Source organism: Babylonia areolata, chromosome 19 (genome assembly GCF_041734735.1).
Source record: "Babylonia areolata isolate BAREFJ2019XMU chromosome 19, ASM4173473v1, whole genome shotgun sequence".
Taxonomy (NCBI): Eukaryota; Metazoa; Mollusca; class Gastropoda; order Neogastropoda; family Buccinidae; genus Babylonia; species Babylonia areolata.
The window spans coordinates 19,472,757-19,544,075 of record NC_134894.1 but is presented as its reverse complement, the minus strand read 5'-3'; the positions used below and the strand labels follow the sequence as shown (position 1 = coordinate 19,544,075).

At 40.1% G+C, this 71,319-nt stretch overlaps 3 protein-coding genes across 3 annotated transcripts; 1 reads left to right on the top strand and 2 right to left on the bottom strand.

Moving 5' to 3' along the window:
* Positions 1 to 16,038: 16,038 nt before the first annotated feature.
* Positions 16,039 to 25,643, bottom strand: LOC143293521 (dephospho-CoA kinase-like). Its single transcript, XM_076604426.1, has 4 exons — positions 25,419 to 25,643; positions 21,928 to 22,131; positions 21,105 to 21,192; positions 16,039 to 16,934 (listed from the first exon to the last, which is right to left on the bottom strand). The coding sequence occupies exons 1-4, from the start codon at positions 25,528 to 25,530 to the stop codon at positions 16,646 to 16,648; spliced, it is 693 nt and encodes a 230-aa protein (XP_076460541.1). The 5' UTR covers positions 25,531 to 25,643; the 3' UTR covers positions 16,039 to 16,645.
* A 563-nt stretch (positions 25,644 to 26,206) lies between these two features.
* On the bottom strand, positions 26,207 to 46,622 carry LOC143293520 (glycylpeptide N-tetradecanoyltransferase 2-like). Its single transcript, XM_076604425.1, has 13 exons — positions 46,516 to 46,622; positions 43,735 to 44,017; positions 42,496 to 42,640; positions 41,067 to 41,191; positions 39,999 to 40,090; positions 39,484 to 39,600; positions 38,500 to 38,670; positions 37,498 to 37,606; positions 36,914 to 36,985; positions 36,406 to 36,504; positions 35,598 to 35,762; positions 34,745 to 34,882; positions 26,207 to 34,282 (listed from the first exon to the last, which is right to left on the bottom strand). Exons 1-13 carry the CDS (start codon positions 46,620 to 46,622, stop codon positions 34,262 to 34,264), a joined length of 1,644 nt encoding a protein of 547 aa, XP_076460540.1. The 3' UTR covers positions 26,207 to 34,261.
* Positions 46,623 to 46,841: 219 nt separating this feature from the next.
* On the top strand, positions 46,842 to 59,262 carry LOC143294096 (calaxin-like). Its single transcript, XM_076605524.1, has 7 exons — positions 46,842 to 46,979; positions 49,038 to 49,175; positions 49,955 to 50,062; positions 51,029 to 51,114; positions 53,406 to 53,480; positions 56,337 to 56,441; positions 58,643 to 59,262. Exons 1-7 carry the CDS (start codon positions 46,919 to 46,921, stop codon positions 58,730 to 58,732), a joined length of 663 nt encoding a protein of 220 aa, XP_076461639.1. The 5' UTR covers positions 46,842 to 46,918; the 3' UTR covers positions 58,733 to 59,262.
* Positions 59,263 to 71,319: the final 12,057 nt, after the last annotated feature.

Below are 71,319 nucleotides of genomic sequence, written 5' to 3'. Positions count from 1 at the left end.
TTAAGACATGCATGTTAAGCTATGGAGGAGGAGGAGGGGGAAGGAGGAGGGGGAGGAGGAGAAGAAAGAGAAGGAGGAGGAGGAGGTGGAGGAGGAGGAAGCGGAGGGGGAGGTGGAGGAAGAGGAGGGGAAGGAGGAGAGGGAGGAGGAGGTGGGGGAGAAGATGGAGGAAGAGGAGGGGGGGGAGGAGAGGGAGGAGGGGGAGGAAGAGGAGGAGGGGAGGAGGAAGCGGAGGAGGAGGTGGAGGAGGGGAAGGAGGAGGAGGAGGGGGAGGAGACGGAGGAAGAGGAGGGGGAGAAGGAGGAGGGAGAGGAGGAGATGGAGGAAGAGGAGGGGAAGGAGGAGAGGGGGAAGGAGAAGGAGGAGGGAGGAAAAGGAGGGGGAGGAGGAGGAGGTGGTTGGGGGAAGAGGAGGAGGAGGAGGAGGGGGAGGAGGAAGCGGAGGGGAAGGAAGAGGGGGGTTGGAGGAGGAGGAGGAGGGGAAAGAGGAGGAGGAGAGGGAGGTGGAGGAAGAGGAGGAGGAGAGGGAGGTGGAGAGAGGAGAGGAGGATGGGGAGAGTAAGAAGAGGAGGAAAAGGAGGAAGAGGAGGAGGCAGGTTTTTGAAGTTTGACTGAGAGTGGAGTGGATGGGGGGGGGGGGCGGGGGGGGGGAAGAAGTATATATCATCAAAAGACTCTTTGATATATGTGTAGCCGGGGAAAAGGACTAATGGGGGTTGTTGGGTGGGGTGCATGTGAAGGGAGGAGCAATACAAAGTTTTCGAAGAAAAAAAAAGAAAAACAGAAAATGAAATATCAGGACAGATAAACCATATGAATGTTTTTCCTGTTTTTTGTTGTTTGATTGTTTGTTTGTCGTTATTTTTTTTGTTTGAGGTTTTTTGTTTTGTTTTGGGTTTTTTGTTGTTGTTTTTTTCGTTTGTTTGTGAGTGTGTGTAGTGTGTGTGTGTGTGCGTGCGTGTGTATTTGTGTGTGTGTGTGTGTGTGTGTGTGTGTTGGAAGTTAACCCATGGCCTTGATCCTTTTTTGATCAAAATTACCACAAAAGGCCATACTAACCCCCACCACGCCCCTTGCCAAACAGGGAACTAAGCGCCTCTGTGATAATAAAAACCGTAACCACAAAATAGTGTAATTGCATATAGGACTCTTCAATATGAGTTTCCAAGCCCCACAAAAATAGCGGGAAATGTGAGGTTAGCGGCACCAAAGAAAGTGAGAAAGAAAAAAGGTTGAATGCACTATATAAAAAAGAGGAAATATTTTCTTGGAGCCCCAGTAAAATGTGATTTAAAAACAATAAGTAGGTAGAAGGAGGCCCCATGAAAATGTGAGAAGAAAAATCACGTTGGAAGACCCAGAAATATTATAACAAATAGGCTCTAGGCCCCATAAAACAGAGAGAGAAAAAACACGTTGGCAGACCCAGAAATATTATAACAAATAGGTTGGAGGCCCCATGAAAAGTGAGAGAAAAAAAAAACACGTTGGAAGACCCACAATTATGAGAACAAATTGGTTGTAGTCCCCATAAACCAGAGAGAGAAAGAACACGTTGGAAGACCCAGAAATATGATAAACAGATTGGAGGCCCTATGAAAAGTGAGAGAAAAAAAAGCACGTCGTAAGACCCAGAAATAAGATAACAAATAGTGTGGAGGCTCCATGAAACAGAGTGATTTAAAAAAAAAAAAAATAAAAAAAAAACAACGTTGGAAGACCCACAATTATGAGAACAAACAGGTTGGAGGCCCCATAAAAAAAGTATATAAAAAAATGTTTTAAAAGATTTGAAGCCCCACAAAATGAGAGAGAAAATATAGGCTGAATGCCCCATAAAAACGTGAGAGAAACACAGAGGTTGGAGTCCCCATGAAATTTGAGAAAATATCGGTTGGAAGCCCCATAAAATGCGATAAGAAATAAGATGGAGGCCCCATAAAAGTAAAACAATTAGGTTGGAGGCCCATAAAAGTGATACAATTAGGTTGAAGGCCCATAAAATGATACAATTAGGTTGGAGGCCCCATAAAATGATACAATTAGGTTGCAGGCCCCATAAAATGATACAATTAGGTTGGAGGCCCATAAAATGATACAATTAGGTTGGAGGCCCAATAAAATGATACAATTAGGTTGGAGGCCCATAAAATGATACAATTAGGCCCCATAAAAAGTGATTAAAAACAGGTTGGAGGCCCGAAAAAAAAGGTATTAAAGAAAATAAGTTAGATGCCCCATAAAAAGTACGAAACAAAATGGTTGGAAGCTGCATAAAAAGTAAGAAAAATAAATGCAGGCCCCATAAAAAAAAAATGTGAGAAAATAGGTTGGAGGCACCACAAAGAAAAACGGATTCTTCAAGCTTCATGCGTCGTGATGAGATGATGATGATGATGATGATGATGCTGATGATGATGATGATGATGATGATGATGGTGATGATGATGATGATGATGATGATGAAGATGTACTGTCTGTGCACGTGATATGCTCATGTATATTCTGTTTGAAAGACTGTTTGCTCACGTAATTTTCAGTCTTTAAGTGCAATCAAATTGGATAATCAATGGTCACATGTGACGCGTTAGACTGAGAGGGAGAGAGAGAGGGGAGGGAGGGAGGGAGGGATGGAGCGAGTGTGTGTGTGTGTGTGTGAGAGAGAGAGAGAGAGAGAGAGAGAGAGAGAGAGATTTTCGGACTACCAAAATGACCCTTAGAGCAGCAGTATTTCCATCACACAACCGAGGATCTTTCGTGTTAAAAAAAAAAAAAAGGTTTACTCCTCCTCTACACCCTCCTACCCTCTCTCCCCTCCCCCACCCTTCCCCCACCACCCCCACCCCTCCGCCATCTCACCCTCAAACCGAAAACGATCCCTTTAATTCCTTCGCGACCTCCCCAGTCAGCAGCATCTGTCATCATCATCAGGGCGTTGACATCACTGTCCGCCCATCTCTACCACTGATCTCATCGACTGGTTTGCTTCTTGAACTGCTTCTGCTGCTGTTGCTGCTGCTGCTGCTGTGTGTGTGTGTGTGTGTGTGTGTGTGTGTGTGTGTGTGATCTTCAGTTTAACGTCTGTTCACTAGAAGTGTTTTTACACGGAAAGAAGAGAGGTTGTAGGTGAGAGAGGAAATGCTTGTGAATATTGGTGTGTGTGTGTGTGTGTGTGTGTGTGTGTGTGTGTGTGCATGCTTCGTTTTATCTTATTCTAACAGATGCTTGATGTTACCTTTTCTCCCATATTTCTGCTTATGTTCCCAACCTTTCTTCTTCACGATCACCCTCATCTTTATCATCATAACAGAGATCATCATCAATGACAACGATTGTAGACATCACCATTACTTATGGTGTTTACTCTGTCGTCGTCAACTTCTTCTTCTTCACCGCTGTCAACATCAACACTAGCACCATTATCATCATGATCACTATCATAACTATCGCCATTATCGTCGCCATTTACAGCAGCAGCAGCAGCATGTTCATCACGATCATCATTGTAACCAGAATGGACCATCATTCAATCATTTCCCGAGCAATCAGCGCATCTCTCCCGGCATACCAATTCTCCAGAAAGCGACAGACTCAAAGAGGGTATTATTCTCCAGGCTCTTTGACAGACTCTAAACAACGCGGCTGCATACAACGGCAGAGAAAGGCACTGTTTACAACGAGGGTTGCATTACCACGCAGTCTGTTCTAGTCTTTGAGGGTTTTCCATAAGCCCGGTACGGTGGAGGAACAACGAAATGTCACTGATGTGCTAATGGCTGCACTGCACCTCAGATGTCTGTGGATGTGATGGGAGTGGGGGCTGGGGGGAGGCTAGAGGGGGGGGGGGGGCGAGGGGGGGGGGGAGGGGAAGGAAGGGGAGGCGAAAGAAAAAGGAAGGAGGGAGGGTGGGAGGGAAGGAAAAGAGGGAGAGAAGTGAGGACTGCATTGGTGATGTTGATTGTTTTTCCTTTTGCTCCCCTAAATTACTTCAGAAGCGTCTTTGTTTTTGTGTTGTTGTTTTTTTGCTTGTGTGTGTGTGTGTGTGTGTGTGTGTGTGTGTGTGCGTGTGTGTGTTGGCTTGAGGGGATGGGTGGAGGGGAGCGAATGGAACTCCCAACTGTCCTCCTGTTTATCTCCCTCCCTCCCCCTCTCTCTTTCTCTCTCCCATTGTGTTGCATGAGTGCGCAACTGTGTGTGTGTGTGTGTGTGTGTGTGTGTGTGTGTGTGTGTGTGTGCTATATTGTATTGTATTGTATTGTATTTGCATTTGCATCCCATTGCATTGCACAGATCCACACTCAAGATTTCTCTTCCGTGGGAACAGTCGCATGCTTTCCCATACGCACACAAAACTGTTTCGCCAGAACTCGCAGCCAACCTCAAAGCCACTCTTGATTCCCTCTTCATGACACCAGCTGTAGCGACGTGCACGTGCTGTCTGTCAGCATCAGATCGTTGACCCCCTGGTGTCCATGGTGATGATGATAATGATGGCCAGGTGAGGGTGACGTTGAGAGAATGTGGGCTTGGGGGCTGGGGGAGGAGGGGGAGGGGGATAAGGGGGACGAGGGTTGCGAAGACTGAGAAGAAATCCTCGACCTGACATAGTAAGAGGATTAGGTCTGGAATGGAAGCATACAAAGCCTCCATCATACTGTAGCAGCCAATGGCCCCCCAGCATGCTCGACTGGCAACTAATAAAGGACTGTGTCTGGTACGGTGTCTGGTATACCTAACAATAAGGGGCCGGAGAGGCACGCTCCCCTTAATCCATTCGTAGCAAGGCTACGTATATGGACTGGTAAAGTTGTTTATATACAGTTTGTTCATGCAAGGTCCGTGATTTTACACTAATTTCATTTTTACGCTAAAATAAATTTACAAATGTAACAACGCTATAACGGATAAATGGAAAATTTTAAAATGTACCGAAATAATTATAACGGATAAAAGGAAAATTTCACAAATGTTTCAATATCATTATAACGGATAAAGGGAAAATTTACAAATGTAACAATATCATAACAGATAAAAGGAATGTATAATTATTTCTAATGGACAGAAACAAATGAGAAAGAAAAGCGAAGAAAAGGAAAGAAAGAAAGAAACAAAGAAAGAAAGGGAAGGGGGGGAGGGAATCGAGAGGAAGTTGGAAAGGGGGAGGGGTGTTGAGTGGCGGGAGAGGTAAGAAACTCGGATACCCTTGAAAGATCCTTTTGCGTCCTATTTTACTGCATGCCTCTGAGTTTCTGTGAATCCGTCGAAAAGAATCCGTTTAACCCCCCCCCCCCCCCCGCCCCCCCCCCCCCCCCCCCCCCCCCCCCCCCCACCCACCCCCACCCCCACCCCCCCCCCCACACACACACACACACACGAACAACAACAAAAAAACTGGGCTTTCGTTCAAGAGACCATAGATACCCCGCCAACCCCCTCCACCCACCCAGCCCCCCAGAATTAGAGACATTTTGTTTTCTGTATTCCGATGATGAATGATGATAGGGTTGACCGGCGATGCTGCAATGTGGGTCTACCTCGGTTCAGTAGGGACAAGGCTGTACAATCACACTGCATCCCGGCATCAAGCCAGGTTGCGAGATCTATGCAGTCATCTGCAGTGTTAGGGAATGACAGCAACACGCCCCCCCCAAAAAACGCATGTTCATGAAATGGATGAACCTCAACTATGTGCACTCCACCACGGTCGTCAGTCCACCACGCTAAGCACGGCCATGCTTTCAACAAAAGCAGAGTGACCCCTTGGTGTAGAATTTTTTTTTTTTTTTTTTTTTTTAATGTTTTAGATGAGCAGAGAGATTTCTTGTGTGTTCATATTACTAGCCTTTGATGACAAGCAGCCTTCTCAAGCCGTGATTTGATACATTAAGAGATATTTTACGAAGGATGTGAAATTCCGACATGTTGCTTCTTGTGCTGTTCTCTTGGGATGACTGTTTATACTTTAATGTGAAATTAAGTATTGAAATTTGAATATATTCTTTGTTTGGAAGATAAATTCTAGTGAGTTTTTAATCAGTCCATGCATGCTACACACACACACACACACACACACACACACACACACACACACACACACACACAAACACTACCCCCCACCCCCACCCCCACCCCACTCACACAACACACATACGCAGTTAGCAATCCCTTTTTCCTGACCCAAGCACCACTTGAAGAAAACCACTTAACAAAATAAAAGCAAAAAATACTGACTGAATTCAGCCTATAAATTCCTCGCAATCTGCTCAAGTCATCCACTACAGTTTCTGTTAAATGTGGGCAAGCTTTAAGGGAAAAAACAATTCCGCCTGGTGAAATGCCAGCAACTGATGCGCAAACTTTTCACCTGCAATGCCAGATAGGCCCCTTGTGTCTCTGAAGAGTAGGAGAGTGAATGATGGATAGGGAGTGGGGAGGGGGAGGGGGTGAGTGGAGGGTGGGGGTAATTTAAGATGGAAAAAATGGAGGAGGAAGGAGAAAAAAAACAACAACTCTGAAGTACTGCTGATTTATTTTCCTTGCCCTGTTAGATTGTTTTCAGGCACATTTTCCGAATGCTGACTGGCTGTCTATCTGACTAGATGGTTTATATATCTGTTTCTGTCTGTTTCTCTTTTTTGTCGACCGGTCTCACTGTTCCTCTCTCTGTCTCTGTATTGTTCTCTATGTCTCTGTCTCTTTCTCTGCGCTTATATGGTGATGGTCAGATGTGTACATCCATGATGTGTGTGTGTGTGTGTGTGTGTGTGTGTGGATGCGATGAGAGCTTTGCCAACATATGAACCACGGCCGTTGTAAGTAGGTGTGCGTGTGTGTGAGCATGCAGTGTTTGTCACAGTTTGCACGTGCGTCTGCGCATGTGTGTGTACGTGCCTACGCACACGTGAGTGAATGAGTGTGTGTGTGTGTGTGTGTGTGTGTGTGAGCACGTGTATGACTGAGCAAAGAGAAGCACACATGATCTGAACACTACGTGCAGACTGTGACTACATTTATTGGGGATGACGGTGAATCACTGGCGTGTCATGATAATCCCAGATACATACGTCATTGACCGTGGCAAATCTGTACACAGACATGCACAGACATGGAGATAGCTCTCAGTGACAGCCAGAGAGAGAGAGAGAGAGAGGACGCGACTGGGGAGTAGGAGTGAAAGTGTGTAAATGGAGCAAGCGCTTGGTTGTATAATTTTTTTTATATTTTCAAGCTTTTTTGGACCTGCGAGAGAGTGTCATTGGAACAGGCAAATCAGGTGACACCACACAGAGAGAGGGGAAGAGACAGTGGGGATGGAGGGGGAGAGGGGGGATCGAATGGGGGATGGTTACCGGCCATCGATTACGACAGATGTTTCCATCCGGCAAACCTCAAAAAGCGATCCTCCCGGCGTCAATTATTTGGACCAAGCGGCTAGCACAGGCTTCGCCTTCAACACAGCCGGCGGCCACAGGTGGTTTCTCTTCCTGGAGAAACTTCCGCCACTACACACCACCGCCGCTTAACTAATCCCCCTTGATTGATCTTTCTGCTGCCCAGATAAAGGCTCAGTGCTTTGTCAGCGCTAGGTTGTTTTGCGTCCTGGCGCTCATTGTTTGAGTGGCAAGGTGTCACACACACACACACACACACACACACACAAGTGAAATTAATTTCTTTTCTCTCTTTTTTTTTCCCCCCTTTTTTCTTTTTTTTTCTTTTTCATGTATGAAACAATGTTGTGTTGTTTTTCTGATTCGTAGTTTGAATGATACATAATAACAAATATCATTATTGTATGTCTGTATGTCTTAAATAATGTTAAACTCCAATTAAAGTGTCTATTTGAATATATATATATATATATATATATATATATATATATATATATATATATATATAGGGTAATAAAGTAAGCACTGCAAGACCATGCTTTTTTTCGTCCAGCCCTCGAAGGGGAAACAATAGAATAAAGCGACTAGGCAGGGGCAAGGGGGTGGGAGGGATCATTATAATAATACAGCATGCACGTTACTAGTATAATTATGGCTACATGAATGATAATTGAATTTGGCATTTGCAACACTACTTAGCTTAGAGGAGAATGAGAGGAGAGAGAAATGAAGGAACAGATACAGCAAGACACACACACACACACACACACACACACACACACACACACACACACACACACAGAGAGAGAGAGAGAGAGAGAGAGAGAGATCGAAATCGAAATCGAAACTTTTTCATTGAGGGAAAAGGAATAGGCACTTATCAGTCGGCCTGTTTTCATCCTACCCTCGTAAAGAAAACGTATAAACTAATCTAGGAAATACAAGAAGACTGAAAAAAGGAGGAAAAAAACACACAAAAAACATTGCATGGCAACAACAACAACAAGAACAATAAATGGCATAGAAAATATACAGTTCCCCACAAAATAACATACTATGCTTTTGCGTGAAGGAGAGAGGGAAGAAAGAAGGTAAGAGAGGAAGAGATACGAAGAAGGAAAGAGAGGAAAACTGTTGAGAGAGAGAGAAAGAGAGAGAGGAAGAGAGGGAGGGAAGGAGGAAGGGAGGAAAGGAGACAGACAAATAGACAAGGATAGACAAGAGAGAGAGAGAGAGAGAGACCTCAGCGTCCTTAGAACAGTGTGAGAGGCTTAGCTAGATCAGGCAGCCCGAGCCGGTACTCAGTGATAGGAACGGAGAATGGCTGATTAAAGGCCTATAATTATGTGATCGTTATTGATTGACAGGTGACTTCTGTGCAGCGATTTGCCGGTGAGCTTTCTGGACCGTTGATTCGTACTGAACTGAACTTTACTGAGTACGGAAGGGGAGGTGAATGAGTGAATGACTATAAAGACTTGTTGGTTGGTTGGTTGTTGTTGAAAGAATGAATGAAAAAACCGATATACCTACTGAGCCCCCCTTCCCCCGCCCCTCCCCCCAAAAAACAACAAAACAATTATATATATATATATATATATATATATATATATATATATATATATATATATATATATATATACACATGTATGTAAGTGTGTGTATGTGTGTGTGGTGGTGGATGGGTGGGATAATTAGTCGACTTACTTTGGTCGTTATGTGTGTTGAAAAACATGATGAAGCCCAAGTACAGGATGAAATAAACTACTCCGTGGGAACATAACTTGACAAAATTTATCCACACGCACACACTCACACACACACACATTGAGACCACTGGCACACACACACAAGATATATATATTGTGTATTTCGTGACCGGTTCATGAATTCTATGGACTGCTATGTGTACTGCCTTGTCTTCTTTTTTTTTTTTTTTCCTCGAGTCGAGTCACTATCTTATTTTCCCATTTGGAATTAATGAGCTTTCCAACTTCAAAGGGAACTGAACTGTTTGCCGTTCACAATGCAAGGGAAGTAACTTGGCATATGGCTCGAACGTTCAAGTCGTGAGTTGTCTACAATAGATATAATAGCACAGCCGAACGCAGTTCCTTTTTTTTTTCTTTAGATTTCAACACAATCACGCTTTACTTCACCATCATCATTAAGCATTTATAAAATGAAATGCATCATCGATGTAATTGGCAGAGGTACAATATATATTACTGCTTTCTTCTCCTCTTCTCTCCCACAAAACTGATCTCCATGATTCAAACATATTCCTTTTCCTCACCCATTTCCCTTATCGCCAGATTCAGTCTCACATCAGAGAATAGAAGAAGAAAACAAATGAAAACACCGTTGGTTTATTTTACAGTGTTGATTGAGAATGTAGATAGTGCTTGCCAACAAGACTATTTCTTATATAATCAATTAATGATTAATTTGCTATGTTATCAATACTGTTGAAACAGCGTCAAAACATCCTCATAAAAATTAACACTAATAGCATGGAATATTTCTGATGAAATTCTATGCAGATATGGTATAAATATAAATACCTTGGATTTGGGGTGTATATGTATTTTTTTCTTATGATTTCTTTTCATTGTGTGTGTGTGTGTGTGTGTTTAACCTATTACAGATGATACTTGAGATGTTTCTCAAGTTTGGTCTTCTTTAAAAGTCACATTTTCAGCTGATTTTTTTTTCAGACTGAATGATAACATATACTGGTCTGAATCTTATAAATAAATGAATCAACCCCTCAGTATAGCTTGTGTGTGTGTGTGTGTGTGCATGTGTGTGTGTGTGTGTGTCCTGTGTGTATCTATCTGTACATGTGTGTGTGTGTGTGTGTATGTGTGTGTAATCCTTGTATGATGGTGTAAAATAAGTATTATCCATACATGATGCTTGTATTGAAACAGCAAAAAACAGTTATGAATATGAAACTGGGATTTTTGTTTGTTTGTTTTTAGTTCTTTTATCATTTACTGTAAATATTTTCTTTATCTGCCAAACATATACATCTACTGATGTTGTCACTGATCCTTTATTTACACACACACACACACACACACACACACACACACACACATTTATAACAAAATCCAGCAACAAAGCACAGAAATATATATATTTTTCATATTATTCCACTCCATATTTCTCAGCAAGTTAGACAAGTGGAAAGACTAAGCACCGGGTTAATAGAGGGTTTTCTTTTTTTCATTTTTAAACAAATGTTACAATAATGAAGAAGACAAGCAGAAATAAAATGAAAATCAATGTTCCAAACCAGTATCTGACAAACTTTATTTGCATAAAAAAATGCATGTAACACTGTTCCAAACAAGCAAGAAAGAGAAAAGAAATGCATGAAAAAAAAAATGGCAGGGTTGTGGAGAAGCTTTTATATTTAGTTCCAATGTAGATGTGATTTGGGTAAAATACAGACGCTGGAGGTTATATCATAAATTGTCCTTGACCTTTAATAGGTCATTCAGTGGGAGACCCAACTGTGGGTTTAGAAGAAAAAAAAATCATGGAAAAATCACTTTGGGAGAAGCATTAACCATTGAATGAGAAGAAGGGAAAGAAAAAAAACATGTCCGAGATTCTGTGGCTGTTCAAGACCTACTCTCATAGTGACCTATTTTCATCCCCTTGGGGCAAGTTTCTGTCAAGGTCTTTGATGTCAGCAGATTCATAGTTGGACAATCACTGGAGGACGATGTGGCAGTCTCTACTCTAGGGAGAATGACCACTCACTCTGGCTCCACAACTAAGCAATTACTGTCATCATCAGGGGGCTTGGTAGGTGGTGTCCTGCTTCTGTTAAATCAGAACATGCACTGCTGAATACCATCAATTTGTTTATATATATAATCAAGATGTCATATCATTATGCAAATTATGAAATAAACTATATCAGAACAGTATATCTATGATATCGTAATATTGATCAAATAGTAAACGGTATATATATTTTCCATGCTACCACTGTTAAAAATTAAATGCCAATGGGCAGCATAAATGGGTAATCTCATATTTAAAAAAAAAGAGCAAAATATTGACAAAAAAAGGAGAGTGAAAAATAAAAGAGTAAATAAACAATGTAATGAATGATTGCTATAGAAACTGAACATGTAAGCAAATATACACAATTCAGATCCAACTCTGAAAGTGAACACTCAGTAAGCAATTTTTTTTTTTTTTTTTTTTTTTTTTTTCTTTTTTTCCAGCAAATCAACTCTCCTCTGTATCTGCAAACAAACGAACACTTGTGTAAAAAGCTCCTTTAAACTGACTGAAGTTCAGTCTAAAGAGAGTGAACACATTTTGTCAGGCATACATTAAATCAACTAAAAAAAAACCAAAAAAAACCAAACAAACAACAGAAATGAGAAGCTCTCAATAACAAAATATATAACCTTAGTGCAACAAAGGACAATCTGAGGTCCCTAAACAGAAAAATATAAAATACAAATTGAAAAAAAAAAACAGAAACATGAGCAGGTAAATAAATGAACATGTAAACAAATGCACTAATTAATAAATCAATCAATGATTTAAATAATAATTTTCTGTAAGGACTGATCAGATAAATAAGGCACACATGATAATGTTTTCTTGTGGGTTTTTTGTTGTTGTTTTTCTGTGTTTTTCTTTTTCATTCTAATAAGAACTAAACAGAAGGGCATTTGAATAAGAATCTAATAAATAATTTTCAGTAAAATGAAAAAGTGTGGAAACACTGATTACAGAAGGCACCCAGATCAGAAGGACGGAGTAAGCCTGGACACACACACAAAATAAGCAATCAATCTTACGGATCGAACATCTGCCTCTGATATTATGCAACAAATGATGGGCATTGTCAATGCAACCATTGACAATACAGCCATTCATATCATCAGTAACAGACACAGGTATCATAATCATACTGATTCATGTGTTGCACAACCTACCATGATTATGTGACAGGTTAAGAACAACAATATCTATCAATTATCAGTAACAATATCAACAAAAGGATGAGAAAATTCACCCTGATCATGCAACCAGAAGCATAACGAAAAAACTGAGGATTACCTCAAAAAAGCAACAACAACTTAACGTAAAGCAAACAATATTTGTCATTGATCAAATCTTCACTCAAAATATTGTTTGTTTTTTAAATTCCATTTTTTGTGCCAGAAAAGATAAAAGCACATTTACAGTTCATAAAAATAACAAAAATGATAATAGTAATAAGAATATTAACATCAATAATATTAATAATGTTATTAATAATGATAGAGATTTATAATGCACTCTACCTCCTTAGCTCAGAGGCCCAGAGCACTAACAATTTCACTTCAGTGCAGGATGAAAGCTGTATTTGTCATTATCCAAAGCACGGGCATATCAAAATACTGCTATCTTTTCTTGCACATGCAATTTGCATTCCCTTATAAAGTACACTGAGTTTATTTTCATTGCATTTGTTTCACACTGTTTGTGAGGTTTTTAGGTTTTGTTGTTGTTTTTTTAAACAGGGCTTCACATCAAAATGATGGATAAATCATACATGTATTTGAACAGGACTTTACGGACAGGGGAAAAAGCACAGAAGAGGTTATAAAAGCATTGCAACAAAATAACAAAAGTGTATGAACACATTCTGATCTTTCAACACAATCTCTTTCTTTCTTGACAGAAACCGGTTTCCCTCAAGAGACAGCTAACCAAGTCACAGAAGAAGTGAAAAAGCCATTTGACATTGTTCATTATAGTCCAGCAAACCACACAAGTCCATATCAGGACTGCTCAACTGAATTCTTTTTAAAAATCAACAGTATTAAACAAAAATACATGAACAAATATATACAAAAAAAAAACCCTGCAAATCAACACAGTTCATGACAAATTATCTTCACCATATAAAACTAGCTGTGCTGAGGATGTCAGCACTTCCTCTTACTCTATCACCATCTTTCAAAAAATTATTTAAAAAAAAATAATAATAATAATAAAAAAAAATAAAAAATGTTAAACCTTCAAAGCCACACACACACACACACACACACAAAGAAAAAAATAAAAATAAAAAATAAACAAATAGAAAGTTATATGTGGGTAAATAGCACTTAAGAATGGACAACCAGTGCAAACCCAGTGTTTACAATATCACTACCTCTTTGCCAGAGCAAACAAAATAAGCCTAAGTAGTATGAAAAAGAGAGACAGGAACAAAGATTGTCAAGGCCTGCTGGGAAAAAAGGGGAATGGAGTGGGAAGGAAAAAAAAAAGACAGGGAAGAAAAAGAGAGACAAAAGTGAAGAAATTTCTAAACCACATTCTGGCGGAGTTTAACGACCTGTAGGCGTAACAACCTTTAACATCAAAATTGTTCAGGGCTGTGGTCTTGCTCCATGAAAGGTGGTGTGGTTCGAGGCTTGGGGTCCTGGGAAGTTTCAAGAAGGCAGGGGATGCTATTTACACTGAAAGACCGCTAGCTGTCCCCGCACAGTGGTTTGGGGGGTACACGTGAACAGTGTTCCTCCTCCTTCACTTTTCTGGGTTTTTTTTTTCCATTCTGTGTGACTTGAAGGGGTCATTGAATCAGCTAATCAGCAAGGGCCTTGCATCAAAGCTTGACAGAAGCAAAATGCTATTTGGTGCTTTCAACACATAGTGTAATTTGTCGTCAATGCAAAGCGATACAAGAAAAGAGCTAGCTGAAGAAAGCAGGAGCAAAAGGAGGAGTTTGTATTATACTCCATGTTTGGTGTTACATATACTTACCATGTCAAACTGATGCAAACTAGGCCTATTGGTTTGCTCTGCTTGGCCAAATTTTGCGCGGCTAACAGTGAAAAGGGCACTATCATGGAACCCCCAAGGTAAACGAAAAAGAGGAAGGCCAAGAAACACCTGGCGACGTGACCTTGAGGCAGAAACCAAGAGGATGGGATATACCTGGAGACAGCTGGAGAGAATAGCCCAGGACAGAGGACTCTGGCGGACTGTTGTCGGCGGCCTATGCTCCAGGGGGAGTGATGGGCCTAAGTAACAGTGAAAAGACGAGCCGTCTTGCCCGGTCCGCTCTTAGCCAATCAAACGCCTCTAAAAGCTATAAGCGCTGAATCATTCCTTTGGCCAAGGCTCTCCACGCCATCTTGTCAGGGTACAAAACATTTTTTTAAGGAATCGCATCAAAAACAAAACAAGGTTTTTTTCTGTATGAAATATATTTTTAAAAAAAACAAAAAAACTAACTTTTTAGAGTACCAAATGAGAGTGGAAGGGTACAGCAGATGGTGGTGGTGGGGGGGGGTAGTGGCGGTGAGGGACGTTATTATGCCCCCTGAAAATTATTAAATGGGGAGAACAAAAATTTCATATTTCCAAATTTTTTTTATATATATATATATCAAACTGAAACCCTGTTTAGAAGTTGAACAATCATATACTGAAGTCATGGAAACAAAACTCTTTTTGGTAAACATGATTACAATCTGCAAAAAGCACAACCCAGAATTTTTGAGACAACTTTGATTGGACTAGCATCACAGTCCTATTCGGTGACAATACGGTCATGGCCTTTTGACCAATGGAACAATAAGGAACCAAAAAAAGCTGCAACACAGAAAGCATTTGTATGATACGTGAAAAGATGCATAAATATATAAATAAAATGACCATTTTGACTTATTGATAGTCTAGATATAAACGATTCTTCAAGTGATTTTTTTTTTCTTTTTTTAATGATCTCTTATTTCTTGCCAATTCCTCTCTTTTTTTTTTCCTTTCTTCAAAAATAAATCTAAAACAGAAAGTGCAGATCTATCAAAACTCTACCTCCACCAATGCGTTCCCTCAGCCCACAACAATAACAACAACAAAAAAAAGGCATTCACAATAACGGAGAAAATTCTTCCAGTGATATGACACCAAAATCAATGGTACCAAATATGGTCAATATAAGATATTTTGCCATGGAAATCAACAAAGCACGATTTTGCTGTACATAAAAAAAATACATAAATAAATGAATAAAAACAAAAAAGAAAAAATACAAGAAAAGAAAACCGCTCTCATATGTATTTCAATACCTCCACCACCATCCCCCAAAGAAAAGTGTTCACAAAAATTATCCAAAAAGTGTTCACAAAAATTATCCATTAATTCAGCTGTTAACAAACACATCTGAAGAAGAAAAAAATACAAAAACACTTGCATTTTTCTTTCCTTTCTTTCAGAAACATTGCAATAAAAAGAGAACAAATGAACGAACAAACAAAAACTTCATTTTTCCATGGTATTGGGACAATAAGCACAGTAACAAGAATGTTTTTTTTTTCCACCCAGTCCCAGGGTATAGTATTAAGAAAGAAAAGCAAAAGAAAACATAAAGAGAGAAAACTGAAAAAGGAAGAAGAGAGAAAAGGGGGGGAGGGGGTGGGGACAGACTGAAGAGAGTAAAGAAGATGAGAAAAGATTAAAATGTGTGAAAGAGAGAGAGATATACCACAAACAATAATGGTAATCAGTCATGCAGATTGCAGTACCAAACTATGTCAACTGATCAAGAATAATATAAGAAAGGCACAACAAACTACTCTTCAGCAGTGGTTTGGTTTTGTTTTGTTTTGTTTTTGTTTTTGTTTGTATTTTTTTGTTGTTGTTTTTTTCAAACTGAAGTAAATTCAAAAATTAACATTGACTGAACAATCCGGTATAAGCGGATAAAAAGAAGAAAAAAAAACATTCAATCAGGTATACGTGAATATAAATAGAAATAAAAAGATGAACAACCACCCATCACCACCAACAACAACAAAATCCTTGAACAATCAGGTATATGTAGATAAAAAATAAATAAATAAGAAAAAAACCCTAAACAATCATGTGGATAAACAGACCAAAAACGAAAAGATCAAGAAAATTTTCCACTCATGGGAAAAACTACAATCGACAGCTGTTTTGGGGAGAAAAAAAAAGCATACTGCAGCAGAACTCTTGGGAAAAAATAATCAACAGCTGTGTAAAAAAACAAAAACAAAAACAAAACATACAACAGCACAACTGTAAACACCCCATCCACTGGCTCATATTTTTCTTTTTTCCTTTTTTTGTTCGTTTCTCTCTCTCTCTCCTTTTTCTTTTTAAGCCATTTCTTCCTTTTTTTTCTTCTCTTTTCCTCTCTCCTTTCTTTCCCCCCCCCCTTTTTTAAGCCGTTGTTTCAGCAGCTCCCTCTCTCACCACTCACCACCAGCACACACACTGCACGAACTTCAACAGCACCCACGACAGAATGGCCATCGAGGTCCAGCCGAAGATGCGGAGGGGCCAGTGGGCGGTGGAGCGGCGGAACAGGTGGAAGAGGTCCAGCACCTGCTTGTGGGTCATCTCGGTGGTGCCGCTGTTGTCCACGATGAAGGTGGCCCTCCGGCACTTCTCCTCCAGGGGCATCTGGGAGTCGATCCGGGCCTCGGCCTCCTCCTGCGACAGTCGGCTCCTGGTCTTCAGCCGCTGCAGCTGCTGGTCCACCGTGCTGCCAGGGGAAAATCGGTGTGATCAGTTTTCAGTTTTCTTATGGAGGGCGTCACTGCCTTCGGACAATAATCTGATTCATTTTATGGCATGATCTCTTTTAATTGTCCTCTGTTACTTATGTTTCAAATGCTATGAGTATGTTTGTTGGGGTGTTTGACTGAAGACTTTTAGAGCTACTGTAAAGCGCATAGAGCTTAAAGAATATGCACTATGGCAAGACATCTTAATAAAATAAATAAATTCCATAATGCATTACATCGCAACTGCTGGGCAGATACCTGACCTGCAGTATAACTCAACACGCTTAGTCAGGCCTTGAGTGTATGCATGTACAATATTTTGTGCACCTGTCAGAGTGGATTTCTTCTTTATAATTTTGCTAGAGGATGATATTGGCAGCACGCAGCAGAGAAAGACCTCTGACTTGTCAACAAGTCTGACAAGTTTTCAGTTTCAATGTTAGTTTCTCAAGGAGGGCGTCACTGCCTTCAGACAGTTCAATAATATGCCACCCCACAACTGATAGGCAGATGCCTGAACAGCAATGCTAGTCATATGTGTTAGTCAGGCCTTGAGTGCATGCATATATATTTGTGTACCCATCAGTGGATTTCTTCTGCAGTATTTTGCCAGAAGTCAACACTCTCACTGCCATGGGTTTTTTTCACTACGCCAGTTTGGATTTTCCAGTCAAATTTGGGAAAAAAGGCAAGAGTGGGATTTGAACCCAAACCCCAGAAAACAGTGAAATCAGTTTCAGTTTCAGTTTCCCGAGGAGGCACTGCATTCAAATAATTCCATAAACGGTACTCTGTAACTGGTAGACAGATGCCTGACCAGGAGTATAACCCAACACGCTTAGTCGGGCCTTGAGTGCATACATGTATATTTGTTCACCAATCTTCAAGGCCTGACTAAGCGCGTTGGGTTAAGCTGCTGGTCAAGCATCTGCTTGGCAGATGTGGTGTAGCATACATGGATTTTTCTGAACGCAGTGACGCCTCCTTGAGCTACTGAAACTGAAACTCACCAATCAGAGTGGAATTTTTTCCAAATAATTTAGTTTCAGGTTCTTTTTCAGTGTGCCAAGTGCTTGCTGCACATGACTATGAGACTGCCGTTTACCATCTCATCCAAAAGACTTGACCCTCAGTTTGATTTTCAAGTCAAACTTGGGAGAAAGGGTGAGAGTGGGAAACAGTGCAAAGCTTCATTAACTCACTCAGTACGGCCACTCCTCTCTTCTCCTCTACACAGACCCCTCGGATGTCCAGAGGGTGTCTGAATGACCCAACCTTTAGCTTCCGTCGTCAGAATTGTGGTATTCTTTGTCAACATTCACCTCTTCAGTATAAGAGCCTTCCGCTTGCAATATTTTGATGATGGTAATTGGGGTGAAACACTGTTAACGTCGTCTCTTTCGCCGTTCGTATGGAGAGAGTTAATATCAACTCATTAAGCCCTGCACCTGAGCATTTGTCTGGCGTCAAAAATGAGTCTCATTAAAATAGTTTCTATGTTCCTGTGGTGATTAAATCTTCTGACGGCATAGAAAGGGAATTAACATCTAAAGTATTTCCAGCTGTGTCCACACTCAATCTGGAGGAAAAACAGTATTCATTCTGCTTTTTTTTTTTCAGCAGTATGGCCTAAAAGCCTGCTGAGGTTATAAACTCCTCAGTGTTGTATGAGTAAATAATAACAATGGATATTTCTACAGCACTGTGTCCAGAAAACTATTGTAGGGGCTTTACAAAACACATAATATCATACATACCAATATATTACATCAATGTTTTATACATACACCTAAATGTACCTGGTAAACTACATACACACACACATATATATACACTCAGGTCCTGTCACCTGGAATAAACTTCACAACCAAATTTGTTATGCTGAAAAGAAATCTCAGTTCAAGTCTTACCTCAAAATACATCTGCACAAAATCTGCTTTCATGGATGTCTAGGTGTTGGCATGTGGTATGGTGTGGTGGAATGAGTGTGTGTGTGTGTGTGTGTGTGTGTGTGTGTGTGTGTGTGTGTGTGTGTGTGTGTGTGTGTGTCTGTGTGTGTGTTTGTAGGTGTGCACCCACTTGATCTTTTTCTCATTATTTGCCTTTCACATATCTTTCACTTTATCATATCTTAATCCCTTCAGTGCCATGCATTTACTAGTCTGGCAAGCAAACTACTGGAAGGAAATTTACAAAACCCACACTTTTCTGAAAGGAAACTGTCACTTGTTGATAGTATGAATGTTACTTAACACACTGGTTAGCAATGAGTTCACCATAAAATATGACATGAAAAATTATATAATTTCTAAAGAGGTGTTACACAGATTGTGAGTAAAAGCAGCTGAGATAATTAAAGAAAACATGAGGGGCAAGGCCTTGAAGACTCACTTGTGATACACTTTAAAAAAAAAAAAAAAAAAAAAAAAAAAAAAAAACACCTAAAAAAAAATAGATTCAGTCGTTAAAATGCGTTCTGTATTTGTTCTTATAAAGCTTCGTGTAACAAAAAAAGAAAAAAGAAAAAAAAAAGTCTGAGCGCTGATTCGAATCAAGTGTGTTTAGGTGGGAAGAAATTGTCTCATTCACTGCGCTATTGCGGATCTAACTATGACATTCAAAAATTAATATATAAGCATGCTTTTTTAAGGGCAATAAATTGATTGTGGAAACCGAAGTGATAATGCTGTTTGAATCATGTTATTTTGGTGTATCTTGGGCATTTAAGAATTCTTTATAAAGTCCGCAATAACAGAGACGTTGCCGACGTTGCCATCGCTGCAATCATACTGCAACATTTCTCTGGATCTAGATAGATCAATGACAAGTTTAGTCACACTCGTTGGGAAAGTATAACACGGTCGATTCAATATCTCTTTTATGTTTATTCTATCTAATTGAGTATCCACTTTAAAATATTCATCTGCAATAAACACGTCGATGATGTAGTCTATGTCACTGTATGTGTCCTGTCCAGAATTTGTATTTCTTTCCGTTTAATTGCGAACAAAAAAAATGAGGTCACACCGCCTTTTTACAGAGCATCACCTATGCTACTGCAACTGAGATGCGGTTTTCTGGTGTTTTCAGAATCCCGAAAACAGCCTCAAAGAAATAAACCGCTAATGATAGGGAAACATGGCTAAATTCAGGAGACTTACAAAATAACCTATTATTGGTACAACAGTGAAGATTTTTTTTCCTACTATTTTTTAGATAAATTTGGTATTGACGGACAAAGTATTTCCAGAGAAAACTGCAATGTTCAAGTTTATCACAGACACACATACACAGACAACCGAGCACAGGGTTATAACACAGACTCACTTTGTTTACACAAGTGAGTCAATAATGGGGGGAAAAAGTTTTTAAGCAACAGATGTGGTGTTTTGTATATGGATCAGTCCACCTTAGTAGCTCCAATGGAATGATTTCAAGCTGGTGTGTGTGCAGTTTATTGCCCATTCTGACAGTGATTACTTTGGCACTGTGACAGCAACTTCTTGTTCAAGGGAACTCTGATGGTCTGTTTCTGTAACGATGCTGCTGAACATCAATGCCAGTAAAATGATGTTCTTTCAAGTTTGCAATCTATTTCAAACCTAACTCTAAAGTTATAAGACATCACTCTGAAAGAATGTATTTGATTTATTTTAGTTCAGTATAGCTTTTGAGTAGCAATCCAATTAGGGTTTTGTTGTTGTTGTTTTTCATATGTCCAATGTGTACCTGAAAAATGAAAAAAAACCGAAAAGAACAAAGAAAAAAAAAAAGATTTTCCCTAAGCAAAATACACTTTGCCCTATAGATTTCCAAAATGTCCTGTTGATTTTACTTCAGCTAGGATATGTATCCTAAGCATGATACCCTGCATAAGTAAGGATGGAGTCCCTTCAGCCATCCTGGTCATACTCCTCGCACCCAGAGTCTCCTCGGTTGTGTGGCCTCCTGATAACCTAACATCAATGGTTCCCTGTGGACTACCGACAAAGTGACTGAGACAGACGAACCCAGGTGTGGCTGTGTGTATGGAATTCGGAATGAGAAGTGTGGAAGTAGGTAATGCCAAAGAAATGGAGCAGATCATGGGACAGGCAAAAAAAAAAAAAAAAAAAAAATCCCCACACCCTTTTAATAGTACCACTCACCAGGACACAACCACCACGTAGCTGACGAAGGAGATCATGCTCTTGGTTTCAAAGAGCAAGGGGAGGTCCACCACCACAAACTGGCAACCTGCACATGATGTACACACCACTCTTGTTACAAGGGCCTGCTGGAGACACTGCTAAAGGAAGTATGTGAAGCAACAAAGCAGACAGTAACAACCATAATTTGCACTCATGTTTAGTTTTATCATCATTATCATTTTCATCGTCATAATTCTCCTTATATTATCATTACTATTATTATCATTATTATTATTGTTACCATTATCAGCAGCATCATCATTATTGCTGTTGTTATCATTTTTATTATAATCATCAATATCATCATACTTACTGCTTATAGCTGCTTGTGTTGCACATCCTTTTATTTGTTTCCAATTATGTGTCCTTGATGATTTGAAAATGAAAAGGGCACAGACGACAGTGCATCTTCATAAGCTGGGTCCCTGAGACATTCTCTGTATGGGACCATCAGTCAAGATACTTAGATCATCTGCTGCAAAGAAGAGTTATTTCCATTCACATTTTGGCCAAGGAACCAGAACAGTTATGACTGGATGAGATATCAGCCTTTGTAAGTGTGTTGCAATACAGATTTGCAACATTAGAGAGACCCTCTGATGGTAGTCTGGGACTCACTGGACCCATGATTTTTAACTCATCAGAAGCCCAGTAATGTATACATGTGTTCAAGCCAGTGGAGACAATGCTGGCAAAGCAAGTACACACCAAACATATGTTCTAGTATCTGACAAAGTCGGGGAATGAGAAAGCTCAGCAACAACCTGCTGCCATACCCCACCTTTCAGGAAGCAGTAGAAAAGTTGCAGCACCATCATGTTGCGTATTTCTGGATGAGTGATTGCATTCAGCTGCTTGCGTTTGTTGGCGTCGAAGAAGATCTCTCGTCCCAGCGCCTCTCTGTCCAGCTGTCCGTCACTGAGAAACACCTTCTCTCCAAACTCCTCTCTGATTTTCTTCCAGGCACGCTTGCCTGGCTGAACAACTAAGAAACAAATGTTACCATAAAAATCAAATCAGAACTATATAAATCTGCAAATCATTATCAAATGCTGACTATCAGTTGCAAGAATAATAAAGACGTACTCTGCAAGCTTTTGATCTATTTCAACTTTTCATTTCTCAAATATGAACATTATTAGTATGTAATGGAAACTGTCAGCATTACATTGATAGACTGATAGATAGACAGATTGACTAACTGAACGATTAACTGACTGATTAATAGTAGATTGGCTGATTAATATCTTCATGTGGCTAGAAGAGATATATATATTTATTATTTATGGACAGACAGACTGATAGAGAGATGTGTTGTTGTTGCTATTGTTGTTGTGTGAGTGAGTGAGTGAGTGCGTGAGAGAGAGAGACAGTGTGTGTGTGTGTGTGTGTGTGTGTGTGTGTGTGTGTGTGTGTGTGTGTGTGTGTGTGTGTGTGAGGTTGCTAATACTGATTTTAAACATTAATTTACAGGTATATGTATCTATCAGGCAGACAGCTACTTACAAGTAAAAATAGCATCTCTCACTCTGTTAAATGCTCCAAAAGGATGTGCATGCAGATGTTCTACAGCCCTTTATCCACCCTGTTCTCTCTGAAGTTGTCACTGTCAGTGTCAATAAATAAGAGCTGTATTTAGATTGCAGTCTCAAGTACACTGATGTTTGTTGCTCAACAACAGGTAAAATTCCATGAAATGATGCACTGCTGTTCCTGATCACAACAACTGCATACACTTTAAAGGAACAGACCTAGGCATGGTGTGTATATATAATTATGATCCACTGGACCAGTGGATTGCACTGCATGCACTGTGTACATGAAAATTCTATAATTGAAACAAAACCATCACACTTTAGAAGTATAAGTAGGTGCAGTAGTAGAAGCAACAGTTGTAGTGGTGGTTGTGGTGGTGGTGGTAAAGGGACTGGGTCAAGCATAAGCCTTGCTGTTTACTGGGTTTACAAATTGGATAGTGTGCATTCAGTAAATTTGCAAACTGCACCATTATTTCATTGTTAATTCCACACATTCATCAGAGCAAATTCTGAAAATTCATGTGTTGAGTACGCAGTAGTTTTGGGTTTGTATTTTTTTGTGTGTGCGAAGGATGCAAATTATAGCTTGTATTTGTACCAAGAGGCGACTTTAATTTTGATTTTTTTTTTCGTTCTAGTTCATTACACCCAAAAGAAAAGGCCAACATTCTAAACCATCAGTACAAGTCGGTCTTCACGAGAGAAAATAGCAGCAAAATCCCAACACCATCGGGAGCATCCTTCCCTGCAATGGCCGAGATCACGATCGACAAGGAAGGGGTATGCAAATTGCTGAAGAACATCAACCTACATAAAGCAGCAGGACCAGATGAGATTCCAGCAAAAGTGTTGAAAGAGTGCGCAAATGAGACAGCACCCCTGCTCTCTATCATTTTCACCAAATCACTGGCAGACGGATGTGTACCAGACGACTGGAAAAGGGCGAACGTGACAGCAGTATTCAAGAAGGGCAACCGTAACTCTGCTGCTAACTACAGACCGGTCTCCCTCACCAGCATATGCTGTAAGATGCAAGAACACATCCTCGCAAGCAATATCATGTGCCATCTGACCCAAGATGAAATACTTGATAATTCACAACATGGGTTCAGAGCCAGAAGGAGTTGCGAAACTCAACTACTAACACTGTTCCAAGACATCGCCAAAAACCAGGACAGCAGACAGCAGACCGACATGGTAATTCTGGACTTCTCCAAAGCCTTTGACAAGGTCCCCCACAAACGCCTCCTCCGTAAGCTGGACCATTATGGTATATGAGAATCGATGTTGGACTGGATCAAGGCCTTCCTTTCCGACCACACCCAAATCGTCATAGTTGACGGTGAAAAATCTGAGCCAGCACCTGTCATCAGTGGAGTCCCACAGGGGACAGTTCTAGGCCCCATACTATTTCTAATTTACATCAACGATCTGCCTCAGAACATCAAGGTCAATATTAGATTATTCGCTGATGACTGTATAGTCTACTCTACCATCAAGACAATCCAAGACTGCAAAATGCTCCAACGAGACCTCAACACACTGTCTGACTGGAAGCAGCATTGGGGAATGGAATTCCACCCAGAGAAATGTAATATCCTTACCTGTACAACATCAAGGAACCCCATCAGCTTCAACTACAAATTAAAAGGACACACCCTCGAGCACGTTGACAGCGCAAAATATCTCAGCGTCGACATACGAAATGATCTAAACTGGAAAGAACATGTTACAAGAGTCACCAATAAAGCCAATAGCATGGTAGGCTTCCTAAAAAGGAATCTAAAAACAACCAATAAAACCACCAAAGCCAACGCCTACCAAACTCTCATAAGCCAGCACCTGGAGTATTGCTCATCAGTATGGAGCCCATACAAAGAAGGCCAAAAGAACAAGATTGAAATGGTGCAAAGAAGAGCAGCACATTATGTACACAACGACTATGGGTGGACCAGCAGCGTAACATCCATGCTGCAAGAACTAGGATGGGAATCCCTCAAATCATGGCGGCACAGACAAAGGCTAACCTTAATGTATAAAATTGTCAATGGCATTGTAGACATCCCTCCAGACAAATTTCCCAAGAAAGGATCCAGCAAAACAAGATCAAATCATCAACACAAATTTGTCCATCTTATTCTTAGCTCCTCTTCTGACCCTTATAAATACAGTTTTTTCCCATCAACCATCCCCGCCTGGAACTCCCTGCCTGCAACAGCAGCAGAGGCTCCCTCCTTGGTAGCTTTCAAGAGGGAGCTGAACAAGATCACAGTTTGGTCCCCCTTTTTTTCTTTTTCTTTTTTTTTATTTTTTATATAGGATCACAGAGACGCTGCGAGTGACGGTGGGAGGGAATATGTATACATGTTCTTTCTCACTGTCACCCCCTCCGGTAGGAAGATAGGTCTACTTAGGTTCTGATTAGGTTTATATAATAGACTTTTTCTTCTTCTTTTTTTCTTTTTTTTTTTTTTTTTTTTTTACGCCTCTGCGCACACAGGTCATTAATAGTCAGTAATGATGGCTGACCTTCCAATTTGAAGAAGATTGAAGATTTCATTTCATTCCTTTGATGCCAAGAGTCAACTGTCTGACCGTTATTGGCATTTAAAAGATTGCTTGAATTTTTCAATGAATCAGGTAACCAACCCTAAAAATAGTACAGTACCCATGGTTATAAACTGCATGCAAATGATGGTTGGAGGGTTGTGTATCAAAGACGTAGTTTGTTTACCATCTCTGGCAATCTGGTCTGCATCAATGACTGGCGCACCGAGAGCCTTGAACATACTGGTCGCTGTCGACTTGCCTGAGGCTATCCCACCCGTCAGCCCCACCAAGAACATCCTCGCTTCGTTTATCTTTCCGCGACGTGGGCATGTGGGACCAGCCCTGTTCAGCAGGTGTTGGGTCGAGCTGTTTCAACGACTGCCACAGCACCTTATCAAGTTTCGACAACCAAAATAAACAGATTACTTCCCTTGAGATACTAAGAGTTACTTCCCGTAGGTTGTACAGGCACTTGACGTTGTCTTCTTTCTGCCTTCGTATGATGTACCATGCTGTGTGTGTGTGTGTGTGTGTGTGTGTGTGTGAGGGTAGAAAAAATAGCACATAATTTGTGAACAGAAATAAAACTACTGGAGAAAGATACATGGAAGAATGAGCACAGGGTGTTCAATTTTCAGATTGATAGAGTAATTCCATCTTTTTCCGTCTCTTGGTGTTAACATTGATGCTGCTGATAACAAATACAAGAAATTGTTTCTGATTATATACATCTGGTGCATCTATGTCACAGCTTGTGAAGAGCTCATAATTCACCCTCATTTGTGGGCATCTGCACAAGTGTGTGTGTGTGTATGTGTGGGTGTGGGTGGATGCATGTGTGAGTGAATGCATGTGTGAATACAAGACTATTGTTTGAGCAATCTCTTACACAGACACAGACAAGCATGCAAGCACACACACACACACACACACACACACACACACACACAGAATATGACCAAAAGCATCCTAAATTATTTGGAGAGCTTTATTATCAAACTAAAAATGCAGGTCCAACATCTCTTTCACCAAGTACTGTCACTCGTACCCATGCTTTCACCTTGATAACAAGTACCTTTCACGTCACCTCCGACAGACATTACATGGTTTTCAAAGATGTGACTGAACAAAATTCCATATTTTTTCAAGACTTTTTTTTTCCAAACATGTCTAAAAATCTCTGAAACCATAACACAAAACCATACTGAATCAAATACTAGTCTGCTACACCAATGACAAAAGAGGTCAATGGAAATCCTGTTATCAATATTCAATTTTCACAACTTTTTCTAATGAGTCAGAATAACTTTACTATCTCAATTATGTTATCATTTCAACTGTTTGTTTCATAAAGATCAAAAAGCTCTTCATTCAATGGTACTGATCCAAGGTATTATCAAAATTCCAGTACTTTTTCAGACCCTGAAGGGTAAAGCATTATATATACCAAGACTTTTCCAGCCCTGGAAATGGATCTCTTGTTTTTCCAAGACTTTTCCAGGCTTCCATGACTCTGTACTAATCCTGGGACAAAGGCAATCCACTGCGCAGCCTTGAGGACTGAACACACACACACACACATGATCAATCAGCAGACTTCTGGTCTCAAGTCTGACAAGGACAGTATCATTTTACTTATTAAGGGTATTTTTGTTGTTGTTTTTTCACAGGTGTGCCCACATAAAAAATATCTTTCTTTTTTTTTTTATTAAAAAAAGAACTGGCACTTTGTATGTTGTCCTTGTATGCATTTCTGATTACTTAAAAATAAAAATAAAAACCATCTAATTGCACAGGCCAAGACCTTTGCCCCACCCCCAATTCCCCGCCCCTCAAAATATCACACCCTCAAAATAGCTGAGACTAGTTCCAGAATAGAATTATGATGCCTATCTTATGTTCAATGACATAAAATGACATGAAAGGATACACAAAGTGGTTTGGCTTTATGGTATGGCTTTACACCTACCACATGGAAGAAATCAGCTTTATTTGATAACTATGTCTTAATTATTACAAATCAGCTTGCTAACAGTCCCTCCCTTCAATATATTCTGATCCACCATGCTCTTCTTCATAAATTCAGTCACTTAGACTACATTAGAGCATACTGGTTGTCTCTGTGCACAAAAAGAAAACAACATGCTGGAACTTTACACCACCATCCGTTGACACACATGTACACACACCATCTTCATCCCCTTTTACACACACTATGTGTAGCAGCTGGGACTGAGGGATCCATAAACAATGTTTTCACTCAAAACAATTATTACCTCCACTGAAAATCTTCCATGCTTCTTTAATCAATTATAGTCTTCACATCTGATATGCAAGTATGACTCATATTTGTCACAATTCCGAAGCAGCTTATCATTCGGTACATTTCTGTCACTCTCAAACAAAGTCTGTCAGTTTACACAATCAATGAAATGGGAAAACTTGTGGAGTAACAAAATCCCAAAGCTCACAGGTCTCCACATCACTCAACGTTGATAATGTCTGTAACCCATATCTGCAATCTTCTGAATGCTAAGGTTCTAACATCATTCGGCTTTTTTTTTCCCTTGTATTTTTTTATCAACAACTCTGCCAAGGAGAGTTTTCTGTTAAAAAGAAAAGAAAAAACAACAACAACAACAACAACAAAAACCCAAACCAAAAAAGGATTCATTTTACATACATTAACTAGGACTGTGGAAATTTTTTAAAGCAAATGGGCTTACAGGACCTGCTATCTAAAATGCTACCTGGTCTAACAATGGTGTAAACCTGATAGTGAGATTAAGAAGGAAATTTAAAGTCAAGATACATGTGCCAGTTTCTTTTCTTTTTTTATTTCTTTTTTTTTGTTTTGTTTTTGTTTTTTTTGGGGGGGAGGGGGGTGGGTGTGGGGTTGGTTTTTTTGTTTGTTTGTTTGTTTTTTGGTTGTTTTTTTTTTGTTTTGTTTTTTCTTTTTAGAACTAATCCATATACTTATGATAGTTTGATAGTTCCCGTTAATCTAAAAACACAACAGGACTTAACAGGAATATGCTGATTTTGAGGAAAACTGATCTGGATCTGGATCTGGTAGGAAGATTCCCAAACATTAGAGGCTTTCTGTGCTTCGGAACAAACAAAAATCTGAAATTCCAGTCAGAAACCATCCATTTGTAATCTTATTCTGACAGCTGTGCTGAACTGTTCCTGCCTATTCTTAAAAAAATCATATGAAAAAACAAAACAAAAAAACTGCAACAAAATGTTAATCATATTTCCAATATATGTTTGGGTTTATTCCCATTACCTAATCTAATATCCTGTCAAAGAAGTCCTAATCTAACACCCTGAATCATAAAAAAAATAATAATAATAATAAAAACTGCAACAAAATGTTAATCATACTTCCAATATGTTTTGATTTATTCCCATTACCTAATCTAATATCCTGTCAATGAAGTCCTAATCCAACACCCTATCAGAAAATTCAGAATCTAAACTTATTACACTATCATGGTCATAAATGCATAGGAAGGCAAATCCATCCAGTATAATATGTGCAAATTCTTTCATTCTGTTTATCAAAAAAAATAAATAAATAAATAAAAAATTTAAAAAGGAAAAAAGGCAGGAATGACCAGGAATGTTCACATTTTGGTCTGACTGAAGAATGGTTTGCAACATGGTTAAGCAGCTGTGTTAGATGAGGATTTGTAGAAGCACAATCAAACACATAAGGTTCTACAGAACATGGGGGTAGCTGCGGAACTATAACATCCAGTGTGGAAAACATCCAGCACAATGCACAGATCAACAAGTGCTGATTTACCCAGCATCATGACACACTTCACACACACACACACACACAGACACACACTATATCACACAGTCTATATGTGGTGTGTGTGTGTGTGTGTGTGCGTGTGTGTGTGTGTGTGTGTGTGTGCTAATGCTGATTTGAACATGCCCGTATCTCTCTTTAAGGAGGCTTCATGGATAAATCATCTGGCGTTGAACTTCTGATCCAGTGTTCACCAGTAATCAGTTTCATGCCCCGTTTTGGCTCAGCCATGCACCCTTGGGAAAGAAACTTTATAAAACTTTTCCTCACTCCACCCAGGTGTAAATGAGTACCTAAATTGGGGGAGCATAGAAGCGGCAGATAGAGGTTTGGGCTCTGCCTTCCCATGCTGAGCCCTAAACACAGTGATGAATTCACTGCCTCTAAGGCCTGAAAAGGCCATGGGAACTTTAATCTATATCTGTCCAAATAACACCCCCTGTCTCCACCCAAGCTTAAAAACAAAAGAGTGGATGCCAAAATGACGTAAACAAAACAGAATATTAATGGTCATACATGTAATTAAGCCCATATAAAAAAAAGTTACAAAAACAAGTGCACAGCCCATGAATACTAAGTTATAAATACATAACATTTGTAGCTACTTGATCCTAAGCTCATCTTTTCAAAATACCCATTTTGTAACTAACACATTATTATCTCCTCTCTTTTTGCATTTATGCATTCTCTTTGAAGTAAAAACGCAGATACACAAACACAGACATGCAAACTCACAAACACACACACACACACAATATTCACGCACATGCATACATTGCCAGTGCACAGTAATAATTAATGCACAGGCTTCAAGGCATATCAGAGCTTACAGATCTGAATCATGTAAAGGTGGACAGGAATCATCACAACATTTTAAAATAACATAAAATGCAAACCACAGGGGAAAGAGTGAACGAGCGAATAAAAAAACACACACTATACAAAGGATTAGAGAAAATAATGCCATAAAATTCAAATCACATACAGATTGAAACGAACAAAGTATCATGAAAACTAAAATCATAACAATTAACATTCAAACCACAGAGTAAATACTACGTGGATAACTGAAACACACACACACATACACACACACACACACACAGGGAACCAACTGAAGTTGTAAGGGTGCAGAAAGGCAAAAACAACATACTGGCAATGATGTACACGGGGGACAGGACTTGAGTGGGGCAAGAGTCATTAAAGCTGCTAATGACCAATTAAGTTAATCAAAATATAGAAAATGGGGAACATTCCATTGTTAACAAAAGAAAATAAATAATGTACAAATTTGTGTTTAAATTTTCAACTAACAATGATTACAGCATTAAACACACACCCACACACACACACACACACTCCATGCAAAAATTTGTGTGTTTTTTTTTTTAAATACTCTATACATCATATCCTTTCATTTCAAACAAACACAATTTGACAAATTAACCATTTTAAGAAAAAAAAACCCAGAACAATTACACAATAAAAGAAACACCAAGAAAACAAAACCTGAAAAAAAGATAAGAAAGTGAGAGAATAAAACAAGTTACAATACTGAGCTAAAAATTCAACAACACAAATTTTCAGGACGATTACAATATCTCCAAAAGCTTTTTAAGTTAATAGCATCCATGTAACCTGTGAACACATCATCATGATCATAAGAAAGCCTCACCTGAACAATATGTTAATTCTTTAAATAATACTTGCAGTGGAAAAAAAACCCAAAAAACACAAACAAAACGCAACCAAGCAGTGCATGTACCACACCTGAAATATAATAGATACTTAAAATGCACCACAGCTGAAGTACAACGTGCACAAACATACACACATGAAAAAAAAGGAGGGGATATTCACATCTGGGTACACAAATTTATACATCAATAAGACATACACGCACAGGCTAAATAACTTTAATATGTAAAACAGAAAAGAAGTCAAAAAAAGCAAATGCCAAGTTCTGATTATTGTTCTTCGCTCCATGAAGAAAAATCTACATCTAAATAACTTACAAATAAATTACTTGAATGAACTACAGCTAAGTGCCATGTACTGCTTACTTAAATACATCCAAACATCTTCAAAACTTAAAAGAAATATAAGTCATAAAGATGTTTTGTTCAGTCTTTCCACATAACGGTTAAACTAAAAAAACATGTGAAAACAAACCAGGTGTTCTAATCTATGGCAAGTATGCATGGCGTACATGTGTTTGCAGTATTTCAATACACATTGTGACATACTTCCTCCCATGTTCGTATGGACAACAGTCATGCAACATGCAAAAAGGAACAAGAATGGCACTTGGTTTAGATTGTACCCTTTCCCCAAACATCCACAGGTCTGCACATGTTTTTTTGGATTGAGCAAACTGTCCATTATTAATGCACATATAAATGAAATAGTTACAGGGGGAAGGAGAAACAAAAGCACATTTTGTGATGTATATATACCTTTGAAATCACGAGAGTATCTTAAAGTAGCATTCATATATACCCTTGAAATCAAAAGAGTATCTTATTCCAAATACACATCTAAGATCAGTGTCACACAGTGCAGGAAAAATGCAGTTCTCGACTTCTCAGACAAATTAAACCTACGACAAGCACGCCCATACATTGTCATTATTCAATATCATTGTCAATAACTTCTATGTCTGAGAGATATGAGACTAACTGCATACATGTCAGTATAAAACTGAGTGCAGGATTTCCCACAGCAGGTGTTATGCCCTCAGTCAGCTTCAGAATTTCCAACATTTGTTTCATTTTCAGTAATATGTTATTCCCATTTTTATTTTTTATTTAATCCTGTTTCTAATCTACCAAGTCTTTTCATTGCCTGTGTGTTTTGGGCTTTTAAGAAATTTGCTGTTGTTGTTGTTTTTTTTAAGTATTTTAAATCAAAGAACAGTAACTTGTAAAGCTTTCAAAATGCTGGTTTTCACTTGGCTATTGATTAAGAGTACAAGCTTTCATCTTCTTTTGATAATAGAATTAACAATATTTTCTATAGTGTTTACCATCCTTTTCAATAATAATATCAATAATGTGCATTTATATAGCGTTTACCATCTCTTTGTAACAATAATAATAATGTGCATTTATACAGCATTTATTCTCTCCTTTTATAATAATAATAATATAATACGATGATGACAAAGAATAATTAATGTTTATTTGTATAGTGTTTGCCCTCTCCTACAATAATAATAATGTGCATTTTTATAGTGCTTACCCTGCACTTCTTCACCCACTGAACAGTACAAGTGATGTGAATAACTTCAATAGGGCACAGGAATATAATTTAAAAAAAAAAAAAAAAATTAAATGAAACAAAACGAAAAATCGACACACCTTAATAAACACAAGAAGTGAAACTCGCTCAAAACATTAATTTTAAAACAATGTAACATCACTCACAAATGACATACCTTTCCCAACCCAACACCCCACTTTCCTCCTCTTATACACTGATGCACACATATCCATAAAGACAGCTGGGGAAAACATTATTTTTAAAACAATGTAACGTCACTCACAACTGACATACCTTTCCCAACTCAACACCCCCTTTTCCTCCCCCCATACACTGATGCACACATATCCACAAAGACAGCTGGGGGTTGGGGGGTTGCGTAAGAAAGATCCATATGACTAATTTTATTAAAATACTGTTTGAACAAATATGTTTTAATGTTAGATTTAGATCTCATGCATCAAGGCCCTAGTACAGTGACCCATCTGGGCCAATGTCAAAACAACTCAATCAATAAAAAATAAAAGATAAAAAAACAAGAGAAATCTTGCATCTTCAGTGATATCTACATACACATGCAATCACCTATGAAAAGTGGAACAGAACATATAAACACTCTCTGTTTGCACACTATCTCATGCGGTGCACCTGTGACAAAAAGGAGCACTTTATTGACATTTATTTTTCTAACCTTTCAACCTTTTCCAGGGAATATCATTGACATCAATTACATGCAGACTGTGCAGAAAGTGAATCAACAATGCATCTTTTTTTTTTTCTTCTTTTTTTTTTTATAATCAGAAATAAAGTGATCAAACAGACAATACTGTGTGGAAGCTGGAATATGTTGTGATAGTGCATGGTGCACAATGGGCTAAAATCTCCCCCCCAAAAATCATTCCATAGAATCGTTTGTTAATACTGAGAATTCTGTAGTAAGTCTGAATGCATTCAATGTTCAAGAACCTGAGTAGTATTCACTTAAAACTATGCCTATCTTCATACTGTTCAAGATGGTGGGGATAACATCCCCCCTCCCATTCCAAATCATTTGTGGATTTTGTTGCTGAAACGTTTCATGACATACCAAGCGTTGTTTACAAAAGTATGAATATGGAAGTGATCTCCACATCATCCTCAGTTATAGGCACCAGCATTAATGCTCTTAAAACACAATTTCCACAGCTGGGTACACAGTTTATCTTTCAATCGTACGGATTTAGTACTCTGGAAGACAACAAGAATAACCTTAATGCTGTGCATACAGTAGGAGAGACACAGAGAGAGAAAGAGGGAGAGAGAGAGAAAAAAAAAGTGATGGAGAGACATTGAAAGACAAGAGAAAAACCAGCTTTCCATACAGCTCTTTCATTCTATCATCCAGCTGCTACCACAGATGGGGGAAAAAAAAACAACCAATCAATAAACAGAAAAGCAGACAAACAATCAACTGTAAACACATGCAAATTAAGGGCAATGGATTTTATAAGCACCTAACCAATACCTTCCCAGGTACACAGCACTGAAAAAACATATGTCTTCCACACACATCACCCGTCCACGATCTCTCATACTGTCTACTGAACACATATTTCCCCCAGTACAAACATGGAAAGTTTGTATCATACTCCCTGTTTGGCTAAACATACCTACCATCTCAAACTGATGCAAAGGGGCCACGTCAGTTAGACCTAGTTTTTGTATCAGTTTGAAATTTCACAGTATGTGAAACCAAACAACTGGCAAATACACATCACACCTGATGACCAGGTAAAGTGTCAGTAAGTTCTGACAGCAAGCAGCTTCCATGTTCTTGATGTGGCAGAAAAGGGAAAAAGGGGCGGTCGGGTATGCCATCACAGGTAAAAAAAATGCAATGTTCCAAAGGGATTTCACTGCAGAGTCATTCAGGTTCATCACAGCCGGACACTTAGCTGCCACCTTCACTGTAGAACTAAACCAACCTGGAACAGAGAAAGTGATTGTCAGTGGTGATATTATCATTATTATCATTACTACTACTATTAGTATCATTATTATCATAGTTGTTACTGCTACTACTACTATCATTATCATTATTATTATTATTGAACAGAACAGAATAGAATAAGCCTTTATTACCAAGTGTACCGGGGTCACAAGGAATATTGGGGGGGGGGGGGGGGGGGGGGGGGATAGTACATAACAAGGTACGAACATAAATCGAAAATCTTACACCAACAGATACAGTAGAAATTAGGATACGTACGAGTGCGTATCAATACAAAAACTTGTGCATACTCACACATGCACACACTACACACACACACAAACACATGCACACACGCACACACACACACTCTCTCTCTCTCTCTCTCTCTCACACACACACGTTTGAACAGAAGCTGCACAACCCCCCATCCCTCTCCTCTACGTTTGACCCTGACCTTGTTGGTTTCCATGGAGGGGCACTTCCAGTTGTACAGGTAGTACTGAAGGAAGCCGTCCCCCACACCAAACTTCAGCTTCTCCAGAAACTCCTTGTTGTCCATCAGGTCCAAGGCATTGAACACATCAAACCCCATCTGTACACACAAACACACACACACGCATGCGCGCACCCACACACACATGTGCACACACACACACACACATTCATGGTCACTACACACAGGAGCAAAGGCTTAGTAAATCTATGGAAGTGTTACCAAGAACAGTGAGCATCTACAACAGTAAATTATGTTCTTATACCCCTGAAAATGGAGTATGGCTGCCTATATGGCTGAGTAAAAACGGTCATACGCTTAAAAGCCCACTGTGTACATATAGGTGAACGTAGGAGTTGAAGCCCACAAACAAAGAAAAAGAAGAAGAATGTTATTATCACTCTCTGGAATTCCTTTTACTACATGAGCAGTCCTGCAAGAAACAAAACTTTATTCCTGTATCAGCTGCTGTGGCGAAGATGTTAGCATCATGGACTGACAACTGGTAGGATACTGGTTTGATTCCCTTCAGAGATAGCTTTTTCAGCATGTGGCCAGCTCCTATCCAGACCTGAGTGTGTTGTGGACTCAAAAGTGAAGACTGGGACACTGCAGGTGTCTGTATCTCAGCCTGGTTGAAGCTGGGATATATTATGACAGCAAAGCCTTGTCAAGGAGTACCAAACCTAAATGGACCCCCACAGCAGCATCTTTACCACCCTTATCTTCCATCATGATCAACAATATATAGAAAACAAAACTTCCGAAATTTGGGGGCACAAAAAAAAACTTTCACCAGAGGCACAGCACTCACATTTTTGGCAATGATGAGAGCATCCTGCATGAGATCGACCCAGGGTGTGGCTCCAGACACGTTATAGAAAGAGTACGCCGCTCGCAGCAACTTGTGGGATGGGTGGTGCATCACCGTGGATGGCAGTGTGTAAAAACTGACAAAGTCGGTGATGGCGCCATCAGTCTGAAAATTTTATAGAAAAATCAAATAAAATAGAATTTAAAAAAAACCAACATTGTTGTACATTTTACTCAGCTTCAGCACTACACTAACCCCATCCCTTGTCATTGAATTCCCCATCCCCAAGCCCCCCCCCCTAGAAGTGACTAGAAGCTGTACATCGACTGAGCACCGTGATCTCCCTCTATCGCGCCAGCCACTGAAGCAAGGAGTGACACAGAGCAACACATCCTGACCACAAATGAGCTGCAGGAGCCGCCAGAATGGTGATAGGTTTTATCACCAAGACGTCTTATTTTGTTTGGATTTATTCCCTTAACCTTTGACTTTTCCCAAGTCTACCCACAAGGCAGTAAGGCCATCCTACCAGGAATGGAACACTTGTGGAGGGAGGGGATACCTTTACCTTGCAGGTCCAAAGGACCTACCCACTGCCCACAGTCACAAAATGACTGATTTCCACCACATATACATTCAGTCAACAACATTAAAGATAATCTTCATCTTCACATGATCGTACTTTTGTGACACATGGTGTGGTATAAGCATCACAATATGCAAAGTGTGTGACTACAAAAGACAGCGGCAGATGCCCCAAATTTGTGAATCAGTTCCAGCAACACCCAAACTAAACATCTGAACTTACTTCAACCACGAAACTGTCCACGATGTTTTCCCTGGGGATGAACCAGTGCCTGAACTCTTCCTCCGAGAAAATTGGTGCCAGGTCAAACTTCTGCATATGCTGTACAACAAAAACATTCAACACATCCTGAAACATGGACCTCATGTTTGATAAAGTAAGCTTAATTCACACATGGATGCACACACAGCACAAACATACATAGTTAAGTTTAATATTCACTTTTAATTAACTACCCACATAAATTATGTCCATGAATACAAATGGCTGGATGGGACTTCTTTTTAACTTTTAACCAATCCACAAAATTTTTTGTTCTCTCCTTATTTTGATGAAGTGAAACCCTGTCCAAAAAGGGTAAAACCTAAACACTTAAATATGAATCGCACCATATCATGTACTATCATTGTGAAGCATGCTGTTAAAGATGGAAATGAGAACAAGCAGAAACTATCAAGACCTGAATTTTCTTATCTAAGTACAGAATCATGTAAAACGAAAAATCACTTACGCTTGAGACTAATCTGAAGGCGTCCTGCACATCGGCAGGTGTGAATTTCCGAAATCCTGGAGTCCTTGGTGCCTGAAACACAACACTGGGATCATCAACACCATCATTATCATCCTCACTGATCATCAACAGAGCAAACAATTCTGTGGCCTTTCATGCCTTTCTTTCATGGTGACTTCAGTTTCCACCCTCCACCACTTCCGTGTTTGGTGCGAGTCCTGTCAAGATCTTTGGTGTCAACAGATTCACAGGAGACTGTTTTGGAGGCAAGTGATCAATTTTATCTGTGTTCTCATTTGGTAACTGAACTTTTCTTTCAAGACTCAGCAAATTCATTCAAACTTGCAACACTGTGTATGGCACATTCATGTAAAGAAAGGACTGTTAACACTTATTCTTATTTTGTTGTAAATATTCTGTTAAATCTAGTTGTTTTAGATGATGGTTTTGATGCAAACGTTCTGATAAATCTAGTTATATTTTTGTTTATGTTTTCTGAAATCCTCCATGCCCAAAGAGGTCAGGGGTCACAGGTTAATAAGAATTTTTAATGTTTACCTATGAGAGAAAGACTATTAACTCACCTCCGGCAGTTTGTACAGTTTGAGGGTTCTCTGCATCGTCATGTTGCGGCTGAGGTGAGAGAACTTCACCTCTATCAGCTTCCTGGGATTCAGGGATCGATGCCAGTATCTGAAACACATTCAGGATATAATACTGTCATTTAAAATAAATCCTTTTTTTTTTTCAATAATAAAAAAAAAATAAAGAGTGTGGCACACTCAGCAACATATTTTTCTTTAATCCTCTTAGGAAATATTTTGGATTTCTAAAACTAGAAAAAAAAGATAAATTAATAAAATAAATAAATAAATAAAAGTAAGTACCAGGCAAGATTATCATTTAAACTTTTTTCATCATATTTCATAGCTGAGTAAGTTACATGTGACTGATGTAAATCCCCGCTGAAAACAAGAGTACGACTGCCAACATGGCAGGGATAAAAACAGTCATACATGTAAAAGCCCACTCATGCACTTGTATACGAGTGAACATGGGAGTCGCAGCCCACGAAAGAAGACTGATGTGACCTGATTTGACTTGATATGGATACTTACATAGCGCCTATCCTCGGTCGGAGACCAAGCTCCAAGCGCTGTCATTTGCACAACAGGCCTACCTGGGTAGAGCCTACTGACAGCTGCCATTGGGTGCTCATCAGTCGTTTCCCGTTTTGTTCAATCAGATTTCAGGCACACACACATACACACTCAGACATGCAACATTTTACGTGTATGACTGTTTTACTTATGTACCCAGCCATGTAGATGGCCATACTCCGTTTTCAGAGGTGTGCATGCTGGATATGTTCTTGTTTCCATAACACACCGAACGCTGACATGGATTACAGAATCTTTAACGTGCATATTTGATCTGCGTGCATACACACACGAAAGGGGTTCAGGGGCGGGTCTGCACATATTTCACCTGAGAGATTGGAGAAATCTCCACCCTTTACCTACGCTTTAACAACTCGGCTGCTGTGCCCTTTAACTGTACGAAAACATCCACAGAGCGGTGTTTACCTGCATGAGGCGACAGGTTTGGGCAGCACCACTCCAGCGGTGTACACCGCCTGGAAGAGGCCCTGCTGGTGCACCCGCCTGGTGATCTCCTTGATCAGCACTGGCGCCACACGCTTCGAGCGCAGCTTCTTGTGGACACACAGAAAGTTGATCTCCACCATTCGCTTAGACCTGAAAACCACAAGCTAGCTGATGGGTGGCGGTGCCCACAAACTGGAAAAAACAAAACCCGTACACAACTCGAGCTACCACTGACAGCATGATAATCAATCAATCAACCAATCAATCACTTTCATGTCTGAAAGACAAGAGTACAGAAATTTGCCTTATGGCTCATGTGAAAGAGAAGTTAAAACTTATTTTCAGAAACGATAATGAAAAATAAAAAAAAACAATATAAGTTATTCAATCATTGAAGTAAATTGTATTCCAAGAAATCAATGTAGTAGTGAAAAATACTTACATAGCAAGCATCGAATTTCAATATAAATATACATTATCTATTAAAAAAAGAAAACAACCTGGTACTTGAAACACTGTTAAGATGCACAGTGTACACATGCATACACACACATACACACACAGAGAAACACATGTAAACATATGTTTTGTTAAATGAATCAACAGATTCATTACATGTCCAAAAAGAGGCACGGGGCAAGATAACAGGACAGTTTCCAGAACAAAAACAAAAGAGGCAAACCTTTCACTTCTCCCTCTGCTATCAAACAAACATACATATCCTCAATATGCTAACCCAGTGGAATTTACATGCTCTGATTAATAACAGGACAAATTCAATATTCAACACACACACACACACACACACACACACACACACACATTCTTGCGCACGCACATGTACACTCACACACTATTATGACTCAATTTTTTCAAACTACACACACAATATCATGACTAAATATTTTCAAAAATTAAAATAGGCAAAAACACAAGCCACAAGAATGTAACATCTGAACCAACCTGTTGTAGATCTTGACATGGGCGGGGACAGCACTGATGAAGCCAACCAGCTTCTTGCTCTTCATCACCCGCACACCACAATGCCACACTTTCATCCAGCCTGGAGGTTGCAAAGCCCTGCACGCACAAGCACGCACACACACAAACACACGCACACATGAACGTCTCAAGTTTGCAACCACACCATACACAAAACACAACTCTACAGAAGTAATCAGTAACACCTTGAAATGGTTAGTTATCTTTCTTTTCTTCAACGAATAAAGAAAGCAAACAGTTAATTAGAAAAAAAATTATGAATTTCTCTTAAAGAGATAATAAAGCTGATTTGACTTGAATGCTGAATAACCCTCAAAGTAATGAAGGCATTTGTACAGGAATCTATGGAAAGCTTACATAGCCACACAACTGCCAGAAAATAACAAATATTCCTTTAACAAGAGAGGAAATCTTAGCATGGCAAAAGAAATCGTGGCATGGCAAATTGAGTCCTTTGTTGTATCAAGGCCACTCACCACTGCAGAAACTCTGGAGAGTAGTCAAATCTGAACATGTTGTCATCATCTTCCACATAGTTCTCATTCAACAAGGTATACAGTTCTTTCAACTGTAACAAAAGAAAAATATGTTGTGATAAAAACATTCAAGAATAATAATACGAAAAACAGTAATGATTAATGATAGCACTGAACCTTGAAATGAGACAAATCCAAGTAATTTCACTCACAACTTCCACATGAAGGGATGACAGACAAAATCTATAAATGCAGATAGAAGGTTAGAAAAATTGTGGATGAAAGATGGGGCATTTTGGAAAGAGGTAGCTTCAAAGAATGATATATCATGTGTGACCATGACCTATCTAACGCTCTATGAAAACAATAAACTCAAATATGTATATATCTGTAGGAGATCCAGAGAAAAAAAGGTCAATGTTTACCACAGACACATGACTCAAATTGTTTCAACATCAAGAACTACAGCAAGAACAAATGGCAATGATGCATGATAATCAAAATAATAAAACAGAATATAATAAAATCAACCACAGATATTTTTTCATCTTTAGAAGTTCAGGACTGCTTTGTAAAATCATATTCCCATTAAAGCAAACATGAACATGAGAACCTAGAACAAGTTATGTGGCAAACCTGGTATGGATTTTTTTTCCCACCTGCAGAGATATACGAGTATGTCATTTTGAACCACCAGAATGTCACTGGAATTTCAATGATGGGGGAAAAGCAAATAAATCCCTAAGAGAAAGATTCAGAGCCAGAGAAGATGGACAGGTATCTTTTTTGTCATTATGTCTTTCCCTTTTTCTGTCTTAGATGTGATGTCGTATAGATCTGTATCTTCTTAATAACCAGGTGTATATTATAAGCATGTACAAGCTGCCGTTACTCAGAGAAAATAAGCACATTTGAAATCATTGTAATCCACAAACCAAAATAATAAAGAAAGAAAGAAAGAAAGAAATAATCATAGCAACAAGAACAAGAACAAAACAAGAACAAAATAGTAATAACAACAAAAGTAATAACAACAGATGGGGACAGTGTGAATGAGGATTGACTCACAATAAGAGGATCACCAATGTCTAACGTGTCCCAGCAAAACCCAGCTGGTAAGGACAGAGGCTCTGCTCGAATGGCTTCAACTGGCTTGTCTGCCTCAATCTCTTCATTTCCATCTATCACCTCATCTGTAAAAAAAGCCAGCAAAAAGAAAATAAAGGTATCCTTTCAATGATACAATTAAAAGAATTCAACTATTGGCATTCATTCAACACAACAATGAAAGGAAATAAACATTCATAAGCGAGACAAGAAAGACATGAAATTTGGGGAATATATATGCTGGATAATCCCAAAGATGGAAAATAAAATCATTAAATACTCATTTAACAGATTATTAATTAAGCTAAGATACATAACACATGTGACTCAGCATCAGATTGCTTTTAGTTTATAATTAATGAAAGCCACCATGTTGCAATTTTCCAGTTTTAGACCGATATATATCCATCAGTTCGAAGAAGCCCTGTGAGCATGCACATAAATAAATTTTGCCCACAAGAGAACATAACGTAAAGGTATGGTACACCCCAAACAAGTAATCCTATTTTAGATTTTTTTTTTTTTTTTTAATTGAGAAAGGCCAACAGATGGATAAAACAACTGAACAATGATGAGTGGCAATACTTTCTTTTGTGCTGCATTTTATATCCAATCAAAAACTCAACAAATGTAACAATACAGCAATGTTTTTTGTTTTGTTTTGTTTTGTTTTGTTTTTCAGAGTAATAATACATCAACCACCACAGTGAAAGTAACAAATGTAATAAATTACTCATAAAGTGGGTAATGCTGTCAGCTTTGTAAACAAGTCTTTTACAAAGTTCTACAATTTGTTGTGTCAATTGAAAGGAAACTTCCGAATAAACACAAACACACACATGATAATATACACATCTTGTACTGAAAAGAGAACATTGACATTTTGACATTATGTACATCAGCACTCATTAAAGAGAAAAAATCAAAGAGAGACTGAATTTTTATCCATCATTATTATTTAACACTATATAATCATATCTGTGGTTTACCAATATTATGAATGTTTTGAGTATAAGTGTGAAACTCTGTGTGTGTGTGTGTGTGTGTGTGTGTGCACAAGCGAGTTGGATGAGTAGTGTCATGTCTGTTTCCAGTGAGTGTGTAAATGATTTATTTTATCATTTCACTATTTATAGTTCATGAGTTTTGTATGCCCATAGGGCTCTGAGCTGTATTTCAGAAAAAGTGCTGAATAAAGTTTTTTGGTTGTTTATTTTTAATAAATCAGCAGTAGTAGTAGTAGTAAAGGCAGTAGTAGTATCATCAGTATTATTATCATTGTTCTTATTATTATTATGATTAAAAAAAGTAGTAGCAGTTGTAGTAATAGCAGTTGTGGTAGCAGCAGCAGCAGTAGCATTATTATCATTATCATTCAGTATCATCCTACCAAACTTTGGCACAGGCTGTGTCTCCCAGAAATGGAACTTCCTCTGCTTGGCCTCCTCCAGGTTCCTGGGCACCACAGCAGCCTCCTTCAGTGTCAGCAGTTCCACCGCCTTCTTCAGCTGGGCCAGGTTGGTGGAGGCAACCACCTGAATCATGTCACGCAAGGTCAAGTGAACCCCTTAACTGCTGCTGGCCAAAGTGCTTGTCAGCTAAAGACCATCACGCCAATGAGATAAGATTTGAGCCTATGACTGAGCTCACACCCAGTCAGACTCTGTATTGACAGATTATTGTCTTGACCACTCTGCCACATTCCTCCTACAAATATTCAGCAGTCTTCTTCTTTGTTCATGGGCTGCAACTCCCACGTTCACTTGTAAGCTGTATGAACACAAGTGAGCTTTCCCATGTATGACCGTTTTTACCCCGTAATGTAGGAAACCATACTCCGTTTTCAGGTGGTTGGGGGGGGTGCATGCTGGGTATGTTTGTTTCCATAACCCACCGAACACTGACATGGATTATAGGATCTTTAACGTGCATATTTGATCTTCTGCTTGCGTATACACACGAGGAGAGTTCAGGCACAGCAGGTCTGCACACATGTTGACCTGGGAGATCGGAAAAATCTCCATACAGCAATCAAAAAGTTAATCACTCTAAATAAAAAGTATGTAACCCTTGCAAAAAACACACAAAAAAACCTTGCCAAAACATGTATAGCTTTTAGCAAAACATAAAGCAAGATGAAGAAAACCACATGAGATAGTGAACTAATTATCATTTAAATATTTTCTTTCTTTTCCTTTTTTTACAAGTAGTTTGAGGAATACATGACAACTAAAGTATGTCACAAAAAAACCCATTCATTTTGTTTCATTTTATTTGTTCCTCAAAAGAGTAATGAATGTGTGAGGGAAAACACAAAAACACCGAGATATATATTATATATATACAACTACAAGCTAACCTCAAGACACTAATAACTGAGGCAAGGATATACATTCCCTATAAAAATCCATGACACAGAATGCAGATACAGTACTGTACAGGTTCCTACAACTATGCAAAACTGAATGCATACATCATTTCCAATCAGGTTAACAAAGATATGTTGTACTACAATTTGTATTATTTTGTATTGTATTATATATGTTTTGTACTGTCTAAACTGACTCTGTCCAGTATTGTATTGTCTAAATTGACTGTCCAGTCTGACTCTGAATCAATGAGGACTCACCTGTGGAGCGCCCTTTTCCTTGGCATTTTTCCCATCCCCAACTACACCATCCCTGCCCTCGGTGGTTTTCACAGCGTGACGGGATCCCTGGCTCTCAGAGTCTGCCTCCACCCCAGAGTGGGACTGATGATCGCAGTTGGCTTTCTCGGCGTTCACCTTGTGGCACTTGTATGTGCTGCTTTCATCATTTGAGGTCTGATTGTCTGAATCACCGCTGGAGGGTTCGACGTCACGTAACTTCCTCCTCCTCTTCTTGTTCTTTTTTCTGGTGGTGGCATCTGGACTGAAAGAGAAAAAAAAGTGGCAAGGGCCACAACATAATCAATACAAATAACTATAAGATGCAGCTCTGGTACTTGTTTCCATCAACATACAATTGTATTGTATTGTGTTGTATTACTCTTTTTGTCACAGCAGATTTCTCTGCGTGAAATTTGGGCTGCTCGTCCCAGGGAGAGTGCGTAGCTACACTGAGAGCACCACCTTTTTTTTTCCTGCATGCAGTTTTTTTTTTAATTTGTTTTTCCTATCGAAGTGGATTTTTCTACAAAATTTTGCCAGGAACAACCCTTTTGTTGCCATGGGTTCTTTTACGTGTGCTAAATGCATGCTGTAAACGGGACCTTGATTTATCAGCTCCTCCAAATGACTTGCGTCCAGACCACCACTCAAGGTCTAGCAGAAGGCAAGGAAGGAAACAGCAAGAACACAAAAAAGGATGGAGATGGGGAGATAGGGAGGCTGGTGGAGGGGGGGGGGGGGGGGCAGAGGGAGAGAATGGTGAGAGGATTGGGTTTTGCTGAAAGTAACTAGGTGATGGTGTCCGACAACCTCTAGAGACAGAAAAGTCAAGGGATTGGGACTGGACTCTCCCTCTCAGGCGGGAAGGCTAGTCTTTTCCATTTTATGTTTAAAGAAGTAGCTGTAATTTAGGTACTCTGTCCTGCAGGTAATATGCTGGAACTGCTGGTCTACCATGTCCTCTACTTATAGTATATAATTATAATTACTGGCAATGGCTTTAGGTCCATACACCTCTCCTAGTTCCATGCTCGTGCTGCGCTGTTTGTAATAATTTTGAATAACAAGGTGATGCCCACAGCACACCCATGGTCTTAGAATGAGATCAGCCAAGAAGTTGGAGCATGTCATCAACACTGGAGGTGTTTCAGAAGCTGGCATTGACAAATCTGGTAACACAGTCATAGTGTTTATCATTACAAAGATTCATACCACTTGTAGTGTGTGGTGGTGTGGAGTCCCAGCCTGCCGAAACAAACTCAAGCACTGGGTGGACCATGGCCTTATATACATATATATGTGTATTCTTTTTTCTTCAGGACAACTTTCAATTTCTTCTCTGGAAGCTGTTGGCCTTTCCGCTGATGCTGTCAATACATGCTTCTCCCCGGTCAGGTCACCTGAGATGCTGGAGCCAGAGTATTTCACTTTGCCATCATCTGATGCAATGATGATTGGTGATCTGACCCACACTTAAACCCACTGAGCTGGTCAGGCCACAAGAGCCTACCTCACACGATACAGATGAGGGAGGGGTGGCTGGGGGAAACTGAATGGAAGTTGGAATACGCAAGAGAAGCAATAGCTCATGTTATTTCACTGGGAAACCAGCTAATGTCTGCAATCCCAAGTTGTTTTCTTTGAATTTTTATTTAACCATTTAGACAGAACAGCAAGAAAATGGGAGCACAGAATTTTAAAGACAGTATAAGAGCACTGTCTGTCCACTGTCAAACAAAAAAGTGAGTAATTATCATATTTGATAAATAACTTTCTTCGAAAGTGTTTCCTGTCTTCAGTAAAATGTTCAGACTGCGGTGTTATGTAACTGGCTAGTTCATTTCAAACTAAATAAGTGAATATTATCTGAATATCAGCTATAATCAAGTGTTTCTTTTGTAATGTTGCAGTTCAGTTTATCATTTTGACTTGGACCACTGCCTTGATGAAAGTTTATGAAAGTATGTCACAGTATCTACAATCACTGGAACGTTAATGAAAGTGTGTTATAGATAGAAATCTACAATCACTGGAAACATTGATGTATAAATTTGACTGGTTATGCGTTAGTTGTTTTTCTTCTTTAACAACTTCTCTTTTACATAGTGCATTAACTTGGTTAATAATTTTCTTGGATGACTTGGTACAATGATTTTACTTATTTCCAGTGTGCATCTTTATTCTCTGAGTTTGATTCTACCTTCCATCTATCCCATTTCACCATTCAACTCCCCCTTCCCCCCACTTACCTTTTTTTTTCTTTTTTTTTTTTTTTTAGCTTTACTAATTCTGTTTTAAAAGGAGATCATTCAAGTGTGCAGATTAATCAATAATTTTATCAGACGTCTTCAATCACCAGTGTATGTGATGGGACATTTGAACATAATAACTAAAATAAGATTTCTTTCCTTCCTTCCTTCCTTCCTCTCTGCTCCTTCAACTGTTCAAGGAGGTACTTGTCTCGTGTCTCTTTTTACTGATTGCAGTAGACAAGCATAATTGTTATTATGATTTGTTTAAGTCACACCTGGCTATGTGCTGCTGATACAGCGGATACCTAAACACCTGAAACTGGTAGGGTCAGGGAGTAAATCTAATCAGTTGATCAAAATCATAATAACCACTGTGCATGCTTAGTCACATTGCATGCGTATTCAGCCAGTGCATGCATTGCGAGCCCGGTTAAGTGTGGTCAGAAAATAAATGAACACTTCGGCAACATTCAATTATCCCTAAATATTGTCTAAACAAAATCACAACCTCTGTCTTATCTGCTCATCGCTTTCAGCATCAGCTTCAACAGCACTGCTTGGATCGGCATCCAAGTCCGAACTCTCGATATCGTGCAGCGAGTCAACATCCGCCATGTTGCAGCATTAACTGCAGAATGGATTTGTTCCGTCTGCTTTGAAAAATAATAACTAAAATAAATAATTAAAAATAAAAACTGGAGGATTTTTCAACTAAGTATGAAAAAACAATATTGCAGTTGTTTTTTAAACATAAAATCCGATACGATTCGTTCCGTTCTAAAAAATAAATAGAAAAATAAACAATTTGGACATGCGCACACTTCCTGACAACGATAGCGTCCGTATGCAAGTGAGAAAATAGATGAATGTATTGTTCTAGATAGTGTTTTAGATACACCAGCAACAAAATAATGGCCTCAAAACGAGCACAAATGGATAAGAAAGTAGCAGAATTAGTGCAGAAAACGAAGTGTAAGTTTCACGTTTTAAGTTACATGTTTTTTGTTATTTATATTGTTTGTTTTGTTTTTGGAATCAACGAATGCGTCTTCTTTTTTTTCCTCCCAGATTTCACTTACAGATCCAAGTTTTCTTCATTATCAAGGCAACTGTATTTTCCTTTAGCTAATATTACCTGTTTCAGTGTCCTTGTTTTGTAAAGAGCTAGGAAACAACACACTGATTTTTTTTTTTTTTTTTTTTTTTTTTTTTTTTTTTTTTGCTCATCTGTATACATGTGTACCTGTGCACTGTGCATACACGTACATATTATGTGTATACTAACAACGCACGATGTGTGTGTGTGTGTGTGTGTGTGTGTCACAATCTATCCAATTCCAACATATTATCACATCACAATTACTGAATATGTCTGTATGATTCAATAGCAAGTGGTTGAAATTTACACAGTTGCTAAAGGAAGCATTTTAATCATATTGCTATCACATGTATATTTTGTCTTGTCTATAATCCTGTGGTAATCCCTATACAGGGCAACAATCCACAATAGCGGGGTGCGCTCTAGATGACTGATGAAAAAGAAAATGAATAAATAAAACCCCTGTCCTGTAGCTATACTGAGCCTGAGGCTCACAGCCAGGCCTCAGTCCTGGTCTTGAATGACTGAGGGGAAATGGCTGAGATTATATGGTCTGGAATCTGGCTCCACAGGCGGGCAGCTGAAGGTAAGAATGAGTACCTGTGGGAGTCAGTGCGGGAAGGGTACCTGTAGTTTATCTGGGTGGCCTCGGACAGTTCTAACCGTCTGCACTAAAGTACCTTCCCGGGGCGCCACCTCAACCAAACCACCCATTATCTTGTACATCATGCTGGCCTTGGCTGCAGTGTGGCACAGTTTGAGGGGGTTGAGTTCCAGCCTGGTGATAAACTCGGTTGCACTGGTGGTGGGGCAGAAGTCATGCATACTTCGCTGATCTGATCTGCATTGTACCATCTCCAGACTGTTGCGGAGGGGGAGCGGGGAGGGGGGGGGGTGGTGGTCCCAGACTGCCACAGCATATTCTAATATGGGCCTCACAAGCCCCTTGTAGCATATTGTCTGGGTGGTGTAGGGGCATCCTCTCGGGTTCCTATACATGAAGGCACTGGTCTTGTCTGCCTTTGCTGTTGTGGCCTGGATGTGTGCTCCCCAGTGAAGGTCTTTAGACAAATCTATGCCCAGGTATTTGGCTTTCTCCACCTTCTGGAGTTCCTCATTATGCAGAAAGTAAGTGGTAGGGAAGGGCTTTTTCTTCCTTGTCACTGAGGACATGACATTTGCTGGCATTGAATGACATTTGCCAGGTCTTCTCCCAACGCTCAAGTTCATTCAGATCTTCTTGGAGGGCGTTGGTATCTGCTTGGGACCTGATCTGCTGGTATAGGACGGTGTCATCAGCAAACAGATGGATTGTGGATCTGATGTTTTGGTTCATGTCATTGCTTTAGATGATAAACAGAGTCAGGCCAAGGACAGATCCCTGAGGAACCCCAGAGGTGACTTGGCCGATGGTGGAGATGTGTCCTTCATCGTTCACTTGCTGGGTTCTGTTGGTGAGGAACTCTTTAATCCAGCAAATGTTTGTCCATGGATTCCATAGTGATAGAGTTTGAGAAGGAGGCGGCAGTGAGGCACCTTGTCAAAGGCCTACGAGAAGTCCAGCAAGATGGTATCCATTTGTCCTCCCTCATCAAGCGCTGCCGCCAGGTCATCCACTGTGAGGATCAGTTGTGATTTGCAGGATCCTCTTTTGCAACATGCTGGGCATCGACAATGATCTTGTGCTTGTTAAGGTGTGATGTGATGACACTTCAAATGATGTGTTCCATCAGTTTTCCAAAGACGAATGTCAGGGAAATGGGATGGTAGTTTGCTGGGGAGCTCCAATCTCTTTTCTTGTAAGCTGGATGGACTGTAGCATGTCACCAGACTTCAGGCGACATGTTACAGTCCATCCAGCATGTATTTGTACATTACCATCACATGCATGTGAAGTGGAACATTCATTCTGATCTTTTTTTCATTTCCAGTAAGTAAAGCAGTGATCCAGAATCTTGTGAGGCAGTATGAGGTACTGTGCAGCTTAGACAGAGGCATGGAACGTGAAAAACTGCAAGACACCCTGATGGACAAATTTGGATTGCTGGACGCTTTCCTTCTGGACAGAAGTAAGTGTGTCAAGTATATTGTATTGCTGTTTGGTTTGGGTTTTTTTAATTTTGGGGGGGGGGGTTGGGGGGGTTGTTTTTTGTTTTGGTCACAGCAGATTTCTCTGTGTGAAAATCAGGCTGCTTTTCCAGCGGAGAGCACATTGTGAGGGTGATTGCCATCGTGCAGCATTCCCGGAATGTGTATTTCTCTTACTGTTAGTGGATTTCTCAACAGAATTTTGCCAGGGACAACTCCTTTATTGCCTTCAGTTCTTTTACGTGTGCTAAATACATGCTGCACATGGAACCTCGATTTATCGTCTCATCCAACTACAAGCACTCACTACTCAAGATTTATGTGAAATATGTGTGGATATTAAGCAACATGAGCCTGGAGACAAAAATGCTTTTGCAACTTTATTATGTGCAGAATGCATGAAAAATAACTATGTGCAACAAAAGAAGGTAATTGTATTTTTAATCAATTTTCATGATTAACAACTATCGAAAATCGCAAGGGTTATTCCTCTTCTTATTTCATGAGTGATTAGTGCTGGGTGACCTGGGGATAAGAGGGTTAAGATCGAGTGCGTTTCTCAAAAACCAACATGAGCAGAACATGGAAGACGAAACCAAATTTTTTAGGTAAAACGATTGTCACACACACACACACACACACACACATACACACCCACAAAAAAAGAAAGAGAAAGAAAAATGCATTTCATGTGTGTGTGTGTGTGTGTGTGTGTTGATGTATTACCTGCTGACCACACTAATTAATGCTTTTATTTCAGTCTACCGGACCTTCAACGCCAGTGCCAGTGCTCAGCACCTCAAACCAGATGACTATGTGATAGGAATGAGCAACTTCCTGTCCAGTGATCTGGACTCAAAAATGAAGTGTAAGTTGAAAATGGTGTGTGACACAAAATGTGGGGTTTTCTTTGTTCTGACATGACATACAGGAGAAAACAAATTGTAAAATGAAACATTTCTGATAAAAAAAAACTGACTTTTTGTGAATGGAGGTGATGTTGAAAATGTCAGTTTCTGTCTGTGTGTTGTGTGTGTGTGCCCAAAATTTGGGACATTTTGTTGTCTTTATTTTGATGATGATGAATGAAAATGGTGGTGATGACAATTGACATTGCTGCTGTGGTGGTCCAGTTAGGTTTGGGATTGACAAGACTGTTCACTCATAATCAGATAATGTACCATGGCATCAGTTGTCAACGAGGCTGAGGGGAAAAGACACCTGCAATGCTGGTCATGAAATTTGAGCAACACTCCCAAAGATGCATCCATGAAGTTGATGACCCTCAACTGTGTGATCCCAGTTTTCCCGTTTGAGACCATAGCACATTCAGCTCCAGGTAGGATCTGGCCATGGGCCGAAAAAACCCACCTCTGATGGGGTTTGAACCCATGTCATCCCCATCGTCAGTCCGTTAAGCTAACCACTTCACCATGGCGGCTGGTGTGTTTCTTGTTTCTATTCATTCAAGACTAACTAAAAGTTGCCTTTTGCTCACTTGTGGTTTAGGCTTGGCACGTGAGTCTTCTGTCTTAAATTGATAATCTTGTTACAAGTCCTTATAATCATGTAGCACAGCTCTTTAGATCTCTACAAGCAAAGTTAAATTCAATAGATATTGAGGAGATACCATACATATCAATTCATTCTTATGCAGTCTTTGTCTGTTGCTTAAAAAAGACTTTTTTGTGTGTGGTCATGTTACACACATCTAGCTTGGTGTTATTTTATTAAGTTTGTGTTGCAAACAGTTTCTTTGTTGTTGTGAAGGATACAGGAAATGTGTGTGTGTGTGTGTGTGTGTGTGTGTGTGTGTGTGTGTGTGTGTGTGCAGTTTGTTTTAGCGTGTACGACTTGAATGGGGACGGCCTGCTCTCAAAGGATGAGATGTACCAATTCTTGAAGAACACCATGGTCACAGTGAGTTATCTTTCTTTCTTTGATGGGAATGTGATGGATTAAATAGTTTAACTCACTCGCTGCCATTGTCCGCATATGCAGACATCGTCGGAGAAAGCGTTGGATGCCAATGTCCGCATATGCGGACTTGGATTTTAAAAAGTCGTGCTGTCGGAGTGACGCGTCGGATGCGAAAATCAAAAGCAGATGTGATATCTTACGTCACCTCTGGTCAGCTTTTCATTCACACACGCTGCGTGTGTGTCGCGATAAGCTCAACCGCACTTGATAACAAAGCGTGCCCCCTTTCAGCTTTGTAAGTTGTTTGACAAGATGGCGTCACGGCGAAGTGTTCGACACGGTCGGAGAGGTGAAATGTTACTCAGCGTCGAAGATGCTTTGTAAATGATCCAAACTGAAGGTTCTGATGTCGAAGGAGATAATGTTGATTCTTCGGACAGTTAATTTGAACCAGATCCCGATGAACTAGAAACAGATTCGGCCACTGAAGAGAGTGTTTACAATGGAGAGGAAAGTGAGGACATTGTGCCAGCAGATGGGACAGACACAGACGACGAAACCACTGAGGAAATGGAAGATTTTGCAAGTGTTTTCACCAGTGATTGGACTGACAATTTTTCCTTTTTCCCTCTTGCACATCCCTTCACTGGCATACCAGGTTTGTCAGCTGACTGGCCAGTCAACACCCAGCCGGTTGAGTTTTTTTCTTTGTTCTTTGATTTTCATTATGTAGAGACAATATTTTTTCTTGCATGAGTGAATTTCAACTTTCTTCACCACCTGTTCATACTTCGTTGCATGCACTAGGTCTTCAGTTCCTCAAATAGTGTTAGAATGTGATGTGGAACATGTTGGTGTACCTTTCTGATGGGTGCAAAAATGCTAAAAAATACACTAAATATGGATACCGTGATCAACGTCAAGACGGTGAGTAAATACTTTGATTTTTTGCACACATATGGAACAACATTCCTTGCATACATATACTAAATATCAATTGTCTGGGTATTTATTTGGTTTTTTTACAATTTTTTCCCCATCCTATACAAACCCTGGGTTTTCAGGGATTGGCAAGGGCAAAAACTCTTGGCATGGAGTGAGTTAAATATGTACAGATAATATATACACTGTATTGTATTGTGTTGTATTTTATTGCTTTGCATTGTATTGCACTTTTTTTTCCTTTTTTTTTTTTTTTTTTTTTTTTGCATTGTGTTGTGTTATACTTCATTGCTTAGCATTGGATTGGATTGTAGTGTGTTGTGTTGTATTGTATTGTATTGTATTGTATTGTATTGAATGGTATTGACTTTTGTCACAGCAGATTTATCCTTGTGAAATTCAGGCTGTATTCTTTGTGGGGAGAGCACATACCATGACATGCAATGCCACTTCTGTTTTTTTCAATCTTGTTTTTTGTGGGGAGAGCACGTACCATGACATGCAATGCCACTTCTGTTTTTTTCAATCTTGTTTTCTGTCAGCAAGTGTTTTTGGTTTTACTGTCAAAGTGGATTTTTCTCTATATAATATTGCCAGAGTTGTCATGGGTTCTTTAACATTAATTTTGCTAATTCCGTGCTGCACACAGGACCTTAAATTATCACATCATTGAAAGGACAAGCACTGAGAACACCACACAAGCTACAGTGGAGGAGGAAATAAAGAATCCTGTTCCTTGTGTGGGACTCTTCTTCATTCGTGGGCTGCAACTCCCACATTCACTCATATGTACACGAGTGGAGTTTTATATGTATGACCATGTTTACCCCACCATGTAGGCAGCCATACTCTGTTTTCGGGGGTGTGCATGCCAGATATGTTCTTGTTTCCATAACCCATCAAACACTGACATGGATTACAGGATCTTTAACGTGCGTATTTGATCTTCTGCTTGCGTATACACATGAAGCAGGTTTGCACATATTTTGACCTGGGAAATCAGAAAAATCTCCACCCTTTACCCACCAGGTGCCATTACCGAGATTCGAACCTGGGACCCTCAGATTGAAAGTCTAACGCCTTAAGCAATCGGCTTTTGTGCCCATTATGTACTCTTGTTTCATGGTCAGGCAGATTACTGCTAGCCCCCACTCCCCATTAGCAAGCAAGTGCGTGTGTGTGTGTGTGTGTGTGTGTGTGCAAGCAGATTAACAGACATGCACACACTGCTATGACCTACAAGTATGAATATGCAAGTGCCTTTGCCTGACAGTGCCAGACTTTCTCATCATTCCTGAACCAAGTCTTTCAGATAAAGTACATGGGACTTTTGTCTTGATTTTCTGCAGAAGTCCCATGATGTTGATCAAGATGATGGTGATGACAACGTGAAGGAGCTCACTGAAATGGTGCTGAAACTGCTAGTGAGTTGCATGTGTGTGAACTGTGCAGTGCATGTGTTTGTGTGCATACATACGTGCGTGTTTGTTTTGTGTGTGTGTGTGTGGGGGGGGGGGGGGGGGGGGTGGTAGGAGGTGGGGGGGGCAGGGGGAGACAAAATCTGTTTTAACCTCTTGACTCCTGCTGACGTGTATGCTCATCAGTGAGGGGCTGTCACTTCACGGAGATAGGACGGAGCTTACAGGACAAACTCATGTCACACTGACCTCTTTTCATGTGAAGGAGTCCATGTGGTCTCGTTGTGCTTGATTTTAATGAGTTCAATTGTCATATTGTTTGTCATATTGTTACATCTTAAGACAGTCCCTCAATGGAACTGTGTAGGGAGAAGCACAGAGGGGAAGACATTAAAAATGATGGACTGACAAAACTGCAAAAAGGGTAGGAAAACTATTTACAGTGACCCAGGTTTTACAATACAACTGGCAGTCTGGAGAAATCTGGTAAACGTTTGTTGTTGTTGTTTTTTTCTGTTCAGCACCCCCAAGACTCTTCACAGAGTTGAGGGAGAAGAAGAAGAAGAAGAAGAAGAAATGATGTTTAAATCAGTTTTCAGACGCACAGGATTGAGTGGTTCATGGGAGTTACAGTTGCAGCACCAAGGGAGGAAATTCAAGCTTGAAAATCCATATTACTGCTGTCATGGGTCACTTTGCTCCCTTGACCTGTGGCAACATGACTAGATAAACTACAACTTCACAGAAAGTTAAGGATCACGTGGGACCCAACACAGTTTTCTTCTTGCAGCATGGTGTAAAGAGATGCTTTCTTTCATGTACATTTCCATATTTTACAATGAAAAAAAAAAACCAACACACAATTTTTTTTTTTTATATAAACCACCGAATTATTATTTATTTTTTCACTGAAATATTGATTTTTCAAACACATTTTTTCATACTGTTCAAGGTGTGCATGTGGCTGAAAAAGTCGTTTTTGTACTTAGTGAGAGGCCAGAGTAGTAGACTGTTTATACTTTGTGTAATTTAAGTATCTGTTTTTGTTGTTGTTGTTGTTTTGTTTCATGAAGTGTTCCTTCACTTTCTGACGTCTGTAAACTTGCTTCACTGCCTGCAGAATGTCACCAAAGCCCAGTGCTTCTTGTACACACACAAAGATGTGAAACATACTGACTGACTTCAAGATATCCTGCTTTTTCCTGGTGAACAAAGTACTGCTGTTTTTTCAAGGTCTTTGCCTCAACATAGATTTATTATTTATTCAGGTGTGGAGGAAGGAAGTCCATGGATTCCTTAGGCATAGGTGATACTACATGTTTGTGTTACAGTCCTCGCTGCCGTCACATAATTTTGGGTGAAAATCTTGGAAAATGACTGTCGTAGTTTTGACATTTTTGTAGGTGGCATGCACAAACCACATACGTTATTATGAAAACTTAAAACTGTGAGTACCTACTGGTGTGCATTGTTTTTATGTGTTCACTCTCTTCAGCGCATAGAAAACTCTCTGCCCAACTCGTCCTCAGAAAGAAATGATCTGAGCATATCACTCCCCTTTTGCAGTAGCTTTATAGGCTCCCTGTCTCAGAGAGAATGAGGTGCAAGATCAACACTGTTAGAAAGTTGTAAGCAAATTTGCCCCTTCCTGCCTCTGTGACTGCCTTCACCTCTACACCCCATCTTGCTTGTACAGTCAGATGCAGCTCCACTCTAGCTGTTTTTGTGTTCCCATATTCAAACACTGCACAGTCAGCTGCTGCTCTTTCTCTGTCTCTTGACCTTATGCTTGTAATCAGCTCCCTCTTTTGCTTTGTCAGATCTCTGCACCCAGCTGTCTTAAGTCTGGCCTTAAAACCTACCTATTTCCGAAATAGTTCGCCCCCTCCCACTCCCAGTTTCAGTTATTCAAAATGTCACTGCATTCAGAAAAATCCATATATGCTATGTGTCATCTGCTAGACAGATGGCAGACCAGCAGCATAACCCAACTTGCTTTGTCAGGCCTTGTGTGCATGCTATGTTTATGGACTTCGTGCATGCTATATTTATGTGCCGATCAGAGTGGATTTGTTCTACAGAATTTTGCAGGAGCGCAACACTTTAATTGCTATGGGCTCTTTTTCAGTGCGCCAAGTGTGTGCTGCACATGGGACCTTGGTTTATTGTCTCATCCGAATGACTGGACACCCAGTTTGGATTTTCCAGCCAAACCTGGGAGAAAGGGCGAGAGCAGAATTCGAAGTCAGACCCTCATGGACTCTGTGTTGGCAGACAAGCGCCTTGACCATTTTGCCACCTTCTGCTCCCACTTTTCTGTCTACAGTCTTCAGCTTTCTGTTGACATGAATTCTGTTTTTTCTTCCATCCCTCTGATTTAGAGATGCATGCATGTGGATGACTGGTGTGAGAGCACGGAGTTGTCTCTGCACAAGATTCACTGCTAAGTAGATACTTCGTATTCCGTATTTCTCTTTATTTGGTCACAACAGATTTCTCTGTGTGAAATTCGGGCGTCACTACACTGAGAGTGCCACCCATTTAAAAAATGTTTTTCCTGCATGCAGTTTTATTTGTTTTTCCTATCGAAGTGGATTTTTCCACAGAATTTTGCCAGGAACAACCCGATTGTTGCCGTGGGTTCTTTTGCGTGCGCTAAGTGCATGCTACACACAGTACCTCAGTTTATCATCTCATCCAAATGACTAGTATCCAGACCACCACTCATAGTGGACGGGGAGAAAATATCGGCTGCTGCGCTGTGATTTGAACCAGTGCGCTCATATTCTCTCTCTTCCTAGGCTGACACGTTGCCTCTAGGCCATCACTCCATCATTTCTGTAATTGTTGTCATATGTCCAGGACACTGACCGTGATGGAAGGGTGACCTTTGAGGACTTCAAGAATGCTGTCAATGGAAACAGACTTCTTCTGGAACTTCTGGGGCAGTGTCTGCCTGATGAGAGGGTAGGTGTTGAGGCTGTGGGGGTTATGTTGGGGGGTTGAAGGTGGGAGGGGATGGGGATAGGAATAGCATTTCTGAGCTAAAGTAGAAAGTGTGTGTATGTGTGTGTGTTGTGTGTTGTGTGTGTGTGTGTGTGTGTGGAAGTGAAACTTTCAGATGGGATGCTGAATAAGTGGTAGGACTGCCTTTAGTTGGTTAGCAACACACAGACACAGACACACACACACACACACACACACACACTTTATGAAGAACATTCAAAAATATCATTATTATATGGTTACTTTACCAAGTCAAACCAGATGATTCTTTCGATTTAGCACATCTTTTTGACGACTGCTTATCGAATAAGTTTCCACATGAAAAATTACACATTAAATTCTGTAAGCAAATACTTGGAGTACACAAAAAAGCTATGGTGCTTCCTGTGTTAGGTAAACTGGGCAGATTCCCAATAAGTTTAAAGATAATATGCCAAATTATTACATATTGGATTCACATAATTCAATTACCAGAAACTTCCCTCATCAGCAAAATATATAAGTCCATGTACCAACAAGAAAATACAACTTCCCCATGGTTGATATTTGTTTGAAAGATACTTGAAATTATAGGCCTTGATTACATTTGGAAAAACCAATTCACATTCAGTGAACATAGACTGGAATACGTCGTATATAAAAAAAAGAAAAAAAAGAAAATGAATATATCAAATACTGGAAAGATAAAAGAGAAAAATTATTAAAGCTAAAATTTTACAGTACGATTGTAGCAGAGTACAAAACTGAAACCTATCTTTTATATATATCAGATACAAAACACAGACAAGCTTTAACGAAACTCAGAATAAGCATGCATGACCTAAAGATTGAGAAAGGTAGATATTTAAATATTCCACAAGAAGACAGATTGCGCAACAAGTGTAACATCCTGGAAGACGAAATCCATGTTCTTGATCATTGTATTAAATATAAAACCTTAAGGCAACAATTTTTAAAAGATATTCAAAATTCGAATAACACAGGAAATATTCCCAGTCAGGTGATGTTAACAGATGATGAATATATACAAACAAGATTAGGAAAATTTGTTTATGAATGCTGCTGCAATTTACTGCATTAACTGGTTGATTAATTGTGTGTTTTTCATTCATTCATTCATTTACCATTACACTTGTGTCTTATAAACCTTACAGTTTCATGACAATAAAATCTATTCTATTCTACTATCCACACACTCCATAGTTTCCTTTGGTTTTACAATTCCATTGATTTTTTGGCTTTGCAACATTCTATCTGTAGGAAAATTCTAGATTCTTTTGACTTAAGATTCGATTGGCTTTTTTTGTTCTGTACCATTAATTCTTTCTTCAGGAACATTCTAGTTACTTTTGGATTTATGATTTGATGGACTTTTTTGTTCTGTACCATTAATTCTTCCTTCAGGAAAATTCTGGTCACCTTTGGATTTATGATTCCATTGACCTTTTCTGTACCATTCTTTCTGCAGGAACCCTCTACAGTTCCTGTTGGCTGTATGATACCATGGACTTTTCAGCTCTGTACCATTCTTTCTGCAGGAACCCTCTACAGTTCCTGTTGGCTGTATGATACCATGGACTTTTCAGCTCTGTACCATTCTTTCTGCAGGAACCCTCTACAGTTCCTCTTGGCTGTATGATACCATGGACTTTTCAGCTCTGTACCATTCTTTCTGCAGGAACCCAGTACAGTTGTATTTGCATTTGTATTTGTATTTCTCTTTTTGTCACAACAGATTTCTCTGTGTGAAATTCTGGCTGCTCTCCCCAGGGAGAGCGCGTCGCTACACTACAGGGCCACCCATGTTTTTTTTTCAATTTTTTCCTGCGTGCAGTTTTATTTGTATTTCCTATCAAAGTGGATTTTTCTACAGAATTTTTTTTTTGCCTCGGGTTCTTTTATGTGCGCTAAGTGCATGCTGCATACAGGACCTCAGTTTATCATTTCATCTGAGTGACTGGCGTCCAGATCACCACTCAAGGTCTAGTGGAGGGGGAGAAAATATTGATTCAAACCAGCATGCTCAGATTCTCTTGCTTCCTAGGCGGACACGTTACCTCTAGGCCATAACTCCACTTCTTTCTTTCGGCTGTATGACACCTTGGACTTTTCCAGCTCTGTACCATTCTTTCCCCATCTTGGGCGTTGTTGCTGTGTTTCAGGGTCGATGTGCCTACCTGAGGATGCTGGGAGAACCATCGATGGGCCCTCAACCTGTAACAATGAGCTCCAAGAACAGCAAAAGGGCATAGTCTGCGGCAGACTGAAAAGACTGACACAGACTGTTACGGGCTATGAACACACTACAAATTCCACAGTGGTTGGACAATGTTGGGCTGTAGAATAAGCATAGATACCAAACCCTGCAACCCAAATAATCAGTGAGAGGAATGTAGATATACATTGATTGACAGTGAAACGTTGGTATCCCATATAATTGTGACTGCTATTGATAATCAAAATTGAGTAGAAGTTTTAGTTTCAGTTTCAAAACATGCAGACTGATCTACATACACTACACCATATCTGGGTAAAGAAATTTATATTACAAGAAAAAAATGTAAAAAATAAAATGCATTTATAATTTTTTTTTAAATATAGTGTGGATGCCTGACATGAGCATAAACCAATACACAGGTCAGGCCTTGGGAGCCTAACCTAGCAGAAATGATTTGCTAAAAGGAATCTGCTGCTGGAGTGTGTTTTCTCCTTGTTGAATTGCTACATGAAAAATCAGTCTTTACATTTTCATTTATTTTTTTTTTTTTTTTTTTTTTTTTTTTTCACATATTTGAACATACAGAAATGTAAACAAAGTTCTCTACATCTGTTTGTCATGCCATCATCTTTTTCCCGACCAGTGTACTCTGATTGTGCATTGTATGATAATCACACTAAAGCACTAGATCAAAGCACACATCTTTTAACAAGAATGCCTTTCTGACAAGTCTAGTCTGATAATGCATTGATGATATTGTGCATTGTATGATAATCACACTAAGGCACAAAATCAAACCACACATCTTTAAACAAGACTGCCTTTCTGACAAGTCTAGTCTGATAAAGCTTTGATAATTGCAATGGGTCACCAAAAACCACTTCTTTAGCAAGACAACATTTGTTTTGGAAGCTGGTTGGTCAGGAAGTGAAATAAAAGGGAGTCTTTTGGTCACAAAATTACAGCACTGTTTGCATACACATAGACACACACATACACATACACACGTGCGCGCACATGCACAAACACACACACATGCATGCACATGCACACTCACTTGGGCACGCTCTCCCTCCCTCTCTCTCTGTCTCTCTCATACACACAAAACAAAGATGGAACCAAAAACCTATTTCGTTTTCTTTTAGTGTGTGTTTGTGTTGTTTTTATTTTGTACTTGAAATGCCCCCCATGCAGGTATTCTTGTGACTTTGTGGTCTCCCTTTTAATGAACAGTTTGTGGTTTTATAATGTAATGTATTTATAAATGTTTCTCACTGTAATTTTTTCCATCCTGTCTCCTTAGCCTCCGTCCATAGCCATACCGACTCATTGTTATTTGTTTTCATATGATGCTTTGCACAGATAATGTTAGGAAGGGTGTGCAGCCCACTTTTGTGGTGGACTTTTTGTTGCTCACAGAGCAAGAAGTAGGTCATGGGATGACATGGGCAGCCTACCACCGTAACTGGCTTCTCTGAGTTTGCACTGCCTTTGTTTGGACAACTTTTCGGCAGAGTTTATAGATGGATCAGTTTGAATATGTATTTGCAGATACATGACAAGAAACATGCTCAAAGTAAACACAGAAGACTAAAGCAGATATTGGGTGTAATTATAAAACCAAATGTATCTTGTAAACTTTTGAAAGTAGTCACCAAATATGTTCATCCTTTCGTCAGAACAGTGATTTACATGACCAAATTTTAGCCTTTCGGTGACCTGGAAAAGAAAAGGAAAAGGAGACATGCATGTGCATGCGCTTCTCGCTAAAAACAACTGGGGAACCTCCACGAAAATCAGACGAAAGTGGGTCTGCTCACCCTCCCTATTATCTCACTTTTGAGCAACTTTTTCTTTTCTCTCCACTTTTGTTTCTGTCCTCCCGATACAAGAAATGCCCCAGATATGAACTGCCTATACCCATCTTGAATCAGAAGATCCTAGATCTGTGGTTTGTGCCTGCACTTGCCATATGTTTATTTTCTCTGCCTTCCACAATGGCTGGAGAGTTGGTGGTCTGAACACTAGTCTTTTGGTTGATGTGAGAAACTGCATGAGTTCCTGTGTACTGTAAGCACTGACAGTTCGTAAAAGAACCCACAATAGCAAACGGACAGGGACAAGAGAGTGAGAGAGACAGACAGAGAGAGAGAGAAGGAAAAACGAAAGAAAAAAAGGGAAGCAGGAGACTTTGAAGAGTATTCCAGATTAACTCATAAAGAACTCTGTTGCGAGTGTGTGTGTGAGTGTGTGTGTGTGAGTGTGTGTGTGTGTCCCAATCTACCAATCCCTGCTTCCTAGCATTAGTAACTGCCCAGTAGTTTTTTGGGGTTATTTTTAACTGAGAAATGTTATGCATCCACTTTTTAGCTGCCTTTGACTTGAATGATACGCAACTTACAATATACACAAATGCATTTTGATTGAAACCACATCTCTGTTTCATTGCTTTTTAGTATATTGCTTTGTATATTTTTTGTCACAGCATTTACAATGGATTTGATGATGTTCTATGATTCACACACTATTTCTTTATGCTGATACATAGTTTGCTGATTTTGTTTTTTGGGTTTTTTTTTTTTGTTTTTTTTTACATTTTATTCATGCGTTTTCATATTTCTGGTCATTCTTTTAAATCTATATTTTTTCAAGAATACTGTGTTCTGAAAGAATTTTTTTCAGTTTGAAGGAAGGCATTTTTTGTGCTTTTCAGAGCGGTAATTTGTGTATATTTATGAAGTTTGTTTCAGAGCAAGACAAAAAAAAAAGAAGAAAGAGAATAAAAGAGCAATAAATGAAGCAACGTCTGCTTTTGAAAGAAATGATGATAATAACCCATCTTGCCTTACAGGGTACAAGCTGACACATTTTTGTGTCAAGTCATTAGTTGCTTTTTTTGTTTTCTTTCTGTCTGAATCAATTTCCATCGCCATGGATTGAGTTAGATATTAAATTGTTTTTAACAATTTTTGCTTGAACGCACACAAGATCTGTGTATTCAATGACCATTGAGACCAGTTCGATTTTGATGTAGGCGTCTACATAACAGTTTATAACAACTGACAGACATACACGAAATTTAATTCCCAAATCTGTTCATCAGCGCACAAAGTTATTTATCTTTGATGGCTTTGCCTGTGATATATTCATAGCTTCTGATAAATAACGTAACAATAAAAATGAAAACGTAATTGAGGTCCTTGTTTGTGTTCCTGTGTTTTGTTTGTTTTGCTTTTTTAGCTTCAGTGGGTCACATGAGATCACACACAGACACACACACACACACACACGCACGCACGCACGCACACCCACACACACACAAACAAACATATGCACATGGACAAGTACTCACACTGTTCACTCACACACACCTGAGCACTCACACATAAATGCATCTATGGACACACACACACACCTTTTTTTTCTTTATAATAGGCCTATCGTACTCATGTCCGTACACATGGATGTGTACACACACATATGCATCCTTTTCAAACCGCCATGAATTTTTTTTTTTAATGCACAAACCTAAGAGGGTGTATTCAACCAAACTAGTTCTGTTTTGCAAAGAGATTAAATCTTAAAACTGTCCTTAAAATGGTTACTCCGAAGTCCAACATTCATTTTTCGATCTGTTGAATACTACCCAAAAATGCGATTACAAAAACTTGAAACGTGTAACAACTTCTGCTACTATATCTAGTACCACGTACTACTGTACTGCTGTCGCGTGCTGCTACTACGATTACTAATACTACTACTAATAACACAACAACTACTAGTGCTACCATTGAGAACGAGCAATGTTTTGGGGAAGGCAAGGTGCAGGCAAACAATAACTGATATTTCGAGTTCGATGAGAAAGAAGAAACATTTCCGAATCACCCCCCTTTTATTTCAGCTATGCATACTGTTGACTCCGGTCCGCGAAACAGCCACACATTGACAGGCAGCAAAACCACAGCGAACAGACAGGCCTTCTGAGACAGCTGCCTATCTTGGTTTGCATCATCTTTTATTTAGTGTATTTTCCCTCAAGGCCTGATTATGGGGTTACGCTGCTGGTCAGGCATCTGTGGTGTAGCGTATTATGGATTTGTTCGAACGTGATGACGCCTCCGGAAGTAACTGAACTAACTGAACTGAGCATCTTTGCCAGTCTTTCTAAGACGGAAAAGCGTATCAGACATCTTTGTGCGTGACCTCACCGCGGTGTCGCACTGAGCCTGTTCGTACACCCGTTGGTTTTTTACCCCTGGGTCAAAGCTGGCTAGCTCAGATTAATCTCGAGATGTGTGTAGACTCGCCTGGAATGGTGAACTTCACTTGGTCAGCACTGACTCCCCCGCCAGTTGGATTTTACCCTCCCCCACCCCCCTCATGATTGATTCGGGGGTCATCTTAGCTTAGTCGGCTTGAAATGACCCCCAAGAGTACGCCTGGCCCTGGCTCAGTAACAAAGATGAACTTACCTATGTTTGCTTCCGTTATGTTATAATGGAGGCGTGGGGGTGGGGATGGGGATGAAGGGGTGTCAGTAAAAGCTAGACCCCAAAACGACCCACCTCCGTTTTTGAATAGCTTGATGAAACCTGCAGGAAGGGGGTAATTTGCAACCAGGGGATGGGGTGGGTGTCACTCAATCTGGACTATTCACAGAAAACCCCAACTCAGCATTCAGCGGTTATCCGAGGCCAGCCTAGAATTACCCCGGGGGGTTAAAACCCAGCAGAGGGGTACTTTGAGCCTGTTGTACACCGGGCGAACTTAACACACTGCAAAGTTTGCGTCGGAATATTAGTGCTGAGATATCTTCCCTGACAAGCTGTCTTGCTGTGTGCATGGGGTGCTGCAGCAAACAAAATGGCCACGGTAACTAGAGTGAACAATGGCTCTGTTCCCAGCAGATGTGAGTGTAACGACCTATCGGCTAACGCCCCTTAAGGTCAAGCTGTTCAGGGCACGGGAAGGTTCCATGGACGCTACAGGTTCGTGGAAGGTTCGATAAAGGTTGCTGTCATGTTGTAAATATCTCAGTGCAAAAGTAACACAATGTAAAAGAAATGGTAACTCTAGTTATGAATAATGCGCACGGCGTGCGCAGAAGAAGAATAACAACGGTCATCTTATTTCTGAAAGCACGCAGTTCAGTAATGCTCTCTGAATTGTTTAACGCGTGCTTCTAGTGTATGTTTGTTGCGAGACAACGTTGACTACACCTACACACGGCAGTTGCGTTGTTCGCGGGAAAAACGTTTTCCACGGATCGTTTTATGCTATGTATCAACGTGAATGCCCCGAACTTCTCAGATGATTGTTAATAACTTATGTGTGCTGATGTCTTCGGAGACTAACCTGTGTGGCTCTGCAGTCATGAAATTCTGGCTGGTACACCCATGGGATACTTCTTTTAAGGCTGTCGCGAGTTGCATCCTGTGGTCTCTTTAGCCTCTGTTCGGGAACAGTTAAAAAAAATCAAAATAATCAAAATCAAAACACTTTATCAATCCACATGGAAATTAAGTTGTGCAATCACAGGCTCGTCGTAAGCACGAGCATAAAATCATCATGCGCAACATAAGAAGAGATTAAAACTAGTCAAATAAGAATTCCCAATAGCTGACGATAGACTACCCCCCCCCCCTCCGCACACACACATACTCATGTTAAGACAATATGGTATTGCACAACAATATTTACAAATGAAAACATCCAACAAAAAAGGGTATATATTACTAAAAATGACACACACACACACACACACACACACACACACACGCACGCACACACACACACACGCACGCACGCACGCACGCACACACACACACACACACGTTAAGACCATAAGGTATTGTACAACAATACATTAATAAAATCATCAAGGGAATAAATCGTATATATAAGTAAAATGCACACACACACACACACAAACACTCACACACACACACAGACACATGGATGTAGGCACGTATACATGCACATAACTTATGTCACGCCAATAAAATTAGTACACTAACATTAAGATACATGAAATCCAAGTAAAATAAGAAAATATTTTTTAAAAATATGTCCCTTGAATTCTTAATGGAGTGTCCTGTGCGTGCCTGCACCCATCGTGAACACAGCGCAGGGTGGTGCAGGATTGTTCCAAGGGCGGGTGGAGACAGTGCTTCTCTGGGTCCTCTCCAGCACCTACGGATGTTTCTCTTTCTTCTATCAGCCAATGGTGTTGATGAAAATGTATGAATCGCACGCTAAGCCACGATTATGCGTAATTATTAATTCACCGTGTTATAACAGCCCAGTTTTAGCAACAGTTCGGGTTTTCAGGCCATAAAGCGAGTTGACGTGCCTCATGGAAAAACTCCACAATTCTTAAACTTTTGCAGGCCGAAGTTAACATTCAGTTGATAACTATCCCATTAGCCGGTGCGGACTGCGAGAAAAAAAAAAGAAAGAAAAAACCTAGACAGGAAAAGACGTACACTCTGTGTGTGTGTGTGTGTGTGTGTGTGTGTGTGTGTGTGTGTGTGTCTGTGTGTGTATATGCGTGTGTATCTGTGTCTGTGCGTGTGTGCATGCATGCGCACAAGGTCAGCGCTCTCACAAGCGTGTGTCTCAAAATGGATATGAATTTTTATTCTGTAGCGAATACGAGCAGGTGATGAAAGGAACGATACAGCAATATATTAATTAATTAATTGTTCACCATCACATGAAAGGTCAAACGCAACGTCGAAATCAACATGTTTGCACGTGCGTCGTAGCCTGTCGTTTTCCTGCAAAACAAAGGATGAGATGGAAATATAAACCCAGTATACTCGTGGCTAAATCTGCCATGCCTTTGTCTTAAAAGTTGAAGATCTTCTGACATTTTCCTGCAAAACTAAGGCTGAGATGAAAACGCAATACATCCGTTATTCCATTTGTCACGCCTTTGCCATAAAAGTTCAAGATCTTCTGCACCAGTCCATTGACATGTCGCATTTCTTTTTGGCAGCCATGGAAAATGTCATTGAAATCCCCACATCATCTTTAAATTTGATGTGTCGTCTTCCGTCCAGACATAATGTAATCTGTTTCAGCTTCCCATATATATGCACAGTATATATTCTGTGATATATCTTTTCTCGTTCTTGTTATTTGGTTTCTGTTTCTCTAGATGTTTCCTCTAAAATTCTGTTTAAATATGAGATCGATCTCTGTTTGGCTTTGTGCAAAACACGTTGAAGGCCATTGCAAGTTTAAAGAAACACTGACACACACGGACTCAGATACACACAGACAGACTCACACAGAGACGCGCGCACGCGCACACACACAGGGTGCGCAGACTCACATACATGCACTCATACACAACCGCGCACACACACGTGCGCGCATGCATGCACTTCATGCATGCACTACAATCCATTATTGGAACCAACCTTTGGAAACGGCTAAGTGATTTCGTTGGTGGTCTGTGTCTCGCTGTGTATGGTTATCTGCCTGTCTGGATAAACATTAAATTTTATCTGTCACACACACACACACACACACACACACGCACGCAAGCACGCAAGTACCTGCACATACACACACATGCACGCACCTACCACATACATGCAGAGCAAGAAAGAGGGCGGTGAGGGGGGGTGGGGGGCGGAGGACACAAGATCAGACAAAGCAACAGCCCCATGGAGTCTATCACAGTCTGGAACAGTGATTTATAGTCCTTTATTTAGGAGGAAAAGGGCAGAAATAGGTAAACGTTGATGATGGTGATGGTGGAGACAAGAATACATGAGAGTGGAGCAGAGGAGAGAGACATATTTCTTTCATTCAGGTATGTGGGATCATCAAAGTCGGGTTGTCCGATGCAAACACTATCAAACACAGTGACACACTTTCGCAAGAAAACATCAGTGAACGCCTTTGTTTTTTCGCCTATCTGATCAGACGGTGACTTCCGTCTAGACGGTCAGCGATGACTGCAAGCACACAGACGCCCTGTGAAAGTTGCAGCAACAGTGTTTGGTGTCCACTGTCGGCGGACGTCGGGTCTGTGATGTGGTCGGCGTCTCTCTCTTCAAGCAGCGAGACGCAGTTCGGTATCTTCTTCAAAGGTGGGTGTTGCTTTGGAAGTTAAGTTTTCATTTGTCTGGTGCCATTATTCTTTTAAAGATGCCGGCGTTTTCGTGTCGGCGAGATCAAAAGGAATTGATCAAGCTGCCATTAAGCTGAGATGATACCTCCTTCAGAGAGTAGCTAATTGGGCACTTTGTGAGGGAAAGGGTGCATACAACACACACACACACACACACACACACACACACACACACACACACACACACACACACAGAGTTAAGAGGAGAGGGGCGAGACAGAAAGACAAAGACAGAGACAAACAGACGAACAGACACCGATCTTACGAATTCTGTGCAGGGTGTTCAGTAGAGATGGTCCCACATATCACTCAGACCAACAGAACCTAACACACGATATATTTGAGCCATACGCTTGTGGCTGACGCAACTCCAGAACCAGCCCTTCAAAAGTTCCCCCAACAAGGACGCAAATTCTGCACCTTCAGTGAAGTTTGTTCTATTACTGTGTGGTGGAAACAGAAACAGCAAACCGCCAGGGGTGTTTACAACAGTACTTCATCTCTCTCACACCACAGCCACTTTAGGCCAGGAAATAACAAAAGTTATACCAAACTTTTGTCCTTGGGGAGTGATCACTGAAGTACACGTAGATCTACCGTTTTCGGGGAGTCCCACCAGCCCACAACACGTCAAGCAAAGCATCTCTGGGTGTACATCACTGTTAATTAACCAATTGTAGAGCCTCCAAAAGGAGGGATGTGTGAACGGATGGTGTATCTTTGAACCGAGTGGATATGACAGTCACATTTCTTCTGGGCGATTTTCTTTTCTGTGTAGTTAATTATTTCCGTACGAACGACATAAGAGACGACGCGGAAGCTGACGTTAATTGTTATGCAGGCTAAGGGTTATAATGATTCACGTGTACGGCTCTCACATTGAAGAGGTGGGTGTAGACCAAAAAAATACCGCATTTCTAACGTCCGTTCGTTTATTTATTTATAGTCTGTTCATCTAAGATGATGATATTAGACTGATACATTTCTAACGACGAAAACTAAACGCTGGGCCATTCAGACACCCCCTGGACATCAAAAACTAAACGCTGGACCATTCAGACACCCCCTGGACATCAAAAACTAAAAGCTGGACCATTCAGACACCCCATGGACATCAAAAACTAAAAGCTGGACCATTCAGACACCCCATGGACATCAAAAACTAAACGCTGGACCATTCAGACACACCCTGGACATCAAAAACTAAAAGCTGGACCATTCAGACACACCCTGGACAACAAAAACTAAAAGCTGGACCATTCAGACACCCCTTGGACATCAGATGGGGTTTCTGTGGGGAACAAGGGAAAAAAAAGAAGAAAACTGGCCGTCCTGAGTGGGTTAAACGGTGTAACAGCCTCAAACTATCCCCCCCCCCCCCCCCCCTCTGGTTTTTACACCCAGGGTCACTCTGAGCTAGCCTTGAAAGACTCCTAGTGTCATTTGTGGCAAGTCAAGATCACTCCCCCGCGTTCCCCTCTCCCCTCCCCCTTTCCCCTCCCCACCCCCCTCTGCTCAACGACAAAAAGTAAATCCTAACTGAATGGAATCAGCAGAGGCTAAGATCGATCGTGCAACCCAACCTTTCTGCTTCGCCCTGTTATTTCAAGATGGATGGTCCCGAGACGTCCCATTTTGGCCTGCAAGTGTCACTGTACCTCGTTTGTTATTAAAGCGGAACCCTAGTTGGAATAAATAGGGCCGTTAAGAACAGAATGGGAAGTCTAAGGTGGCCTCTAAAAATAGCGAGAGACAGAGAGAGGGAGGGAGATAGATAGAGAGAGAGAGAGAGCAACACAAAGACAGACAGAGACAAACACATCGACAGACACCCAAAACAAAAATAGGGAAAGCAACACACAAACACCGAGACAGACAGACACACAGACACACAGACACACACACACACACACACACACACACACACACACACACACACAGGGGGGTGGGGGGTGGGGGCTTAACAATAACAATATGACATACTTTCCCGTTCAAAGGAGATGAGAGAACACTGAAAAAGACAATTCTCATCCCTTCACATCCTTCCTTAAAAGGTCGAACGGAGAGAAAAAGTCAGGATGACATCGATAAAACAGTCTGTATCACAGAGAATAGGCAAAAAGACAACGGATGCCTTTCTGTTGCGTTTATTTGTTGGTGTGATCAAAACCAACAAGAGTTAGTGGATCGGCGTCTGTCCTGTTTCCTGTCTGTGGAGGGGGTAGGGTGGGGAGGGGGAGGCGACATGGCTGGGGGAGGGGGGGGGGGGTGGAGGGGAATGAAAGAAAAGTTGGTGAAAGACAGACAGACAGATGAAAGCAACAGAAAAATAGAAAGGATCGTGCTATCTTCTTTGTGAGTTAACATCTTGTCTGTCTGTTTATCTGCCTGTCTCCCTGAGCCGTCTGTCTGTCTGTCAGTCTCTCTTCATCTATACCGCACAGGGCGCCTCTATTTTTTTTTTTTTTTTTTTTTTTTTTTATCGACAGCTTGACAGATTGATAATTTATACCACTATAACATAAATGGTTGGGGGTTAAAGAAATACAACCGACACCACCACAACAACAACACACATGCATACACGCCCAAACACACACACATACAAACCACGCGCGCGCGCGCGCGCACGTACACACCCACACACACACACACACGAACGCTTTCACATATGTACACAAACACGTGCACGCATGCAATGACGGACACACACACACATACACGCGCGCGCGCATGCACACACACACACACACACACACACACACACACACACACACACACACACACACACGAAGAAAAGAAAAACCAAATAAATGACAAAACAAAGGTTGAGACACGTGAATAGCATTGAATAAATCGATAAATAAATACGCGAATAACATTGAATAAATAGATAAATAAACTAACAGACAGGTAGACAGAGAGACGTTTCTCATAGTCACGTACTGCTTAAAGTTCACATCACCGTCTTGCTGTTGAAAAGTGAAGAAGAAGAAGAAAAAGCTGATGCAGAATAGGAAGAAGGAGGTTTCAATATAAAGACTTGTGAAAGTTATTTATTCTGCCTGTTGAATAGAGAGAGAGAGAGAGAGAGAGTGCGAGAGAGAGGGAGGGAGGAAGAGAGAGAGAGATAGAGAGAGGGGGAGAGAAAAAGAACAGAAAAAGAACTTCTTCTTTTTTCCATAGGCTTCTGGCCCCTAGAAACAAAAAGAACAATGTAGAATGCCTATCAAGGAAAAACGAAAACATGAACAAGCCATGCATGCAAGAAAGTGGAATTTCCTAAACCTACAGATTGTCAGTTTGGCAGCCAGTACAGAGGGCATTACTTATCTTTTTTTACCTACGAAATTGTTTCGAATTTTCAATGCATAAGAGAGACAGAGAGAGACAGAGACAGAGAGACAGTGACAGACAGAGAGACAGACAGACAGACAGACAGAGATTTACGACCTGTTTTTCCAGACAACACCACTCCTCTATTCAAAAGAGCAGAAAAGAAAGAAGAGAAAGAGCGTGGCAACATAACGAGTGCAGGAGTAGCTGGCTTCTTCCATCCGATTGACTGATGCTCTCTCACTGACAACCAGAGCACACAAAGAAAAAATACCCCCACAGCAGGAACACGCACACACACACACACACACACACACACACACGCGCGCGCGCGCGCGCAGAAAAAAACAACAACAAAAAACAAACCAAAAAAAAACACAAAAAAAAACCGGGGAGAGACATTAAACATTGCACGAATCGGTCTTTCACGTGAATGGTTCCCTGCATTTCAAATCCCTCTGTGTTGAATTTGGTATCTGTTCCTTTCTTCCTTTATATATATATATATATATATATATATATATATATATATATATATATATATATATGCGTGTGTGTGTGTTTTGGGGGGATGGATATCTATTTTACAGCAAATGTGATCAAGCGTATATGGATCAGTCAGCACGCTTCTTGAAAAATGGAACTGAAACTGAAACTGAGCTGGATGACCTGAGGTATGGAGGTGATTGGCAGAACCAACATCGTTTGATGGCCATAAAGCAGTGTGTGTGTGTGTGTGTGTGTGTGTGTGTGTGTGTGTGTGTGTGTGTGTGTGTGTGCTGTCGTCTGTGTGTGTGTGTGTGTGTGTGTCTGCTGTCGTCTTTGTGTGTGTGTGTGTGTGTGTGTGTGTGTGTCTGCTGTCGTCTGTGTGTGTGTGTGTGTGTGTGTGTGTGTGTGTGTGTGTGTGTGTGTGTGTCTGCTGTCGTCTGTGTGTGTTTCTGTGTCTGTCTGGAAGGAAAGTACAGGAGAATGCGGAATTGTTTGGTGTGTTGAACTGTTCGATTGGATTGTTTTTAGTCTGGGTTTTGTTGTTAACTATAAAAACGTGGTTTTGTTTTGTTTTGTTTTACCCACAAAACTGACAGATTATGCTGAAAGGTCACGTGGAGAGCAGTCCAAATTTTACACAGAGATTGTGA

Coding starts and splice junctions, on each gene's coding strand:
- LOC143293521 (XM_076604426.1), bottom strand. CDS start 25,530: ATGTTCTTGGTGGGGCTGACGGGTGGGATAGCCTCAGGCAAGTCGACA. Junction 21,193..21,927: donor TTTCTACTGCTTCCTGAAAG/GTGGGGTATGGC, acceptor CATCATGTGCAG/GTTGCCAGTTTGTGGTGGTG. Junction 16,935..21,104: donor TACGTGGTGGTTGTGTCCTG/GTGAGTGGTACT, acceptor TTCCCCTGGCAG/CACGGTGGACCAGCAGCTGC.
- LOC143293520 (XM_076604425.1), bottom strand. CDS start 46,622: ATGGCGGATGTTGACTCGCTGCACGATATCGAGAGTTCGGACTTGGAT. Junction 42,641..43,734: donor AGGAAAAGGGCGCTCCACAG/GTGAGTCCTCAT, acceptor GACATGATTCAG/GTGGTTGCCTCCACCAACCT. Junction 36,505..36,913: donor CCTTCAGATTAGTCTCAAGC/GTAAGTGATTTT, acceptor TTTGTTGTACAG/CATATGCAGAAGTTTGACCT.
- LOC143294096 (XM_076605524.1), top strand. CDS start 46,919: ATGGCCTCAAAACGAGCACAAATGGATAAGAAAGTAGCAGAATTAGTG. Junction 49,176..49,954: donor CGCTTTCCTTCTGGACAGAA/GTAAGTGTGTCA, acceptor CTTTTATTTCAG/TCTACCGGACCTTCAACGCC. Junction 51,115..53,405: donor TGAAGAACACCATGGTCACA/GTGAGTTATCTT, acceptor GATTTTCTGCAG/AAGTCCCATGATGTTGATCA.